The 72089-nt window shown below is 42.5% G+C and overlaps 2 protein-coding genes across 4 annotated transcripts; one reads left to right on the forward strand and one right to left on the reverse strand.

Moving 5' to 3' along the window:
• The first annotated feature begins 1653 nt into the window (after positions 1 to 1653).
• On the forward strand, positions 1654 to 13200 carry LOC118371996 (ribosomal protein S6 kinase beta-1-like). Of its 2 annotated transcripts, XM_035757689.2 has the most exons (15): positions 1654 to 1965; positions 2623 to 2687; positions 2774 to 2817; positions 3237 to 3357; positions 3466 to 3534; positions 5049 to 5196; positions 6049 to 6106; positions 6443 to 6634; positions 8220 to 8310; positions 8443 to 8550; positions 8709 to 8771; positions 8863 to 8940; positions 9063 to 9170; positions 9488 to 9600; positions 9804 to 13200. In XM_035757689.2, the coding sequence occupies exons 3-15, from the start codon at positions 2780 to 2782 to the stop codon at positions 10072 to 10074; spliced, it is 1458 nt and encodes a 485-aa protein (XP_035613582.1). In that variant the 5' UTR covers positions 1654 to 1965; positions 2623 to 2687; positions 2774 to 2779; the 3' UTR covers positions 10075 to 13200. The 2 variants fall into 2 exon arrangements, with proteins under 2 accessions (XP_035613582.1, XP_035613581.1); XM_035757688.2 differs by lacking the exon at positions 2623 to 2687 and having other exon boundaries at positions 1660 to 1965.
• A 1573-nt stretch (positions 13201 to 14773) lies between these two features.
• Positions 14774 to 29940, reverse strand: LOC118371997 (E3 ubiquitin-protein ligase RNFT1-like). Of its 2 annotated transcripts, none has more exons than XM_035757690.2 (9): positions 29791 to 29940; positions 27660 to 28138; positions 27489 to 27565; positions 25412 to 25512; positions 25057 to 25210; positions 16770 to 16928; positions 16570 to 16635; positions 16259 to 16360; positions 14774 to 16067 (listed from the first exon to the last, which is right to left on the reverse strand). In XM_035757690.2, the coding sequence occupies exons 1-9, from the start codon at positions 29814 to 29816 to the stop codon at positions 15933 to 15935; spliced, it is 1299 nt and encodes a 432-aa protein (XP_035613583.1). In that variant the 5' UTR covers positions 29817 to 29940; the 3' UTR covers positions 14774 to 15932. The 2 variants fall into 2 exon arrangements, with proteins under 2 accessions (XP_035613583.1, XP_052313849.1); XM_052457889.1 differs by having other exon boundaries at positions 25412 to 25527.
• Positions 29941 to 72089: the final 42149 nt, after the last annotated feature.

Raw genomic sequence — 72089 nt, forward strand, 5'->3', positions numbered from 1 at the left:
TTGGCTGGAAGTACTTTTCGTGGGACCTACTACCATACCCCGTTAAAATGCAATTAAATCTTGTGTCTTGCCCGTTTACCCTCTGAATGGCACACATCCATAATCCATGTCTCAATTGTCTCAAGGCTGAAAAAAATATGTTTAACCTGTCTCCTCCCCTTCATCTACATGGATTGAAGTAGGTTTAACGAGTGATATCAATAAGGGATCATAGCTTTCACCTGTATTCACCTAGTCAGTTTATGTCATGGAAAGAACAGGTGTTCTTAATGTTTTGTATATATACTCCGTGTATATATATATATATGTATACACACACACACATACACCCCAGCCACAAGCTGAAGCACGAGGACTGATACCAACAGGCTCAGAGACAGTTTCTATCCACAAGCCATCAGACCGCTGAACACTTGAACTGGACTGAACACTTGAACTGGACTGACCACCTGGTCTGATTTGCCCCTCATTAGCACACATACACTCCCTCATGCACATACCCACACAGACATAGACACACACATATATTATATACATTCATGCTACACACACATCACAACTTCTACTACCAGAAGACTCTTATTATATTGCTCAATTTAAACACTTACCCCATCCCCCTTCCCCTATACACGTGTAAATATTGAACTATAAATTGTCACCTCCATATATTATATATATATATTCAAAACTATATATATATTCTACTGCCATTGACTTTATATTTGTCTTTTTATATTTTATTATTTCTTACTGTTGTTTGCATTGTCGAGAAGGAACCTGCAAGTAAGCATTTTGTTGGACTACGTATTCCATGTGTATCCGGTACATACGACTAATAATAAAACGTTCAACGTGAAACACAGTCCCTTTGATCTAGGACCACAGGTTTCACAGAGATAGGGCACTGGTGGGGTTTTGTGTGTGTGTGTGTGTGTTGAATAAATGCTCCCAGTCATGAGTCATCATCACAGGAATGGTGATGCTATATGTGAAACATCACATCATATAATTCTCACACCACCTCAACCCAAGGTGACTGTGAACATTTATGTGGGTTATTCCACATATTTGGAAACACCCTATGGGCGTCCCCTATTGGCACTTACGATCACTGCAAGACTCGGTCCAAATTGGGGTGAAACACGAAGAAGGATTGCTTTGTTTTCACTGCCACCTACTGCCAGTAACGGGTATCTGCACACAAACAGTTAGTCTGGTTACAGGTTAGATCACAAAAGACACTAAGATCACAATTAACCAAGTGAGAATACACAAAAGCCTGTGAACGTTTTTTCATAGTGCAATCATACCTGTTGTGGCAAAAAAATATACCAGGCAGTCCATGGGCCAAATTTGTATATATTTATTAATTCCATTATTTTAGATTTGTGTGTAATGTTGTGAATTGTTGGATACTACTGCACTGTTGTTGCAACGAACACAATCATTGCTCTACACCCGCAATAACATCTGCTACATATGTGTATGTGACCAATAACATTTTATTAGATTTTGACTGACTACAATATCATCATCATAGTTCATTTCTGAGCCATATTACATAAACATCACTTTGAACTACTAAAAAGGATAACATACGATCAAATATGACACGTTTAAACGGGCGAAATAATTTAAGGGAAACGTATGGGGCATCATGGACATTGGGCTACTATTAAAGTTACTCAGCTACTATCTCATTTCAGCAGTGCGCGTGCTCAACACTGGGCTTTGTTTTTTAAATTGAGTGTGGCCGGTAGCTAGCGGTACTGCTACTCGCATGGGTTCTATTTACTGTAGCCGGTTATGTCGGTGAGGTGTATTTCCATGAGGCAGTGGAGAAGTTGATACTTTATTTCGGACTGAGTGAGAGAGAGGGACCAAGCAGACGCAATGGCGGGGGTATTCGACATTGATTTGGATCAGGCGGACGAAAATGTGTCTGATGATGAACTCGGGGATGGGGTAAGTAGCCAGCTACTGTACAATAATTAGCTAGCCACCCAGCAAAACATTACTAGCTAGCTAGTTTCCTTTAGCTTCCGACCTTGGCATGAACCAATTAGCTACTATCGTTAGCTACTAGTGAAGAAGGGAGGCGCAAACTAACTAGTCTGCAGTAAAGAATCTGATGTTAGTCAGAAGCTTAAGACTGTCTTTGTCAATAACTTAAACATATCAGCTGGTTAGCTCGTCGTGCGTGGCAAGTCCACAATAACCCACGCTTACATCCGCTAATATATAACTAGTTAACTTAGCGATTAACGTTCGTAAGTAAGTAAGAAAGACGGTAGCTAGCTAATTCATATTATAGTAACTAACTATTATTAGGTAGCTGAACCAAGGGCGGACTTAACGTTGGTGGCAAGCTAAACTAACCAGCTCTATAGGCCTAGCCATCTCATCTGTCTTTTCAATAAACGATCCATTCTTAGTTGGATTGTCAAAACATAGCTAACGTTAACGGATATAACGTTACGCATTGACAGATTACTATAGCTATGAAACCACTTGACCTCTGATGATCAGATTTCGGCATCGTTGGATGTGGACAAGTGAAAATAGTTGTTCTAGCTACTCTTTCGTGCATCTTTAATTTTAGAATCGTTTGCTTTTTTTCAGCAGTCTCACAAGACTGTGTGTGTGATGCAGTCAAAAAAGTCCCGTCTGAATAATCACTGGAACAGGTATATTTTTGAAGTTGTTTACTGATGGAGAAAGATCAATCCTGTTGTTAAATTGTTCTCTCTTTTTTTCTTCTTTTTTTTGCCAGACCCAAATGAGCGAATGCACGGAGCAATGCAGCGGTTACGAATTGTGGGTATTTACAACAGGTTCAGCCTGTATATTTTAGCACTAGCTAATGTGGCACACTCACCACAACATCTTTGACAACAGGGTGCTTCTTTGACATGCAATTCTGTGTTTTATTGTTTGGGCACAGGTGTCAATCTAATTGCCCTAAAGGGATTAATAATCGGTGTAATACATTTTTTGTTAACTACAGAAAGACCTTTGACCACTTTTATGATGTTGCATGCTTGATGAACAGATAAAGGACCATGAGTGATTTTAGTCGATAGATTGCTTGTGCAGGCAGGACTGTTTTCCCCTACTGCAGATTCCATCTTTAATCTAACCTTCTGGTTTTGTAATTTGGGTAGCTTCAACTGGCTGAAATTCATTTTTATGTCAAATTATGTTTCAATGGTTGTCTTTTTAAATGTATTTTAAAGTAACATGGACGACTGTGAAAAGTTTGAAATCTCTGAAGACAGCGTCAACAAAGGAACGGAGCAGATTCGTCCGGAATGCTTTGAGTTACTCCGGGTTTTAGGAAAAGGAGGCTATGGAAAGGTGAGCTATCCCTCTTCACCCTATGACTTGTTCAAGTATTCATTCACGTCTTCTCCTTAGAATAGAGAGCATAAATTCATGGTTTGACTTTCTCCCTATCACATTCAGGTTTTTCAAGTTCGTAAGGTGTCGGGTGCCACTTCGGGAAAGATTTTCGCCATGAAGGTCTTGAAGAAGGTGGGCTGTTTGGATTCTCATGCCGTTGAGATACTTATCTTCTGTTCTCTCGTTTGCCCCTAAGGAACTGCACACTTAAGGTCTGTGTTATTTATTATTTTAAGATTTATTCTCTTAAGGATTTCCATTGACATGACGATGAGCCCAGATTGGACACTGACCCAAGTTTTACAGTAGTGTACTGAATACACAGGTGAATTAATTTAGCCATGCAGTCAGAAAAGAGGCCGCCTAACCTAACCCATAACAAAAAAAACTAAAATGACTTCCCATTAAACCTCAGGTCTGTTTGTTCTCCAGTTTCTTTCCATCTGCTCTGCATCCTTTCTGAAATTGATGACTGCCCGTCTGGTTTGCATCTTGGCCCCAGAATCCACCAATTTTTCCCAGAAGCCTTAGAGGTTTTGGTAATAATGGTTCTGTTTATAGTTTTTTTATAAGCCAGTATTTACTGTTCCTACCATGCAGGAGCTAAGAGCTCTTCACCAGCCAACCAGCAGCTATCATCACTGCCAAATAAAACACCAGGGTCCCCTCTTTCCCTCACATCTTGGAAGCTCATATGGCTTTTACATACAGGATTTACCCCAGTGTTTTAACGAAAAGGCTCAGACTTCTCTGTTTCCATGAGCCATGGCTCTGGCGGATCTGCTCTCACTTGTGGTCAAAGTAAAGCCCCTGGTACTTTTCAGCTTGCATTTACATAACAATTGGCTAACTGAACTTTAACACCTTCTCACAAAGCAACTGTTTTGATTATGCATAGGTTGTTAATTCTGCTTTTCACAAGTCCTCAGTGTCAGCCCTAGCTATGGAAACACAATTTACCTAGTATAACATAAGGGTGTATATATGCTAGTGTAACACTGTTGAAAAGCAGCAGACTTGCCCCAGCACTGGTGTTTAGCATGGTGAACTTAACCGGCCATGTCAGAACCCAGCACTGTGTGCATGTTGTAAGTGGCTCTGTAGCACGGCAGGCAGCAGAGCCTCACGCTCATGACCGAATGCTCTGCTCTCATACTGTGGCTTCTGGCTCTGCCACTGGGCTCAGGCTTTATCCAACTGAAACAGATCTAGTATTGTTCGCGACAGCTGAAATAGTTTGAATGTTTTGGATTTCTTTGAGCAAAGGATTTGCACGTGTTCTGGACCTGAGGGCAACAATAACGGCATTAATGACATGGCTCAGAGCAGAGACGTTCCTTTACTTTCTTTCACTGGGCTGGGGAAAAGGGGAGCGCAGAGAAATAATCATCGAAACCAGATGGCAAATGAACATTTCCTTTAGGTTTTTGTTATGTTTTCAGACCGTCGCAAACCTGTTGTCCGTTACCTACCATAGTGTGTCCTGCTTGACAAAGAATGTACTCTATTTTTCTATAATTTTTCATTTGGAGTGAATAACTTGTTACCATACTCAACCCCTTTATTATCTACTGTAAATGTAAAGTGCTACCATTGTTATAATGCTGACAGTGCTTGACAATCCACGCCTTGTTTGATGCCTCCAGGCGATGATAGTGCGTAATGCTAAGGACACGGCACACACCAAGGCAGAGAGGAACATCCTGGAGGAGGTGAAGCACCCATTCATAGTGGACCTCATCTATGCCTTCCAGACAGGGGGCAAGCTGTACCTCATCCTGGAGTACCTTTCTGGTGAGCGGCTGGGGCACGGTGTGTGTGCACGCACACACCTTTTTATTTATTTATATGTATATGTATATACACACATACACACGCCCACACACACAAGCCCACACACACAAGCCCACACACACGCATGCAGCGTAGCCTAGTGGTTAGAGCGTTGGACTAGTAACCGGAAGGTTGTGAGTTCAAACCCCGAGCTGACAAGGTACAAATCTGTCGTTCTGCCCCTGAACAGGCAGTTAACCCACTGTTCCCAGGCCGTCATTGAAAATAAGAATATGTTCTTAACTGACTTGCCTGGTTAAATAAAGGTAAAATAAAAAAATTAAATGCATACATACACCCTTGCAACTACGCTTTCCAGACAGGTGGCAAGCTGTACTCTACCTCATTCTAGAGTACCACTCGGGTGAGTGGCTGGGGCACTGTGTGGGCGCACACACATCATACAGACACACAAACCACACAACACAGCGTAACATACACACTATGGCCTAAGTTAAAATAAAGCTGCAATATGTAACTTTTTGGGTGACCTGACCAAATTCACATAGAAATGTCAGTTATAGAGCTGTCATTTGCATCGAAAGCAAATCTAAGAAGCTGTAGATATGTTCTATGTGCACTATATCTATACTTCCTGTTCTTAAGTTTAGTTTTTTGTCTTTTCCTTTCAGTTTTGTACACCAGCTTCAAACAGCTGAAAATGGTTAGAACGGTTTAGATGGTACAATGATTTTCTACAATATACTTGCTTGTTTTTCACATTAACTGAAATTAAGCGAACTACTAGAATTTTAGCAACCATGAGCAATTTCTGCATAGTTCATATTTAAATGCTGTATTTGTGATTTGCAGGTGGGGAGCTGTTTATGCAATTGGAGAGAGAGGGGATCCTTGTGGAAGACAAAGCATGGTAAGTGATCTGTCATGCTGGAGATATCTATCTGTCTGAAATGTGTAGAATAGATATGAGTGTCTGGAACCTGTAGTCCTCACTCAAATGTTGTGTCAACAGATGTGAGATTTGATTACATAGCATAAGGTCAGTAGGGGTGTGTTTTGGATCTATTTTTAGAAGCAGACAATTGTTAGGATGTTGGAAGCACAACACTTAGGTTTAGAATGTAGAGGGCAATGAAAGGCGAATCTGAAAGGATACATTTTTCCAAAATGCTATTGATGCTTTACGGATAGATTTCTTTCGTCATACTTCCTGTAACTGTATAGATGTCTGTTTTCTGTTCTGCAGCTTCTATCTGGCAGAGATTTCAATGGCTCTGGGACACCTGCATCAGAAAGGCATCATCTACAGAGACCTGAAGCCAGAAAACATCATGCTAAGCAACAACGGTCACATCAAGCTCACAGACTTTGGACTGTGTAAAGAATCAATCCACGACGGCACGGTTACTCACACTTTCTGTGGCACCATAGAATACATGTAAGTCACGGTCCTAATCATTAAAACAATGAAAAGTTAATATCAGCCTCCTAGTCTGTTGTAAACTTCTTTATCCACTACTGTACATACTCTTGGTAGGAGAAATTAGTGAGTTTGGTTGCACATTGTATTAGAGGTCGACCGATTAATCGGAATGGCCGATTTAATTGGGGCCGATTTCGAGTTTTCATAACAATCGGTAATCTGCATTTTTGGACACTGATGGCTGATTTTACATTGCACTCAACGAGGAGACTGCGTGGCAGGCTGACTACCTGTTATGCGAGTGCAGCAAGGAGCCAAGGTAAGGTGCTAGCTAGCATTAAACTTATCTTATAAAAAAAACAATCAATCTTAACATAATCACTAGTTAACTACACATGGTTGATGTTATTACTAGTTTATCTAGCTTGTCCTGTGTTGCATATAATTGATGTGGTGCCTGTTAATTTATCATTAAATCACAGCCTACATCGCCAAATGGGTGATTCAACAAGCACATTTGTGAAAAAAGCACTGTCGTTGCACCAATGTGTACCTAACCATAAACCTCAACGCCTTTCTTAAAATCAATACACAAGTATATATTTTTAAACCTGTATATTTAGTTAAAAGAAATTCATGTTAGCAGGCAATATTAAACTAGGGAAATTGTGTCACTTCTCTTGCGTTCATTGCACGCAGTCAGGGTATATTCAACAGTTTGGGCCGCTTGGCTTGTTGCAAACTAATTTGTCAGAATTTTACATAATTATGACATACCATTGAAGGTTGTGCAATGTAACAGCAATATTTAGACTTATGGATGCCACCCGTTAGATAAAACACGTAACGGTTCTGTATTTCACTGAAAAAATAAACGTTTTGTTTTCGAAATGATAGTTTCCGTATTTGACCATATTAATGACCTACGGCTCGTATTTCTGTGTGTTATTATAATTAAGTCTATGATTTGATAGAGCAGTCTGACTGAGCGATGGTAGGCAGCAGCAGGCTCGTAAGCATTCATTCAAACAGCACTTTCCTGCTTTTGCCAGCAGCTCTTCTGTTTATGACTTCAAGCCTATCAACTCCTGAGATTAGGCTGGCAATACTAAAGTACACAATAGTCAAAGGTATATGAAATACAAATGGTATAGAGAGAAATGGTCCCATAATAACTACATCCTAAAACTTCTTACCTGGGAATATTGGAGACGCATGTTAAAAGGAACCACCAGCTTTCATATGTTCTGAGCAAGGAACTTAAACGTTAGCTTTTTACATGGCACATATTGCACTTTTACTTCTTCAACACTTCGTTTTTGCATTATTTAAACCAAATTGAACATGTTTCATTATTCATTTGAGACTAAATTGATTTTATTGATGTATTATATTAAGTTAAAATAAGTGTTCATTGTTCATTCAGTATTGTTGTAATTGTCATTATTATAAATAGAAATCGGCCAATTTTAATCGGTATCGGATTTTTTTTGGGGTCCTCCAATAATTGAAAAATCATAATCGGTCGACCTCTACATTGTATAGGGTTTGGTTGCACAATGGATAGGCCTACCCATTCCTCTCCCCTCTGTCACTCCAGGGCCCCAGAGATCCTGATGAGGAGTGGACACAACCGGGCTGTAGACTGGTGGAGCCTGGGAGCTCTCATGTATGACATGCTGACAGGAGCAGTGAGTACAACTCCTCCAAGAAATAGACATAATATAGCCTGCATACAAGACTACATCTTTTTACATTTGATATTTAACCTCGGGGACATTATAGCTATTGTTGTGGAACATACTTTTTTTGTTACTCAACAGCCACCATTCACTGGTGAAAACAGGAAGAAGACCATTGACAAAATCTTAAAGTGTAAATTGAACTTGCCACCTTACCTCACACAAGAAGCCAGGGACCTTCTCAAAAAGGTAAGCGTTTCACTGTGTTAGATGTTAAACTCTTCCAGTTTTAATAAATTAATTTTTGTCTGGCATTTCAGGTACACTCCATCTTCTGATTGTCAAATGTAACACAAGTCGGGTCAAATGAAAACAAAGGAGCAGACTAACATAACTCTCTGTTCCAGCTGCTAAAACGCAACGCCTCGTTACGGCTGGGGGCGGGCCCAGGAGACGCCTCAGAAATTCAGGTGATACAGTCAACATGGCACCTGTTGCAGGATTATTACAATGTTGGTGAAGAGGGACACCCTCTAATGTAGCTTTTTTTCTCGTCTCCAGTCCCACCCATTCTTCAGGCATATTAAATGGGACGAACTTCTCGCTCGCAAAGTGGAGCCTCCATTCAAGCCTGTTCTGGTGAGCCATCATTCCTTATTCATAGAATTTTCATTGTGAAGAAGAACACCTGTGCTTCCCAAGTCCTCCATGACCCACAGAGACTGGAGGTCAACAGGTTTCCTCCTTTCCTTCCAATGTAGCAATCAGCTGATGACGTGAGCCAGTTTGACTCCAAGTTCACCAGCCAGACTCCTGTTGACAGCCCTGATGACTCCACGCTCAGTGAAAGTGCCAATCAAGTCTTCCTGGTAGGCTGCTTACTGTGCTCCGTCCATTTGGTTTCGTGTTTGTGGGCATGTGTGTTTTACTGTGTGCATGGCTGCACGCACACGTCTAGGCATAAGCTAGAGTGTTTTTTTATTTATTTATTTTTTTACAAAAAAAGATTGTTCTTACGAGAAATGGGTAATGCATCTGTTTTTTATTTTTTACTGGAAACCGTTGACTGTCTGGCCACATTGCATGATGTAGTTTAATGAGTGTTATTGCTCATCTCCTCTGTTCTGTGTTGTAATGGACCTTGATGAGCCTGAAAATAATCTTCCCTGTGACCTCCTTCCCACAGGGCTTTACGTATGTAGCCCCTTCTGTGCTTGAAAACGTCAAGGAGAAATTTCCCTTTGAGCAAAAAGTCCGCTCACCAAGAAGGTTTCTGGGAAGCCCAAGAACACCAGTGAGGTAAGTGCTTTTTGTTTTGTCTCATGTTCCTTTAGGTTTGTGTAGAACTTACATTTTTACATGAAGTTGTCCTGCCCTGCAGTTGTTGAATCCAGTATCATTCTGGTACTCACTTCTACTGGGATTTATCCTCACTGTTAAAATATCACTATTCTAATGGTCTACTTTTCCCCTGTCGGTACTCAAATGTCCTGTTCCCTCAGCCCAGTGAAGTTTGCTGGGGGGGACTGCTGGCCCCGGGCCCCCACCCAAGCTAGAGTCTCATCCCTGCTGTCCCCTGGGGGCTCTGGGTCTGGAGACCAGCCCATGGAGGTTGGTGTGGAGCAGATGGATGTGAGCTCTAAAGCTACTGAGGTGTCTGCCCCCCTGCCCATCAAAAAGCCCTCTGGCAACACCACCACAGGCGGCCCCTTCAAGAATCAGGCCTACCCCCTGATGTCCAAACGTCCCGAGCACCTCCGGATGAATCTATGACGCTCAGCTCCATCTAGAACTCCTCTTTTCTAATTCCTCCTCCCCCCTTTTTTTCTTTTAAAAGCCTTAAAGAAATGACTGACGGAGCGCCGACCATCGGCACCAATCACCAGCTCCTCCAGATGCACCTTCCATCTCTGCCTCCCTCTCCTATCTTTCCCTTTTTGAGCAGCTTGGGAGCCACATGGGGCTCTATACCCTAGCAGATATAAACAAACTATAGCAGTCTCCTGTTAGGGAGACGAGGGAGAGAACTCCCTCCCGCCAATTAGAACTTTAGTCAGACAACGAAAGGTCTTGACTACTTCCTAATGCCCAGTAGGGTGTAGCTGCAGGAAGAGACGAGAGCAGTGCTGCTGCCTGATTCTTGTGTGCTCCACTGGGATAGCTTCTCATATGATATACTGGTGCTTTGTACTTTGGGTGAGTGGGGACAGACAGTGTTACTCATGCAGCAATGATTTTCCTCACCAGGAGTGAGACGTTATTGATTTCTGAAGCCGTGTAATAGACTTTAAGGCTGAAAGGGTGGAGAGGATTTCCCCCTTAAATGCCTCTGCTTCCTTTTTACAGGATACGGTATAGATGGAGAAAATTACAATGAACACAGAACACAATATTCTCTACAGTTCTCATGCTATAGTATATTAGGCTACATTGTTCCATTAAAAAAAAGATGGAATCCACAAAGCCTTTTTTTCTGCTTTGTCACATCCTGTCAGGATAAATCCTGTGTTCAGTAGGTAGAACCAGTATTGAAACTGAATTAAACAGGAAGGTGCAATCTGAACTCGTCCAATGAGAACAGATTTCCATGAGCCTTACTGAACATGACCCTAGTGTGGTGTCATTGATGGAAGAGGTGCAGCTAGAAGCAGACAGAAAAACACGGTGTATGCTATTTCAGCTGAATGCAACACCTCCACCATCTGTCTTCTGACTGGATCTCTCGGTAGAGACAACCTTTGTCTGTCTCTGCATGTAGTACATCGGATGTAAACTGACTCAAAATGCCTTTTCGAGTGTCACTTACTCAGATGACCCACATGAGTTCACGGTTAAGATGCATGCAGGTTTATTATAATATTATGGACCTATTCTTTTTGGGAATCCAGGAAATGTGTTATTGTCAGATATAAACCGAGGGCTCGTCTTTTGAATTGAAAGAAGGAAAGCACCAAGGCCAAATTCTCATCACTGCCTTTTGTGTTTAGCTTATCGCCAGGTTACGTTTGTCCAATGCACCTGCCTAGGTGCTTCACGGATTCTTCCCTCAGTCTTTTGAACCCTTGGTGATATCAGTAGGGCTGTACTGCTATGCTGGTTCCATTTGAACTAGTGATTGTTTGAAATGTGTGGTGACTTGAAGGTCTTGTATGTATGTGGTCTTTAACTGCACCTCTGGAGAAAAGCCATTTGATCCTCTTCCCCAAACATGAAACTTAGTCAAATGAATAATAATCCCAACTGTAAGGTTCCATCTAGCTGAAGGCAGTGTTCACACGACCAGGAGAATGGTCATACTTAACCAAATGTATCTGTTATTTGAAAAATTAAAATGTTAACATTTTACTTTTTTTAAATGTACTTTTAAAAACTCACTCAATAAGCAAACAGTTGTACTATTCTGTTCAATTTTGAACCAGGCAGTTTATTTGGGTTGTTCTCTAGAAGTGCTCCTGAGTGGCGCAGCCATCTCAGTGCTTGAGTGCTGCATCTCAGTGCTTGAGGCGTCACTACAGACACCCTGGTTCGAATCCAGGCTGTATCACAACCGGCCATGATTTGGAGTCCCACAGGGCGGCCCACAATTGGCTCAGCATCATCCGGGTTTGGCTGGTGTAGGCCGTCATTGTAAATAACAATTTGTTCTTACCTGACTTGCCTAGTTAAAGGTTAACATTTTTTTTTTTTAAATGTTGGGACCTACTCCATGACTGAGTGGCGTGTCCCCCTCTACAAACCTACATCCTGTTCAAAACAATTGGATGGGTCAAAAAAAAAATCTGGGTGAATGTGTATCCTGACAGAGGATTTCCTATTCCAAGACTGCTGAGGTTTATTAAAATAGACATTATTATCATCATCTCCCCCCTCATGTGTGCTTGTCAATGAAGGAATGGGCCAAGTGCTTTATTTACATTTACATTTAAGTCATTTAGCAGACGCTCTTATCCAGAGCGACTTACAAATTGGTGCATACACCTTATGACATCCAGTGGAACAGCCACTTTACAATAGTGCATCTAAATATTTTTAGGGGGGGGGGGTGAGAAGGATTACTTCAGGTTCCATTGGAGAGGATGTCTGGTCTGCTTCAGAGCAACTTCCATATTGACCATGGCTTAGCTTTGAATACATTTTTAACGATCAACAACTTCTATGGTGAAAATTTTCCCCCCCTTACTGCATCAGTTCCACTATGCAAAACATGTATTTATTGCATAGTCAATTGTGTTTTTGGCACGCATGGATTCCTTTTATTTATTTGTAGATATGTGCATATGGTTATCATATGAATATCTCTCTTGAGAAACCTCAAATGCAGCAGTTAATTCTTTATTCCAAACTACAATGTCCTAAATGTTTTAGTATATTTATTGTACTACAATAGAATTATATTGTGCTATGGACATGTTCAGAAAGTAACTTTTTGATAACTTTTACCTGGTTCTTTTAATTCTGAACTTTGAACTTTAAGATGCCTGTCGAGTGTTGGAAATATGGGCTCTGTGTGTGTGTGTGTGTGAGAGATTTTAAAATAATTGAAACTCTGTATATATTTGCAGATGTGTATGGAATTCTAGTGAGACAGGAAGATAATTGGACCATGTGTTTCTTTCTAGTAGTGTAGTCTCTGAATGATGCTCCTCTAACCTGTTAAATACTAAAATGATCATAATGATCTGAGTGGGATTCATCTCAAGTGGTTTGTAGCTTGAGGGCCTTTGAAAAGTATACAAATGGGAACATACTTTGACTAATCAACTCATTAGAAGACTGCTGCAAACATTTAATCTGAGTCAATATTTCATCCCTGTATTTATTCCATGACCTGGGATGTTGATTTGTAATATCATGTAAGTGGATGGATGAGAACAAAATAAAAGGTGTTGCTGATTTGAAGCCTGTGAGAGTGATTATAGTGCAACCTGGAATGATTACGCAAAGTTACTGGTCAACTCTCATAACGGTTGCCAGGAATGTCCAGAAGACAATGACTTGAGGTAACAGTAACCACGTTTCCATCCAGTTTTTATGCAGGTAAAAGAAAGTCATGCCACATAAATAAAATAAAAAACAGGACAGCTGTGAATCAAACAAGTAGTTTGTTACAGTTGGACAAAATGCCACAAAAACCGAAAATTCTAAATATTTTTGTCAGTAAAATTAATTATGCGCAACTGATATAGTAACCATATCGAAGTTAACTGCTAGTCGGGATGATACGGTGTATATGGTCCTCCAACTATGACTCGGGAAACCATGCAGTTTATTAGGCTACAGATTAAGAAAAAAAATGATTTTTACATTTAAGTCATTTAGCAGACGCTCTTATCCAGAGCGATTTCACAGGATGGTGAAAGTGAACGGCGATCTTGATCTTTTCCAATAAATATCGAGGGTAGTATTCTGGTGACTTGGCCACCGTGCTACCGTGCAATGCGCCCGGCCCGCCACAGGTGCCGCTAGTGCGCCATGGGACATGCCAGCCAAACCCTCCACAAACCCGGACGACGCTGGGCCAATTGTGCGCCGCCCCATGGATCTCCTGGTTGCGGCCGGCTGCGACAGAGGCTGAACCCAGAATCTCTAATGGCACAGCCTTAGACCACTGCGCCACTCGGGAGGCGGCTAAAATAATATTTGATTGTTTACTTTGTACTGACTAGGGGCTCAATTCAATCTGTATTTCTGAAGCGTTACAGATTGCTCGCTAGAAATGTAAACGGTTAATTTCCGATTTAGCGGATATGCAGCATTTACAATCTCCATTAATGCGCTGCAGAGGTCTGTATCGGTCCAGTGGAAATATTTGGTGCTGCAGCCCCCTCAGCACCGCTACTCCCCACGGCTATGGCTTAGAGACATTTATCTTGTCAGTATGTCCATAACCTTTGATAGAGCCCTTGGTTGCCCTGACCAAAGTTACTGGGCGCGTTCGACATTGCAGCCAACTTTAGAGGTGAGTTGAGACTGACTGCAAATCACTGACTACGAATCATCTTGCATCCTAAATAACTAGTCAATATTATTTGTAGAACAGTCTGTCACAATTTACCAATCATACATCACAGTATTGATGCTCTCAAACAACCATTGACTGCAGTGCCTCTGAGAGCTTAGAAAACATGGTTGTGTTTGAGAACATCCAAACTTAGCTGACACTCACTGGTCTCCTTCACCTGTATAGATATGGACTCGCCCAACTATATGCCTCCATCCCAACTATATGCCTCCAGTCCACTTATATGACAGTCCAAATGGGACGATAGTTAATACTAAGAACAGCCAATGGATGGTAGGAAGAGGATAGATTTATGCTTTTCTGTGTATCCCTAAGACCTCTGCACTCTTCATTCTAAAGTCAAATAGGATTGTAAATAACTGAAAAACAAAGTTGGTTCATAACAAGCTTAAACAGGTTAATGTATTATATCATTAGTGTAAATGCTCAGGGCCAATTATTAGTAGGCTATAATAAAAAAGCATTTTATTTAATTTGTTGATGCAAAGACTTTATGGATGAAAAACATGAAATGGTTTCACTACATAATGAAATATGGTAGTAAAATAGATACATCCTTTTAAAAACCAGAGTGGAAGAATGCAACTGTATCATCACTTTAGAAAAATAATTTATGGATCAAACCAATCCCACAACAATCAGTTGTGTTGCATATTTGTCATCTGGAAAACAAATCTTAAAAAGCAGAGATATCAGACTTAATCTGAAAATAAGAAGCCCCCCAAATGAATAACTTTTAAATATCATCAACCTTTGTGTTTGTAATTGCTTCCCAACGAGGAGAGTACATTTAGTTCTTTAACCACCTCGGTCTATCCGGACTGCCTCTCAGACACAGAATGGAATCCCTTTGCAACATGTTGGAACCTTTGCAACTCAAAGAGAGAAGTGTTTGAAAGACTGGGTATCTATCAAACACAAAACATAACACGTGTGATCCACATTTGTTCTAACTTTGAAGGGAGTGACATAATACATCTGATTAAAATACTACTATAATATAAATATCCCTCACCCCACCGCTATTTACCGATAGAAGGAACCTCCAGGTATTCCCTGACTAGCCTGGTGCCAGATCTGTTTGTGTTGTCTTGCCGCCCTCTATGGTCATTGTTGTGACATTGACAATAAAGGTAGGAGCTGGCAAAAAAGCACAAACTGATTTGGGACCAGGCTATTCCCTGACAGCTCTGTCAGGGAATGTTCTGTTCTTCTAGGCTGGCCGTCAAAACAAAACATGATTAAATCAGATCATGATAAGAAAAGATACATGTTTGAAAATAAAATCAACTAAAAACAGCAAAAAGGGCCATGCAGAGAGAGAACCAACTTCAGTCAGTCAGTTAGTTGTGTAGAAAAGTGATGGTCGGAGAGGGAGTTGCAGTAACATGCCACGGTGCTGAATGCATCCCAATCACAAATTTTATGTGACCTTACTGACGTTGGCAAGTAGTGGGCACAGCCCTTAATGAATGGAGGAACAGTATGGTCATCAGCTTCACAAGCCAATGAGGAGTGGAGTATTGCGGTCAATGCAACTGTCATTCACACATCGCAAACAGTGTCCGTAAGTCATAGGCTCTCCACTTTCCTTCATCATCTCTTTCGGTCAGTAGATCTGGAGGTAAGGTGTGGTGGCCCCGTCCCTCCACTTGTGGACCTTGTCTGTGATGGCCGTGCGACAGAGTGGACACGTCTTCTCCCGGTTAAACCACAGAGCAATGCACTCGTCACAGAAAATATGCTGTTATTGAGAGAGAGAAAATAAACAAGCATCCTCAATCAAACCATGCTACAATAAAGCACATACAGGCAGTTCTGTATGTGTGTGTAGCCTCAGATACCAGGTTTATAGTGCCTGGTAACTGGTTAAAGAGTAAAAAGGTACAAGTTCAAAAAAGTCTGCGATGTTTATTCTGCAGTAATGTATCTTACCTGACACAGGAGGGCTCGAGGGTTCCTGTATTCTGCCTGACAGATAGGACAGATGTCCCCAGCCTCACTGCACTGGCTCCTGGTGGCTGCTGCCCCCGTGTGCTGAGGAGGAACAACAACACATGTTACCATCCCACACAGTCAACAAACATCTCAGATCCAAACTACTTACAAGGGTCCACATTATACTGACCTGATCTATACATGAACAAGCTTTTCAGCATGTTCAAGACAAGTAGTCACTTGTCAGGCAACCCACATACCACCACTAAGAACATTTTTGACATGTTGATCTATTTAAAGTACTTTACCTCGCCACTGAGAAATAGCCTCACAGTTTTCTGGAAAGACCCCCACTGTCCATACAATCCTAAAAGCTGAATTGAAAAAGTAAGAGTTTAGTACATTTAAACAAAAGGTGTAAATAACAAATAATTTCCTCTACTAAATGAGCCATTTTGAAGCATCCATATTTGATCCATGATATGTGGTACAGTTGTAGGTCAGCCACCTTGAGTATGAAGTAGACCAGAGCCAGCAGGACTCCCAGGGTGAGGCCAGTGTTGCCATCCACCTCCTGGTAGGTGATCAGGTAGCGGAACCAGAGGGGGATGGGGGCCACAGACTGGTACACCTGGCCCACCTCTTCAATCAGCATGTACCATCGGCCCTGGGGACAGCGAGTCATGAGTGAATCAATGCTTTCCCGCTGTTGATCCCCTCCAAAATGGTGAAAGATCACACCAAAAATCAGTCTTTTTGTATTTGAACAATATGATTGGCTGTTCATTCAACCACGCTCCTCACGAGTCACAACTTCTCAAGCACTGGAGCAGTACATAAATTGGCGCGTTCACACAGCACACGCAAGCTGTCCAGAGTAAAAAGAAGCACTCATCAATCCACTCACTGAGCTTATTCATTTAAGGGAAATTGATTCACAAAAGTGAAATGTTCAATAGTGAACATACTAACAATAGGCTGGCTAGTGGCTACTGTTGATAGTCTGCAAATTAAAAAAATAAAAATAAACACCTAGCATTCTTGATTTATATATACACTAGACAAGGCTCTGTTTTGATGCCACCTCACCTCCATCGTAGCACTCCCCCACCATTGTAAAAAATATTTTGGATGCTTAGCAGGGTATAGCAGGCCTATGCATTGGGTGGGCAACATGATTAGGGCGTCCACCCACGGTGCTCAGAATGACAGAAACCACATTTACATTATGGTAATTCAGCGTAACAGAACATGCAAGTCCAGGATGCAATGACGTGTCTTTAACACAAAATTTGAAGAAGTTCAAATAACTGTCCACAATACTTTTCTTCAGCCAACAATAAAGAAGAGTAAAGAACAGCAAAATCACTAGTAGATTACTGTCCGAAAAACAAACTTTTAAGTGGCATTGACCCAACAATGATAAAGAGTGAATATGCACAGTGTGCACTCACTAGAGATATGACCGATGATCTCCTCTGGTGCCAATAAGATCGACTATAGGCCGAAAGGTTGTTCGCTCAATTGCCAATTTTGATAACTACAAGACAGATTAGTCTTTTCATTGTTTTCTCTTTACAGCAATAGCAATTTGCTTTCCAAACAATGTTTTTCCACAATTGAATTTTGAAATATTGCGATATGCCTGGCTGGGCCTCTTTTCACAGACAGTCGCAACTCAACAATCATCTATTTGGTATTTGCAGTGTGTGCAGCCTTTCCCTCCGACTGTAGGCAATGTGATTTAAAATAATCCTTTTGTTTTTTTAAGGCTAGGGGAAGCTTATGATCCTCTCTGGCCAAATAATGATTTGGTAGCCTTTTTTGAATGATTTGTATTTATTTCTGTATTGACAGGAGTAAGCTAATTAGGCTATATAATTTTGGCAATTTAATTAAATTTACTGAGGGAAAGCATAGCTTCCCCTAGCTTTATGGGCACGCCGCCTATGAGCCTATGGCAATCTACTATCCCCCATAGTAGAAAAGTTGACCTATTCTATTAGTCAGCTTGTCAAAAAATAAATAGCCCAAACAGACTCTTGTACAGTTGTGCGACGATAGATCCAAAATTCATACAACCAGTAGGCCTAGGCTATATACATTTTTTTTAAAGCAATGAGTCTGATGTAACAGATTAGAACCTTTAGCTTAAAATGTTGATAAACAATTGTGCACCGCCCTATGGGACTACCAATCACAGCCGGATGTGATTCAGCCTGGATTCAAACCAGGGACAGTAGTGACAGCCCTTGCACTCAGATGCCGTGCCTTAGATCGCTGCGCCACTCAGGAGCCCAAACCATGATGGGTCAAATGTATTTACATCAACTGGTATTTCCGTCAATGAATAGGCTAAAACGCTTTATGGGATTAGGATTTTTTTTTATGCAATTAACTAGTGCCAATTATATTTTGACATGTATTTAGTTTTTAAATTGTCCAAATGCTGGCTATTACCAGTTTACGGAAATCCTGAGCTATATACAGTCGTATGAAAAAGTTTGGGCACTGACAATTTCCATTATTTCCATTTATAAATAATTGGGTGTTTGGATCAGCAATTTCATTTTGATATATCAAATAACTGATGGACACAGTAATATTTTAGTAGTGAAATTAGGTTTATTGGATTAACAGAAAATGTGCAATATGCATCAAAACAAAATTCAACAGGTGCATACATTTGGGCAACCCAATAGAAAAATCACATCGATATTTAGTAGAGCCTCATTTTGCTAAAAAAGAAAAACAGCCTCTAGACGCTTCCCATAGCCTCTAATGAGTGTCTGGATTCTGGATGAAGGTATTTTGGACCATTCCTCCTTACAAAACTTCTCCAGTTCAGTTAGGTTTGATGGTTGCTGAGCATGGGCAGCCCGCTTCAAATCATCCCACAGATTCTCAATGATATTCAGGTCTGGGGACTGGGATGGCCATTCCAGAACATTGTACTTGTTCCTCTGCATAAATGCCCGGGTAGATTTTGAGCAGTGTTTTGGGTCGTTGTCTTGTTGAAATATCCAGCCCCGACGTAACTTCAACTTTGTGACTGATTCGTCAACATTATTCTCAAGAATCTGCTGATATTGAGTGGAATCCATGCGACTCTCAACTTTAACAAGATTCCCAGTACCGGCACTGGCCACACAGCCCCACAGCATGATGGAACCCCCACTAAATGTCACTGTGGGTAGCAAGTGTTTTTCTTGGAACGCTGTGTTCTTTTGTCGCATAACGTCCCTTGTTATGACCAGATAACTCAATCTTTTTTTCATCAGTACACAGCACCTTATTCCAAAATGAAGCTGGTTTGTCCAAATGTGCGTTTGCATACCTCAAGCGACTCTGTTTGTGGCGTGTGTGCAGAAAAGGCTTCTTCCGCTTCACTCTCCCATACAGCTTCTCCTTGTGCAAAGTGCACTGAATTGTTCAACGATGCACAGTGACACCATCTGCAGCATGATGATGTTGTAGGTTTTTGGAGGTGGTCTGTGGACTGTTTTTGACCGTTCTCACCAACCTTCGCCTTTTGCCTCTCTGATATTTTACTTGGCCTGCCACTTCTGGCCTTAACAAGAACTGTGCCTGTGGTCTTCCATTTCCTCACTATGTTTCTCACATTGGACACTGACAGCTTTTTTGTAGCCTTCCTCTAAACCATAATGTTGAACAATCGTTGTTTTCAGGTCATTTGAGAGTTGTTTTGAGGCCCCCATGTTGCCACTCTTCAGAGGAGAGTCAAAGAGAACATCAACTTGCAATTGGCCACCTTAAATACCTTTTCTCATGATTGGATGCACTTGTCTATGAAGTTCAAGGCTTAATGAGCTCATCAAACCAATTGTGTGTTCCAATTAATCAGTGCTAAGTAGTTACAGGTATTCAAATCAACAGAATGACAAGGGTGCCCACATTTTTGCATAGCCTATTTTTCACATCTCATTTAATTTCATACAACTTAATATTACACTAAAATACTACACTAAAAATCTTTGTCTGGACAATACCCCAGTACTCAGCTTTTATTAGAAAATGAATGGCATGCCACTGTGATCATTTTCTGTGACGACAGAGTAAATTATTATGCCGCCTCAGAGGGGTGCCCAAACTTTTTCATACGACTGTAAATTCATGTATTATTTTCTACATTCATTTTTGCCACATTTATTTTATTACAGATACCTTAATGCATACTTTTTTTATGTGAGTATATTGAATAGTTTTCCTTAAAGCATAATTTTTTTGAGATGGCTAATGTTACTATCCCCACTACAACAACAACAAATACAAAATAAGTAATTTTCTCCTTGAAATATTTAATTGAAATCATGTAGAATTTGTGAATGAAGAATTTGTCTTGTACACTGCTCAAAAAAATAAAGGGAACACTTAAACAACACAACTCAAAGTTAATCACACTTCTGTGAAATCAAACTGTCCACTTAGGAAGCAACACTGATTGACAATACATTTCACATGCTGTTATGCAAATGGATTAGACAACAGGTGGAAATTATAGGCAATTAGCAAGACACCCCCAATAAAGGAGTGGTTCTGCAGGTGGTGACCACAGACCACTTCTCAGTTCCTATGCTTCCTGGCTGATGTTTTGGTCACTTTTCAATGCTGGCGGTGCTTTCACTCTAGTGGTAGCATGAGATGGAGTCTACAACCCACACAAGTGGCTCAGGTAGTGCAGCTCATCCAGGATGGTACATCAATGCGAGCTGTGGCAAGGTTTGCTGTGTCTGTCAGCGTAGTGTCCAGAGCATGGAGGCGCTACCAGGAGACAGGCCAGTACATCATGAGACGTGGAGGAGGCCGTAGGAGGGCAACAACCCAGCAGCAGGACCGCTACCTCCGCCTTTGTGCAAGGAGGAGCAGGAGGAGCACTGCCAGAGCCCTGCAAAATGACCTCCAGCAGGCCACAAATGTGCATGTGTCTGCTCAAACGGTCAGAAACAGACTCCATGAGGGTGGTATGAGGGCCCGACGTCCACAGGTGGGGGTTGTGCTTACAGCCCAACATCGTGCAGGACGTTTGGCATTTGCCAGAGAACACCAAGATTGGCAAATTCGCCACTGGCGCCCTGTGCTCTTCACAGATGAAAGCAGGTTCACACTGAGCACATGTGACGCAGTGGAGAACGTTTTGCTGCCTGCAACATCCTCCAGCATGACCGGTTTGGCGGTGGGTCAGTCATGGTGTGGGGTGGCATTTGGTGTGGGGTGGCACATGGAGGGCCGCACAGCCCTCCATGTGCCCGCCAGAGGTAGCCTGACTGCCATTAGGTACCGAGATGAGATCCTCAGACCCCTTGTGAGACCATATGCTGGTGTGGTTGGCCCTGGGTTCCTCCTAATGCAAGACAATGCTAGACCTCATGTGGCTGGAGTGTGTCATCAGTTCCTGCAAGAGGAAGGCATTGATGCTATGGACTGGCCCGCCCGTTCCCCAGACCTGAATCGAATTGAGCACATCTGGGACATCATGTCTCGCTCCATCCACCAACGCCACGTTGCACCACAGAGTGTCCAGGAGTTGGCGGATGAACAGGTGAATCGCAAACTGAGTGGAAATCATCCTCAATTACAGGGACACAATTCTGAATGTGGCAAATGTAACTTTCACAACCATCTTCCTGAAATTGAGAGCTGTAAAGGTTTTCATAAAAGGAATTGACAAATGATGATATTGTAATGGGACCTTTGCATAAAACATCGTTCATTTTGAGTGCAGTTATAGATTTTCTTCTGTAGTTTCTCTTTTCAAGTGCAAAAAAGTAACTAGTGTTTTTTCCCCCCTCTTCAATCCATTTTGCTCTTGACTTTACAAAGGCGCCCTTTGCCAGATCCGTGTAAGTCTGTTCTAACTCTAGTTGTAAAGACCTGAACACAGACTCCTCTTCTTCAGATAGATTATCTTTCTTTAGAAAACGGTCAAGAACCTCCATCAGGAGCTAGCCAGCGAACGAGCAACTAGTCTTTGTTAGCCACGTCTACCGGTCTTCACCTTTAGCTCGGACACCAGCCAGCTTTAGCTCGGACAATACCTGCCAGTCTGCACAGCGCGATATCAAGCCAGAGCATATCGGACTGCTTCTCTCTACCATATCACCAGATTCCTGCCGCTCTGGATCATTACACCGGATCATTGCAGCTAGCTAGCTACAACCGAGTGGCTACTGTTAGCTAACGCCTCTGGCCCAAAGCAAGCACCAGTTAGCCTTGAGCTAGCCTCGAACTAGGCCTATATACCAGCTAATTCTAGGGCTACAATACCTCTTTGCCAACTGTTTTGTGTATGTCCATTACATGAAATCCAAATAAAAATCTATTTAAATTACAGGTTGTAATGCAACAAAATAGGAAAAACGCCAAGGGGGATGAATACTTTTGCAAGGCACTGTAGATGGGTTGTTTGACAACGTCACGAAAATGATGTGCGCACTTCCATTGGGCATAAATCAGCCTGTTGTGATTCTGTATGGCCAGATTGCTAGCACGAATGACACTGCCTCATGGGGAATCATACCCAGCTAGCGCAGTGGATCTGGGCCGATTCAGTCTGAGAGTCAGGGCACTCGGCTGAGAGTCAGACTTGGCCGACGTCATGTGGGCCGAGTCTAGGCCGCCTTAGGCCGTATTACTTATGGCTAGGATGCGGGGATTGAGCTCAGGACGATTCCGGTGAGAGTAATCTGGCCCAAATGTATTACTTGGGGCTCGGGCCAATTGGGGCTACTCTCTGGCAGGTAATTATATAAAGGAGCCCGTGTAATCAATATTTAATTATTTATTTTTCTATGTTTTTCCATTGTTTCTGTGATCAAAAATTACTTCGCACTGCTTAGCATAACGCACTGCTCCAGCGGGAGTTTGCAATCCCAGGCGGGCTCCGGCATTCTCTCTGGGTCGGCCGCCCACCTGTCTATTTCTTCCCACGTCGTATACTCCATGCCTCTGCTGTCCATAACGTCCTCTCTTCGCTGCTGCCTGTTAACACGCTGCTCAATCCGAGTGTGGTGGTTGATTCTGCAACGTCGTTCTTCGTTTGTAGAAAGAGAGTCGGACCGAAATGCAGCGTGGTGGTTACTCATGACTTTAATGGAAAAAGTGACACATGAAATAACTATACAAAATACAAAACAACAAACGGAACGTGAAATCTAATTACAGCCTATCTGGTGAAACTACACAGAGACAGGAACAATCACCCACGAAATACAAAGCGAAACTCAGGCTACCTAAATACGGTTCCCAATCAGAGACAACGAGAATCACCTGTCTCTGATTGAGAACCGCCTCAGGCAGCCAAGCCCATACAACACCCCTACTCAGCCGCAATCCCAATAACTACAAAAAACCCAATACGAAATACAACAATAAACCCATGTCACACCCTGGCCTGACCAAATATATAACGAAAACACAAAACACTATGACCAAGTCGTGACAGTTGCAGGGGGTCTATTTGTTTTTGTAGGTATAAATATTGTCCTGTAGCTAATTGACCTCGAATCTGTGATTTATTACCACAAATATAATAAAATCATGATTTTCAAGTGTATTTGGTGCCTGTGTTATTATTTTGGAACTGCACAGTACGCACAGCATGACTAGCTCACATTAGTTAGCAGTAATGTGACCAACATCAACATGAGGCTTTTTTGTTATTGCCAATCAAATATTGGACATGGTTTATGAAAACATTGCAACAAAATTCTATACTTTTTTCAACTATTTTTCTTCATGGAAAATTACGATATAGTCATGCACTTGTATTTTGTACTTGCTAATAGATTTAAAAAATATATTATTGACACCATATTCCATTGAATTAATATTAAGAAGTGTTAATTATTTGGCATCAGGAGAGCAAAGAGCATGGAAGAAAGCAGCGAGATATGCAACATAGAGTTATGTTTCTGCAAAATGTTCACTGCTAGCGTGCGGGGCACTTCATTTCAGTCACACAGGATTCAGCCCCAGGTCTTCAGGACTGAGCCCCAGGTCTTCAGGACTGAGCCCCAGGTCTTCAGGACTGAGCCCCAGGTCTTCAGGATTCAGCCCCAGGTCTTCAGGATTCAGCCCCAGGTCTTCAGGATTCAGCCCCAGGTCTTCAGGACTCAGCCCCAGGTCTTCAGGACTCAGCCCCAGGTCTTCAGGATTCAGCCCCGGATGTTCTGAATGTCTAGTGACGTCCCTGATATGGTCTAATTTCCTTGAAAGTCTACTAAAGTGAGACTTTGTCCTTGTGTGTTTCTTGGCCATTTACACTAACTAGGTTGTTTTTCAATGTATGAGTTTGCCTCAACTGCTAGCAAAGACACATCTATCTGCACACTGTCACTGATGGTTTGCTTGAATTCCCTCATAGCCACAGTAACCTCCCGCCCTTAAAGGGAGAGCAGGACATTTTTATCTGTGATATTTTGGTCAAAATATTTTTTTTGCAATTTACTACATCACTACAAAGCAGGTCCATCTGTTTTTTTTTTTTTTTGTTTTTTTTTGTAATTATTGCAGAAAAATATTTTGGCAAGTAAAAAAAAAAACTGTATGAGTGGCTAGATTGGCCAAACCCTCCACTAACTCGGACGACGCTAGATTTAAAAAAAATATATACCTGCCACAGTGGCTGGTGGACTAAACGTTGGTTTTAGGCCCCGATTTTAACTGCACCATGTCCAGGACAAATTCTGTTCAGGCCAGTACATTTTTAGCCAACGAGGCCGACTGGGCCTTATCAAACACCTGGAGAGGGAGAGAGAGCATCCTTCCTTGCTTACCTGGGCTCTGAATGTCACCAGGTTAGATGGTAGCAGTAGGATAAGGCACTTTAACCCCATGAAGAAGAACTTGAGCATAAAGTTGGTGACACCCACTGCCCATAGGACCTCCCAGAAACCCAGGGGTTCAACAGCTGGGCTCAGGAAAATTAGGCTGAGAAAGAGAGAGGGAAAGATGGATGAGAGGATGTGGATTACGTATTATGCTCCCAGTCCTGATGTTTTTAATGTTTGTCAGTTTTGTGTATTAATCATACCACGCTGTGAAGCCAAAGGCAAATTTCCACATATTGCGTACAATTATTTTGATTCTATTCTGGTCTGCTGTGAGCATGTGAAGTAAGGGGAAACTTACCAATAGTAAAGTGACTCAGCGAGAAATGTGTAGTAAAGCAGAAGTGTGGAGGACGCCAGGAAGAGGAGCAGCCATACGCACTCTATTTTTGACCGACGATCCTGAGGAGAAATACACTGAAGACGATCAGATTCAGACTGAGAAATGAGTATAAATTAAAGCAATGGATGTATAAATTGAGAATTTACAGAACAAGTCAAAAGTTTGGACAAACCTACTCATTCAAGGGTTTTTCTTTATTTGTACTATTTTCTACATTGTAGAATAATAGTGAAGACATAAAAACAATTAAATAACATATGGAATCACATAGTTAAACAAATCAAAATATATTATATATATTTGAGCTTCTTCAAAGTAGCCACCCTTTACCTTGATGACAGCTTTGCACACTCTTGGCATTCTCTCAACCAGCTTCATGAGGTAGTCACCTGGAATGAATTTCAATTAACAGGTGTGCCTTGTTAAAAGTTCATTTGTGGAATTTCTTTCCTTCTGAATGTGTTGATGCCAAACAGTTGTGTTGTGCCAAGGTAGGGTTGGTATACAGAAGATAGCCCTATTTGGTAAAAGACCAAGTCCATATTATGGCAAGAAAAGCTCAAATAAGCAAAGAGAGTCCATCATTTCTTTAAGACATGAAGGTCAGTCAATCAGAAACATTTCAAGAACTTTGAAAGTTTCTTCAAATGCAGTCGCAAAAACCATCAAGCGCTATGATGAAACTGGCTCTCATGAGGACCGCCACAGGAAAGGAAGACCCAGAGTTACCTCTGCTGCAGAGGATAAGTTCACTTAACAGCCTCAGAAATTGCAGCCCAAATAAATGCTTCACAGAGTTCAAGTAACAGACACATCTCAACATCAACTGTTCAGAGGAGACTGTTTGAATCAGGCCTTCATGGTCGTATTGCTGCAAAGAAACCACTACTAAAGCACACAAATAAGAAGAAGAGACTTGTTTGGCCAAGAAACACGAGCAATGGACATTAGACCAGTGGAAATCTGTCCTTTGGTCTGATGAATCAAAATGTTTGATTTTTGGTTCCAACCGCCGTGTCTTTGTGAGGCGCAGAGTAGGTGAACGGATGATCTCCGCATGTGTGGTTCCCACCGTGAAGCATGGAGGAGGTGGTGTGATGGTGCTTTGCTGGTGACACTGTCGTGATTTATTTTGAATTCAAGACACACTTAACCAGCATGGCTACCACAGCATTATGCAGCGATACATCATCCCATCATGGTCCTTCTGTAGCTCAGTTGGTAGAGCATGGCGCTTGTAACGCCAGGGTAGTGGGTTCGATTCCCGGGACCACCCATACGTAGAATGTATGCACGCATGACTGTAAGTCGCTTTGGATAAAAGCGTCTGCTAAATGGCATATATTATTATTATTATCTGGTTTGAGCTTAGCGGGACTATTATTTGTTTTTCAACAAACACCTCCAGGTTGTCTAAGGGCTATTTGACCAAGAAGGAAAATGATGGAGTGCTGCATCAGATGACCTGTCCTCCACAATCAACTCAGTTGAAATAGTTCAGGATGAGTTGGACCGCAGAGTGAAGGAAAAGCAGCAAACAAGCACTCAGGATACGTGGGAACTTCCTTATTTTTAACCTTTATTTATCTAGGCAAGTCAGTTGAGAACAAATTCTTCTTTTCAATGGTGGCCTAGGAACAGGGAAAGAACGACTGATTTTTACCTTGTCAGCTCGGGAATTTGATCTTGCAACCTTCCGGTTACTAGTCCAACCCTCTAACCACTAGGCTACCTGCCGTCCTTGAAGACTATTGGAAAAGCATTCCTCATGAAGCTGGTTGAGAGAATGCCAAGACTAGGAAAAGGGTGGCTACTTTGAAGAACCTCAAATATAAAATATATTTTGATTTGTTTAACACTTTTTGGGTTACTACATTATTCCAAATGTGTTATTTCATAGTTTTGATGTCTTAACTATTATTCTACAATGTAGAAAATAGTAAAAACAAAGAAAAACCCTTGAATGTGTAGGTGTGTCCAAACCTTTGACTGGTACTATATATTTACTATATATTTTCTTCCATTAGTGACTTACCTGAAGAAAGACTTGGGTTTGAATGTTCTTATTCGCATAAAGAAAAGTTGTAAACAAGCCAACTCCAACAGCTAGACCTGCAACAAAGTCATGGAAGAGATGTCAGATAACCTTACTAGATAAATAGAAATTTGTTCCTGACTGTATATGTTATAATTACCTGAAACTTACCTAGGGCATGCTGGATGACTAGTTTAGCACCGAGGATGATTATAAAAGGAAGACTCTTCTGAACCCAGCGGAAGAGGTAGCGCAGTTCTGAGAACGAGGTGCTGGGCTCCCCTGACTCCAGATCAGCATCAGCTGGGTCTGTCTCACTGGGCTCACTGTGAGAGTGCTGGTGTCCCCCACCATGTGAATGGGAGTGGGAACTGGTTCTGGAACTGGCTCTGGACCTACGGGATGATGCCCCTCCTCCTCCTCCTCCACTGGGCTCCCCGGGCCCACTGGAGAGAATAGGTACCCGGACTTCATCACTGGCCTCTGGGATGACAGAGCCCCCGGTAGCCCCTGTTGGTGTCCTGGTCAGTAGCTCTGGCTGTATAGTCAGGGACAAGCCATTTCCTGCCTGATGGGCACCTACCTCGCTGGAGTTAGGTTGCATCACAGTTGGTGATTCCCTCGATTTCAACGTTCTTCTGGAATCACTCCTTCAACAAATAAATTGTTTGAGGTAAAGAGGAGAGACAGGATATAGCCTAGTTATAACATGCAGGTGCTAGCTAACAATCTTGCAAAGTTAGCTAGGCCTAGGAGAGAGTGGGGTAAGTTGAGACAACATTGTTTTTAGGAAACAATAGACTAAATTAATAATTTAACCAAATATTTAGGAAGATGTCATCATTTCATGGAGTTTGAAGGAAGTAATCACATGGAAAAAGTGGTAAGCAAGTGAGGTCCAAAAAACTGATTTTCACCAAGTCAAATTAACATATTGTGTTAGTAGTTTCATGATGCTTGTATCTAAACCAAAGTACAGAATTGTAAGATTGTTCTATAAACCTTTTTGAGTCTCTATAAGCTTCCATATGAGGTCATAAACCTAGCACGAAAGTGCATCATTGTAGCTGTATGGGCTAAGATAGTCAAATGTTTGTCTTGGGGTATGTTGAGCCAATGCCCATTGGGCAAGTTGAACAATTGAAGTGTTTTCTTCCCAGGTGTAATGCAAGACATTATTGCTGGGATATCAGGTAACAACAGGGCCTGACCTATGTTAAAAGTTTTTTAAAAAGTACAAAGTGTTTGTTAGGTGTTAAGCCTGTGTTAAAAGGTGCTTCAAATTATTAAAAGACAACAAAAAAAAGCGATTGTGATGAATTGTGTTTGGGGTACGTTTTTTGGACAAGATATGTTCTCAAAACTGTAATGTTTACATTAATTCTGATTATTTCCAGGGATACACAACATCCCGTAATATATGTAGATATCGTTGTTAGAAATAATACTACAGTATATTCCCCGTGATGGAGTGATGCTGAATGTAAAAACAAAAATCGCTAAACATAACCCACTCTCCCCTACTAGCTAGACAGCTGTTCGTGGCAGATAGATCTGCACTATCATCTCGAATTTATGTGCTTTCCCGGCAATACACTGGTGTCCCCAGTGCACCAGCTCGTACATAAAGCATCCTCCATTCAGGCTACAAAGCATACTTAATTAACTGGATTTAACTAGATTAACTAGATCTTAATTAACTAGATTTAATGGCAAGCCGATCCCAAAAAATGCAAAATTATCTGTCTAAAAACAAAATTTTCCACCATCACTTTCGGATGTTCGGACAATGTAGGTTGCACACCGCGTTCAACAGACTTTTGCGCAGATCTACCGGCCACATACTACTTGGTTACTCCCCTACTAGCTAGCTACAGGTTGTTATTGACAGCTTAATAACGTTAAACCATTGTAACGCAGTCTAATGTTACTTGGGCTGGCTAAATTACAGTCAAAGATTCAGGGCTGTGTTATCACCAGTAACGTTATATCAATACCCACTTTTGTACCAGTCTAACAACTGTTTTCTCTTTTGTTTACATAAGTAGTGACAATTAGCTAACGTTTGGTAGCATTTAGCTAATGAAACATAACTTTGTGACAAGCTGTCTGATCAACATTACAATTGACACTGACAGCTCTTTGGCAAATAGAGGCTGTTGACACTGATGAGATTAATGGCAGTTACTATAGCTAACTGTATATTGTTCGTTAGACTCCAAGTGACAAATATTCTCTATTAGCAAGCTAGGCTAACGGTATGTAATTTCATTAGCAATGCAAGCAAAAAGGCTTTAAGTACCTGTCATACTGAGTCCGGAGTTTCATGATAAGCCACCGTTCTCCATCTAATACGCAAAATTAACCAAAAATGTAAATAAAATAAACGATCTAAAAACAAGCTAAGCCATAAGCCTATCGTTTGGAAGACATCTTGAATACGACAGGCGGCAGCATCAGCGTCGCGAACTGACGTAAAATGGGTAAAAGACGAAAGAGAACACCAGAGAACCAACTCAGCGAAGCAGTCAGTGAATGGGAAATAGACAAATATATCGTTTTTATATTTACTTCTAATGTGATGTAGGCTAAGCAACAAACATGTATCCCATAAATCAATCCCCTTCAATTAATGTTTGTTTCGTGAAGCTCTACGCCAGAAGAACAGGTAGGCTATAGTCACAGGCTCAGTGGCAGATATGTTTTCTTCCCCTTTGGTTAAGTTTAGGGCTGAGGTGAATTAATCTGATCCTAGATAAGCAACCAAATTGAGCGTCCCCAGCTGCAGTAGGCTAGTCGACAACAGACATCACATTAGCTTCGTGTATTTCTGAGTGACATGTTGTATTGCGGGCATATTTCCCCCGTGGCAATGTTTGTCAACTAGTGATGTTACAATGAATATGATAAGTGCTTAGTTGAGTCATATTCAGAGCCCCCTATGTAGTTATTGTTCTGTTGATGCTTGTTTAATTGGTTGGTGGTTGGCTTTCTAATGGAAGTTTTACAGTATTATAATCTGTCCTATGATCTTGACTAAAGCTCTCAAATGTACAGGAAGGAAAGAATTTTAAAAAATAAATTGAGTGTCACGTCTAATCAAGGTGGGTGGAATCAGGCGCAGAGAGCAGATAGCGATATGAAAGTTTATTCTCCGGTGAACAAGAAACAGGTCAACCCAATACACACAGGGTGAACAATCCAACACAGGATAAAAGACGAACCGGAGAATAAGAACACAAGAACACCGACAGACAATGATGACAAATAAACAATCCCGCACAAAACAAGGGCGGGACAACCTACTATATATACAGACACCAATAAACTAAACAACACACAGGTGAAACCAATCAGACAAAACCAACAGATACACGAAAAGGGATCGGTAGTGGCTAGTAGGACGGTGACGACGACCGCCGAGCACCGCCTGAACGGGCAGGAGAGCCAACCTCGGCGGAAGTCAGTACCCCCCCCCCTGACGCGCGGCTCCTGCAGCGCGCCGCCACCGTCCTCGAGGACGACCCGGAGGACGAGGTGCTGGGCGATCCGGGTGGAGGCGGTGGAATTATATCAGGAGAGAAGGGTCCAAAATGTCCCTCACCGGAACCCAGCATCTCTCCTCCGGGCCGTACCCCTCCCAGTCCACGAGGTACTCTAGGCCCCCCACCCGGCTTCTCGAATCCAGAATGACTCGAACTGTGTACGCCGGGGACCCCTCAATGTCCAGAGGGGGCGGAGGGACCTCAGGCACCTCACCTTCTTGCAGGGGACCAGCCACCACCGGCCTGAGGAGAGACACATGAAACGAGGGGTTAATACGGTAATACCTAGGAAGTTGTAACCTGTAACACACCTTGTTTATTCTCCTCAGGACTTTGAACGGCCCCACACACTGCGGCCCCAGCTTCCGACAGGGCAGGCGGAGGGACAGGTTTCGGGTCGAGAGCCAGACCCTGTCCCCCGGTGCAAACACGGGGGTCTCACTGCGGTGCTGGTCAGCGCTCCTCTTCTGTCGTTCTCCCGCTAACCGTAATGAGTCCTGAACGGCTTTCCAGGTGTCCTTGGAGCGCTGTACCCATTCCTCCACCGCAGGAGCCTCGGTCTGACTCTGATGCCATGGAGCCAGGACCGGCTGGTAACCTAACACACACTCAAAAGGAGACAAGTTAGTAGCGGAGTGGCGAAAGGAGTTCTGGGCTAGTTCGGCCCATGGAACATACCTTGCCCACTCACCAGGCCGGTCCCGACAATAGGACCGCATAAACCTGCCCACATCCTGGTTTACGCGCTCCACCTGCCCATTACTCTCGGGGTGAAAACCTGAGGTTAAGCTAACCGAGACCCCCAGTCTCTCCATAAACGCCCTGCACACTCTGGACGTGAATTGGGGACCCCGATCAGAGACGATGTCCTCAGGCACCCCATAGTGCCGGAAGACATGGGTAAACAAAGCCTCAGCAGTCTGCAGGGCCGTAGGGAGACCGGGCAACGGAATGAGGCGACAGGACTTAGAAAACCGATCCACAACGACCAGGATCATAGTACTTCCCTGGGACGGGGGAAGGTCGGTAAGAAAATCCACCGATAAGTGTGTCCACGGCCGTTGGGGAACGGGGAGGGGTTGTAATTTCCCTCTAGGCAGGTGCCGAGGAGCCTTGCTCTGAGCACACACTGAACAGGAGGAGACATAAAATCTCACATCTTTAGCCAGTGTGGGCCACCAGTATCTCCCTCTCAGACTCTGCACTGTCCTCTTGATACCAGGATGACCCGAGGAGGGAAGAGTATGAGCCCACCGAATCAGCTTGTCCCGGACCACCCTCTGCACGTATTTGGTCCCTACTGGACAGTGAAGAGGAGCCGGCTCTGACCGTGAGGCCCTCTCTATCTCAGCGTCCACCTCTCATACCACCGGTGCCACAAGACATGACGGTGGAATGATGGGAGTTGGCTCAACTGACCGTTCCTCGGTATCATAGAGGCGAGACAGTGCGTCAGCTTTGGTGTTTTGGGAGCCTGGCCGATATGTGAGGGTAAACTGGAACCTGGTAAAAAACATGGCCCATCTAGCCTGACGTGGATTTAGTCTCTTAGCTGCCCGGATGTACTCGAGATTACGATGGTCAGTCCAGATGAGAAAAGGGTATTTAGCCCCCTCAAGCCAATGTCTCCACACCTTCAGAGCCTTGACTACAGCTAACAACTCCCGGTCCCCCACATCATAGTTTCGCTCCGCTGGGCTGAGCTTGCTCGAAAAGAAAGCACACGGGCGGAGCTTGGATGGCACGCCCGAGCGTTGGGACAGCACGGCTCTAACCCCAGCCTCGGACGCCTCCACCTCATCTATGAACGCTAAAGAGGGGTCCGGATGCGCCAACACGGGCGCATTAGTGAACAGCTCCTTCAGATGACTGAAAGCTCTGCCCGCCTCTGCTGACCAGCGCAAGCGCACCGGTCCTCCCTTCAGCAGTGAGGTGATGGGAGCAGCCACCTGACCAAAACCCCGGATAAACCTCCGGTAGTAATTGGCAAACCCTAAAAACCGTTGCACTTCTTTCACCATGGTCGGAGTCGGCCAATTATGCACGGCTGTAACGCGATCATCCTCCATCACCACCCCGGAGGAGGAAATACGATGCGATAAGTCCATCCAGTGTGAATGTGGTGTCCTGACATGCCAGCTCCCTGCGGACGTCCTCCCTGAGACTACATCTAAAATGATCAATCAAGGCCCTGTCATTCCATCCTGCTCCTGCTGCCAAAGTCCTAAACTCTAAAGCAAAATCCTGTACGCTCCTCGTCTCCTGACGCAGGTGGAACAGCCGTTCACCCGCCGCCCGACCCTCGGGTGGATGGTCAAAAACAGCTCGGAATCGGCGGGTGAACTCTGGGTAATTATCCTTAGCCGAGTCCGGACCATTCCACACTGCGTTGGCCCACTCGAGGGCTTGCCCAGTCAAGCAGGAGACTAGGGCGCACACACTCTCCTCTCCAGAGGGAGCAGGAATCACGGTAGCCAGGTATAGTTCCAGTTGAAGGAGGAAACCCTGGCACCCAGCCGCCGATCCGTCATACTCCCGTGGGAGTGTCAGCTGAAGAGCCCCGGAGCCAGATGTGGTCGCAGAAACAGGAGGTGCTGGAGAAGGGGTTGCTAGAGATGAGGTAGGGAGGCCACTCCTCTCCCATCGATCTATTCTCTCCATCATTTGGTCCATTGCAGAACCAATCCGGTGAATCACGCTGGTATGATGGAGGACCCTCTCCTCCATCGATGGGAGAGGAGACGCTGCTGCTCCTGCTGATTCCATGGTGGTGCGGGATTCTGTCACGTCTAATCAAGGTGGGTGGAATCAGGCGCAGAGAGCAGATAGCGATATGAAAGTTTATTCTCCGGTGAACAAGAAACACGGTCAACCCAATACACACAGGGTGAACAATCCAACACAGGATAAAAGACGAACCGGAGAATAAGAACACAAGAACACCGACAGACAATGATGACAAAACAAGGGCGGGACAACCTACTATATATACAGACACTAATAAACTAAACAACACACAGGTGAAACCAATCAGACAAAACCAACAGATACACGAAAAGGGATCGGTAGTAGGACGGTGACGACGACCGCCGAGCACCGCCTGAACGGGCTGGAGAGCCAACCTCGGCGGAGGTCGTGACAGTGAGGTGCTGTGTGACTTTAAATATACATATTTAGCGGTGTTTTGAAGTGCTATGATAGCATGTTAGGATTTGCAATAGCTGTGCAGGGTCCAACATTTCACCCTGGGCTGGGATGCTATGAACATTGATGTCCTTCCATGTTAAGTTAACATGCAAGAAACAAAGAGCATTGATGTCTCTGTGTGCAGTGTATTGTTATTTCCTGATCATGCATGTATGTTTGCTCTATGCTTCTGCAGTGGGCAGTGGATCAAACCCTTTCAACAGTGTTCATTTAAAAGAGGAAACAAGCCCATCTCATCTGAACCTGAACAGGCTGTTAATATTCCTCTATTACCTGGGTCTATAGCCTCGGTCCCCAGGTGCTGCTGGGCCCCATGCCAGCCATCTGTTCCAGCAGGCACGGGGCCCGGCTGTGCGGGGCTCATCTGCAGCTAAGGCCAGTGGCAGGTGATCTCCCATTGTGTAATGGATGAGGCCTTCCCGCTGGAAGAAAGGGCAGCTGCCAGAGTGATACTCAGATTTATTTAGAGATGTTCATTCCCACACATTCTCCAGAGACTTGAATGATTTAACACACACCAAACAATGTGAGCTCATGTAGAAAACCAAAACATTTAAAGGATTTTATCACATCATTAATGTATGATCATACATATGATCTGCATATTCTATTCTGTACCTAGGCTAGCCATACACATACTGTATAGATACTGTATGACACCTCTATTAGCGGATAAAAATGGTCCTGACATGTTGTCCATCTATAAAGTCCTAAAGTATACCTCTTTCTCAATAAGCATCCTCCACAGAAGAATCTCTACAAATACTGTCTGTGATTGAGGATATCTTCCTCTGTAAATCCCTCTCTGACTTATTTCTCTGAGAGGTTGTATTCTTTATTCTAGGTCTCCAGGGTTGCCTCTACAGTGAAGCACAGGCTAATATGAGCTGCAGCGCAAGCCGAGCTAGCTGTACCCAGTCATCATCCTGAAAGGAGGTTAATGTGGTGTGGCTGTGAGCTACTTCCAGTTCCCCTGCCTCTCATCCGCCTGCCTGCCTACTCACTGCCATGTAATTGTGTTATTACGTCGTAGGATTGTCAGAGGACTCCTGGGCCCCAGTGAAGATGTCTGAGCACGGAGCAGCAGTGCCTGTGGAAGTTAACTTGACATATAAATTGCTATCTGACTACCGGGAGATAGATAAATGCATCTCGCCAGAGAACAGATGCAGGGAGCAGTGACCTGACATCGCTTTTGACAGACTCTATGTCGTCTCTTTCGCTTCTCCCCTCATTTTTTTTCTCTCACTCACTTGCTGTCTCTCTGTTCACTTTGTCAGCTGCTGTTTCTTCCTTTGATATCTTTACTACAAGAGTTTCCACTGACGGAAGAGTCTGAACCATGTTTGCCATGGGATTACTGGGCTTTGTAGGAGTAGAGACAGGTTGGGGACAGTTGGTTATGCATTGTGGTGAATTGACTCATGTTGTTGAGGTCACAAGTCAGGTCACAAACGTCATCATGAATATTTAGGTCAAATGCATATTGAATTAGCCTGGTCTCTTTGTGTTGTTTTGCCAACGCATATGATGGGACTAAGCTAATGATGTATAACTTTCCCAGATGTTTAGCAATGACCTCGCAGTAAGAAAAGGAACCATCAGCTTTCAGTTACATTGCATTCAGAAAGTATTCAGACCCCTTGACTTTTTCCACATTTTGTTACATTACAGCCTTAAAATGCCTTCTAAAATGTATTAAATGTTTTTTCCCCTCACCAATCTACACACAATACCCCATAATGTCAAAGCAAAAACAGGTATTTAGACATTTATGCAAATGTATATAAAAAAACGGAAATATCACATTTACATAAGTATTCAGACCCTCTACTCAATACTTTGATGAAGCACCTTTGTCAGTGATTACAGCCTCGAGCTGACCGTGGACTACAGGAAAAGGCAGGCCGAACAGGCCTCAATTAACATCAATGGGGCTGTAGTATAGCGGGTCGAGAGTTTCAAGTTCCTTGGTGTCCACATCACCAACAAACTATCATGGTCCAAACACACCAAGACAGTCGTGAAGAGGGCACAACAAACCTTTTCCCCCTCAGGAGACTGAAAAGATTTGGCATGGGTCCCCAGATCGTCAAAGATTTCTACAGCTGCACCATCGAGAGCATCCTGACCGGTTGTATCACCGCCTGGTATGGCAACTGCTAGGCATCTGACCATAAGACACTACAGAGGGTAGTGCGTAAGGCCCAGTACATCACTGGGGCCAAGCTTCCTGCAATCCAAGACCTACAAAATAGGCGGTGTCAGAGGAAAGCCCATAAAATTGTCAGAGACTCCAGTCAACCAAGTCATAGACTGTTTTCTCTGCTACCTCACGGTAAGCGGTACCAGAGCGCCAAGTCTAGGACCAAAAGGCTCCTCAACAGCTTCTAACCCCAAGCCATAAGACTGCTGAACAATTAATTAAATGGCCACCGGACTATTACATTGACCCACCCCCTCCATTTGTTTTGTACACTGCTGCTACTCACTGTTTATTATCTATGCATAGTCACTTCACCCCAACCTACATGTACAAATTACCTCAACTAACCTGTACCCCCGCACACTGACTCGGTATTGGTACCCCCTGTATATAGCATCGTTATTGTTATGTTATTTTCTTAACTCTTCTTGAACTGCACTGTTGGTTAAGGGCTTGTAAGTAAGCATTTCACGGTAAGGTCTACACTTGTTGTATTCTGCGCATGTGACAAATCAAGTTTGATTTGATTTGAGTCTTCTTGGGTATGACGCTACAAGCTTGGCACACCTGTGTTTGGTGAGTTTCTCCCATTCTACCCTGCAGATCCTCTCAAGCTCTGTCATGTTGGATGGGGGAGTGTTGCTGCACAGCTATTTTCAGGTCTCTCCAGAGATGTTCGATCGGGTTCAAGTCCGGGCTCCGGCATCTTAAGGATGATAAATGAAAACAGGATGCGCCTGAGCTCAATTTCGAGTCTCATAGCAAAGGCTCTGAATACTTATGTAAATAAGTTGTTGTTGTTTTTTTGTGCAAAAAACAAATATGTTTTCGCTTTGTCATTATGGGGTATTGTGTGTAGATTGCTGAGGATTTGTATTATTTAATACATTTTAGAATAAGGCTGTGACAACAAAATGTGGAAAAAGTCAAGGGGTCTGAATACTTTCCGAAGGCACTGTATGTTTTTCAAGATGATGTAGTTCAACCTCTGTATGTTGTTAATTAAGGAAACGTGGTGATGATGTTATTGATTCTATCTTCATACAGTAATTCAGCTGATCACACGCTACAGTACATGTCTAGTCATTGTGCTCTGTTTATTGCAGCAAAACAGAGCAGATTCTGCGCCTCCATGCTCCAGCTCTTACAGTGACAATTAAAATCCAGCTATGTTTGTGCAGCTGAGGTGTCACGACTTCCGAACAAGACGTCACCGGCTTTCTAGTCACCACCGATCCATGTTTCATTTTAGTTTTTTTTTTTTGTATTACACACACCTGGTTTCAATTCCCATATCATGTTCCTTATTTAACCCTTTGGCATACATTTCTGTTCTGTCTGTGATTGTTGGTGTATTAATGGTTGTTGTAGGTGTTAGTTTGTATTGCTTGGATTTTTGTGAGTAAACTCAGTTGTGTTGCTCAAACCTGTGTCCTGCGCCTGACTCCGCTACATCTCTGCACCCAATCGCTGACATGGGGAAACAAAAGAGTTGACGACTGATCGATAGCCTGTTAGTTTGTAGAGATGTTGTTGTATGTATGTGTGTGTGTGTGTGTGTGTGGCTTTTTGAGGTCACTTTTACAGCAGTCTGGAAACCCTCCAGTTGTCAGGGCATTGTGTACAAGAACACCCCATCTGTTATTTTGCAGTGTGGTGGTGGACTGGGCAAGGTAGGACCAACAGGGCCAGATAGACACATCCCAGCTAGCACATTTGGTTCTTTGGAAGTTGTGGGAACGTATGTTTTTGTTTTCATATTGGTTGTGGGAACAAAGCCATATGTTTCCTTACTTCTGTGAACAGATGTGAAAATGTTGCCTGTTCTGGGAACATTTATTTTCTGTTTGCATGTTTTCCTGGGAGAATAATATAAAAGAAGAAATATAGCATGTAAGTCAATAATTGTCAATACTTGTCCTATGGTTGTGTGTGTGGGTGAGAGGGTGTAAGTGGGTGTATGTGTAGCTATGTGTCTGTGAATGGAAGAGTGAATGTGGATGCGTTTGGGAGAAAGTGGGAGTGTGGAGGCGTGGGGTGTATGTTCTGTGTGAATGGATGACTGGGTAGATGTCTAGAGGGGTGTAGATCTGTATGGGGAGGGGGAGATGGGAGGTTGGGATAAACTGGGCCTGGGTGGGTAAAGGAGGGCAAGGATGGGAGGGTGGGGCAAGCTTGGCTTGGGGGGCAAGGGGGATTAAATATGGGAGGTGGGGATAAGCTTGGCTTGGGTGGGGTAAAGAGGGAGAACAGGGAGGGAGGGGGTGGTGGAGAGGAATGGATTTGTTTTGGGAGAGTGAGAGAGAGAGAAGGATCACTTGCTTTGGCAATGTTAACACATGTTTCCCATGCCAATAAAGCCCTTGAATTGAATTGAATTGAATTGAGAAGGACTTAATTATACTACAATGTAATTGTATTTCTGTTTTCTTTTTTTATGACTTGTAAACCTGTGGTAAAATGAATAAGAGTTCTGGACAGATAAGCAAAGGATGTTGAAACATTATTCTTCCTTGTTTGTCATTACAATTAAGATTTAATGGTGGTTATTGGTGAGAATGGAGAGGGGCCTTATCCGGAGTGTTGGAATGAGGTGCTGGGAGGGCATCAGACACTTTTCTGAGGTGTGTGTGGGGCCTCCACTCATCCCATCTCAGTCTCTCTGAGGACCCACTCACCCCAAGTAGACCTCCATCAGCCAATATACTTTGATTTAATTTATAAGGTAATATAAACCAACCACAGTATTTAAGGGTTAGTCTTTCTTCAAAAGTATGTACAATGTATGTACAATGTCTGCATCCACAGTCTTTTTTGGGGGTACATTAGGAGAGGAGTCGGTGCTTAAAAGCCCTAAAAAGGTATTGCACCTCAAGTACAGATAGATATACTTAACTTTGTGTTTTCTATATAATTATTTTGTGTGTTTTTTGTTAAATGTCTGCTCAGCCCACATGCTCTATATATATGTAATGTATACAATACTATGTATTGATACTATGATCCTCCCATTCTATGGAATGCCCACCACTCTTATATGTCATGTCTGTTCAAGTGTTTTACTTGGTTCTTCAATGATAGACAGAACAGATATGGTCAAGTTTGATTCTATACAAGTAAAGACCAACCAAATCTAACTTATCACATGGAATGTCCACGGGCTCTATGATGGGGTAAAAAAACATATGGTTTTATCAAACACCTAAAGAGATTGTCAGCAGATGTGTACTTTAACAAAAGGATACATTTAAGGAGGAGCTGGGTTGGAGAGGGCTACGCTGCCACCCATTGTAGTAACAGCAGAGGTATAGATATAATAGATAGGGGGGTAGATATAATTTAGGCTATATTCAATCAAATCCAGACAGGAACTATTATTTTAGCAGGTGACCTAAATAAATAATAAAAAAGGCACATTTGGGGAGCCTCCAAAGAAGCTGAAGAATGTCATCTCTATAAATCATTTACAGGACACCTGGATATTACTATTCCCAAATATAAAATACTATTCATTTTTTTCTAAAAGTAAGAAAAGCTTTTCAAGAATTGACATTTTTATTTTTTTAAGTGCACACAACAATTTACCAGATTCAAAAATGAATGATATAGTGATATCGGATTATTCTCCAGTATCATGCTTAATTACACCAATAGAAAATACATTTAGCGATACAATTTGGAGAATGGTCAGAGCGCAACTTCTGTATCTGAATATATATATATATATAAACTTTACTATTACAAATGTAGACATAGAGGACAGAGAAAAGCCAACCCCCTATATAATTTGGGATGCCTTTAAGGCGTACATTAGGGGGAAAAGCCCATAAAAAATATTTACAAGGTAAATAATAAAATAAAATAAGCAGGAATAGAATATTTTACTTCTGAAGAGAGACAACAACTGCAGGTTGAACTCAAGTAAAGCATACTATTTATGTCAAGGGTGTGCGTACTGGTAACGGAATCAGGTGCAGGAGAAAAGAGTCGTGAACAGGCGCACACTTTATTGAGGCAGGAGAAATGAACAGACTGACGCCACTGCGTCAAAACCACCAGCCAATTGGCAAAAGTGCAAAACGCGCAAACAGTCACAATATTTATGTTCAAACAAATAAACATACCTCGTGACAAAACACGGAATATACGAACACCAGTCTGGCGCGTCAAACATGACACGTAACACAAAGACATGAGGGGGAACAGAGGGGGAACAGAGGAATAAATACATGCAGTGTGATTGGGAAATACAAACCAAGTGTGCAAAACAAGACAAAACAAACAGATCAATGAAAAATGGACCGCCGAATGCCGTCCAAACAAGGAGAGGAGCCGACTCAAACTTTTCCATAAAAAGTATTAAACCCAAATTCTGATTGGTTGGCCTACCTGGGGGCCATCTATCAGTTGAATTATCGATTGTAATGTTAAAGTCCCCTCCTATCAATAATAACGAATTGGGAAATGTAGATAACCAATGAAGTATATGTTTCTCTATAGATTCAAGCAACTCATCATTCTCATGTTTGGTGTTGTACCCGTAGAAGTTTACAGTAATGAGTGTAATGTCATTGTAACTGATCACAAGACAAATAAAGTGACCAAAGGGGTCACATTCCGAGTGTAGAATATTACCACCAAAGGTATTTTTCATTGTAGTGACACCAGCAGAGCGTTCAGATCCATGGGAAAGCCAAATATCGTTGCCCCACTGTGACCTCCAGAAGTTGGCATCAGCTGAAATTGAGTAAGACTCTTGAAAAAAGCAAAAATCTGTTCGAAATTGTTTAGCAAATAAAAATAAGGCCTTGCGCTTCACGCTGTTTCGTAACCCCCTGGCATTAAGAGATAATATAGACAAAGACAAAACAACAAAGATTATATAAAAGTATAAACTGTAGTAGGATGAGTCAAAGACGTAGGAGCAGGGAACGTAAACGATAAGGAACCGAGATCTGCACCATTTAAGTCAATTTAAAGTGAAAATAGCTTATTCCATAACCTTTGAAATTCAACTCAATTGGAAATTATGTTCAAGACCAAACCAAGGGTTCTTGTAGTAAGAGACTAAAAACCCTCTTTAGTGTAATCAGGAACTATTCTGAGAAATAAAACAACAAATAATAATTTAAATAAAAGGGTACCTACTATTTTAAGTACATATGAAAACTGATCATAAAATAATTGAATAACAAAATGTTTTACATATAAACGTTCCTAAGACCTTTTTTGGAAATAAGTATTAATAACTAAATAGAACAATAACCGTGTAAAGTCAGAGCAGACCTGTATGCCATTTAAAACAGTAGCTTAGTTACTGTATACATAAAACATAAATTCAGCTTTCAATCTTCTGCGTAAGTTTGTAAACAAAATAGGACTTCTGGTCATACAAGAACAAACTAATGAATTGAAATACCTGAGTATTCCTGTAAAATAGTCACCTGATGCTTGTTAGGTAAACCACATAAGGAAAATGAGAATACCATGGCTGAAACCATCAACCTGTTCCTTCTGGTGAGATTTTAGGGAGGAATATGGATTTCTGAACCGTTGATGAAACCTCGTCCTCCGACGAAGTAAGCAGCCTTCCCCTCACTTCGTGCTCTCTTGATCGTTGACCACAACTTGTTCCTTCTTTCTATGTCTTCCGGGTTGAGATGCTCGGCGAAACGCATACCATGGCTCTGAAGGAAGGCGTTCTTCCTAGCAGCTTTCCAGACAGCATCCCTGTAGAATCTGGTAGTGAATAGGATGAGGATACCCCTGGGTCGTTTTGCTGTTGCTTCTTGCCGAGGCGATGTACAACGTTGATGGTATCACCAACTTTGTTCTTCTCTGCAGGCAAAACTTCTTGGCAGATACGCATAGCCTCTCCTCGCACATCTTCATTCTCCACCTCTGGCAAGCCGTAGAGTCTCAGGTTCCATTTTCTTGTGTATTGTTCCAGATCAGTGAGACGTCTATGGTAGACCTTGTTATTCTTTTCCACCCTTTCCACATTTTGTTCAACTTTTGCCACTCTCGTTTTTACATAATTAATTTCACCACATGCAAACTCCACAGTCTTTTTCAAGCCTTCGATAACCATGGTGTTCGCGCCTACCATTTTCTCAATGGCCACACACCTGGAGTTGATGAGTAAGGAGAGGGTAGCCACGATGTCAGAGTTCATGTTGGGTTTTTTGGAGGGTGGAGGTTTGCACGGAGTAACCGGTAAAGAGGGGAATTCGTCATCTTCAGCATTCGAAAGCATGATATTATCCATAGGTGAAGCGTAGTTATGGCAGTTGTCTATAAGCACGTTTCTCTCTTGTTGATTAGCAATAGAACAGCTAACTTCTTCCTTTCTTTTTTTGTCACGACTTTGATCTTACTGATATATGGAGAGAGAGGTTTCCGGACGAAAGATCATTCACTTGGAGTAACTAAACAGGTTCCAGACAATCCAGAATATATTTTTGGCTTATATCCAAATGTATTGATAGTGAGTGTGTTACTACAAATATTTGTACTACTCCCCTCACAGACCATAAGGCTATTTACATTGATATCAACATATTTACCCCTGATACGAACCTTGGTAGAGCATCCTACTGGAAGCTAAATAGCTCATTATTAAATAATGATATTGTTACATTTGAGGTTAAAGATCTGCTCTCACACTTTTGGGAAAGGGCTTGTGAAGAAAAATCTTATTGCAAGAACTGGGAGCTCTTTAAATTTGAGGTGTCCAAATATCTTAGAAAATATGGTAGTAATCTTGCTAAGACCAGAAAAGCTGAGGAGGAAAAGGTGATCATTAAGATAACTTCCCTTTCTCAGAGGTCCCCAGCTGACCTCTTGGGGGAGGAGAAGATGGAACTAATTGAGTTACAAAATAAACTGGATAATATATATAAATTAAAACCAGAAGGAGCCTTTATTAGATCTAGGAAAAAATGGATTGAGGAGGGAGAACAGAATTCATCCTATTTCTTTAGACTTGAGAAATTTCACTCTAAAAATAACACTATCCATAAGTTAAACATTGATGGTGTTATTACAGATTACCAAAAATTAATTGCTAAATACTGCAGCAATTTGTACAGAAAATTGTATAGCTCTACGTACTGTCAGGAATCCACAGATATGTTTTTTAACTCACTGAATAATGTTCACTCTATCTGTCACGCCTTGCTCTTAGTATTTTGTGTTTTCTTTAATTATTTGTTCAGGCCAGGGTGTGACATGGGTTTATTGTATTTTCGTATTGGGGTTTGTAGTATTTGGGATTGCGGCTGAGTAGGGGTGTTGTATAGGCTTGGCTGCCTGAGGCGGTTCTCAATCAGAGTCAGGTGATTCTCGTTGTCTCTGATTGGGAACCGTATTTAGGTAGCCGGGGTTTCTCTGTGTATTTCGTGGGTGATTGTTCCTGTCTCTGTGTAGTGTTCACCAGATAGGCTGTAATAGGTTTCACGTTCCGTTTGTTGTTTTTGTATTTATTAGTTATTTCATGTATCGTTCCGTTTTTCTTCATTAAAGACATGAGTAATCACCGCGCTGCATTTCGGTCCGACTCTCTTTCTACAAACGAAGAACGCCGTTACACTATCAGTGATATAGAATCTGTGATGAACCCATCAAAGTTGAAGAGATTATAGAGTCTATCAAACATCTAAAGAACAATAAATCACCAGGTGTTGATGGAATTACATCAGAATTTTACAAATTATTTTCTGAACAAGTAGCTCCCTTCCTACTTGAAGTCTTTTTAGAGAGTATTAAAAACCATTTTCTCCCTCCTACAATGAGTCAGGGGTTAATAACACTGATACCTATAAACCTAAAAAAGAAGTGCTGCTCATCGATAACTGGCATCCAATTTGTCTTCTTAATAATGACTATAAGATATTAGCCTCACTATATGCAAAAATAATTAAAGAAGTCCTGGATGCAATCATTGATGAAACACAGTCTGGCTTCATGAGGAACAGACATATTTCTAACAATGTCAGACTAGTATTAGACGTACTTGACTACTCAGACCTAATAACTGAGGATAGCTTCATATTATTTTTAGATTTTTATAAAGCATTTGACACAGTAGAGCATCAGTTTCTCTTCCACTCTCTTGAGAGACTTGGTTTTGGGGATTTTTTCTGTAAGGCTGTTAAGACTCTCTATGCAAATGGTAACAGCTCTATCAAATTGAAATATGGCACCTCACCTAGATTTGAGTTAAAGAGAAGAATTAGACAAGGTTGTCCTATCTCTCCGTACCTGTTTTTATTAATCACCCAACTTCTTGCAAATTCTTTACAAGGTATTTCCATAGCTGGAAAATACATTATTATAAGCCAGCTGGCTGACGATACTACACTTTTTCTGAAAGACGCTAACCAAATTCCCATATCGAACAATGTGATACAATCCTTTTCCAAAGCGTCTGGTCTATATCTTAACATTAAGAAATGTGAACTCGTGGCTGTCAAAGATTGTGTGACACCTTCATATTATGGTATTCCAGTAAAAGAAGAACTTACATATTTAGGCATAACCATTACAAAGGATCAGAAGTCTAGAGGCTTACTACATTTTAACCCTCTTATTTAATAAACCCAGAAGAAACTAAATCAATGGCTACAGAGGGACTTATCTTTAAAAGGTAGATTCCTAATAACCAAGGCTGAAGGTATCTCTAGACTAACATATGGTGCTCTATCTTTATATCTTGACCGTAAAATAAGCAAGGAGATAGACCAGATGCTTTTCAACTTTCTTTGGAGAAACCGTACCCATTACATTAGGAAAACTGTTGTAATGAACACTTATGAGAATGTTGGACTGAATTTTTTGGATTTTACTACTTTAAATAATACTTTTAAGATCAATTGGATAAAACAATTCCTAAGAAGACCCACTTCTATCTGGAATTTTATTCCTCATCATGTCTTCTCTACTTTTGGTGGCATTAACTTCATGTTGTTTTGCAATTATAATATTGACAAAGTTCCAGTGAAACTTTCTGCTTTTCATCGGCAGGTTTTCTTGTCATGGTCTTTAATTTATAAACATAATTTTTCTCCACACAGATATTATATATGGAATAATCGAGATATATTGTATAAAAATACCTCTCTGTTTTTAGAATATTGGTTCCGAAATAATATCCTATTGGTGAGCCAACTGGTAACTGCAGAGGGTCTTTTACTCAGTTATAAAGAATTCTTATCACTTTACAAGGTCCCTGTGACACCTAAAGATTTTGCAATTGTTTTAGATGCCATTCCCTCAGGTGTTTTATTATTTATTTTTTTTCACCTTTATTTAACCAGGTAGGCTAGTTGAGAACAAGTTCTCATTTGCAACTGCGACCTGGCCAAGATAAAGCATAGCAGTGTGAACAGACAACACAGAGTTACACATGGAGTAAACAATTAGCAAGTCAATAACACAGTAGAAAAAAATGGACAGTCTATATACAATGTGTGCAAAAGGCATGAGGAGGTAGGCGAATAATACAATTTTGCAGATTAACACTGGAGTGATAAATGATCAGATGGGCATGTACAGGTAGAGATATTGGTGTGCAAAAGAGCAGAAAAGTAAATAAATAAAAACAGTATGGGAATGAGGTAGGTGAAAAAGGGTGAGCTATTTACCTATAGACTATATACAGCTGCAGCGATCGGTTAGCTGCTCGGATAGCTGATGTTTGAAGTTGGTGAGGGAGATAAAAGTCTCCAACTTCAGCGATTTTTGCAATTCGTTCCAGTCACAGGCAGCAGAGTACTGGAACGAAAGGCGGCCAAATGAGGTGTTGGCTTTAGGGATGATCAGTGAGATACACCTGCTGGAGCGCGTGCTACGGATGGGTGTTGCCATCGTGACCAGTGAACTGAGATAAGGCGGAGCTTTACCTAGCATGGACTTGTAGATGACCTGGAGCCAGTGGGTCTGGCGACGAATATGTAGTGAGGGCCAGCCGACTAGAGCATACAAGTCGCAGTGGTGGGTGGTATAAGGTGCTTTAGTGACAAAACGGATGGCACTGTGATAGACTGCATCCAGTTTGCTGAGTAGAGTGTTGGAAGCCATTTTGTAGATGACATCGCCGAAGTCAGTATATACATATGCAGGATCGGTAGGATAGTCAGTTTTACTAGGTAAGCTTGTTAGTGGTGGCAGCGTGAGTGAAGGAGGCTTTGATGCACCTTGACCTCGGAATAGAAAGCCGACTCTGGATTTGATTTTTGATTGGAGATGTTTGATGTGAGTCTGGAAGGAGAGTTTGCAGTCTAGCCAGACACCTAGGTACTTATAGATGTCCACATATTCAAGGTTGGAACCATCCAGGGTGGTGATGCTAGTCGGGCATGCGGGGTGCAGGCAGCGATCGGTTGAAAAGCATGCATTTGGTTTTACTCGCGTTTAAGAGCAGTTGGAGGCCACGGAAGGAGTGCTGTATGGCATTGAAGCTCGTTTGGAGGTTTGATAGCACAGTGTCCAATGACGGGCCGAAAGTATATAGAATGGTGTCGAAGCATCTGCGTAGAGGTGGATCAGGGAATCGCCCGCAGCAAGAGCAACATCATTGATATATACAGAGAAAAGAGTCGGCCCGAGAATTGAACCCTGTGGCACCCCCATAGAGACTGCCAGAGGACCGGACAGCATGCCCTCTGATTTGACACACTGAACTCTGTCTGCAAAGTAATTGGTGAACCAGGCAAGGCAGTCATCCGAAAAAAAAATGGAGTCGAGGCTGTTGAGTCTGCCGATAAGAATTTGGTGATTGACAGAGTCGAAAGCCTTTGGCGAGGTCGATGAAGACGGCTGCACAGTACTGTCTTTTTATCGATGGCGGTTATGATATCATTTAGTACCTTGAGTGTGGCTGAGGTGCACCCGAAGAATACTGACCGGTCTGACGAAACCAGATTGCACAGCGGAGAAGGTACTGGTGGGATTCTTATATCCAGAGATGGTCAGTGACCTGTTTGTTGACTTGGCTTTCTCAGAAGACCTTAGATAGGCAGGGCAGGATGGATATAGGTCTATAGCAGTTTGGGTCCAGGGTGTCTCCCCTTGAAGAGGGGGATGACTGCGGCAGCTTTCCAATCCTTGGGGATCTCAGACGATATGAAAGAGAGGTTGAACAGGCTGGTAATAGGGGTTGCGACAATGGCGGCAGATAGTTTCAGAAATAGCGGGTCCAGATTGTCAAGCCCAGCTGATTTGTACGGGTCCAGGTTTTGCAGCTCTTTCAGAACATCTGCTATCTGGATTTGGGTAAAGGAGAACCTGGAGAGGCTTGGGTGAGGAACTACGGGGGGCGGAGCTGTTGGCCGAGGTTGGAGTAGCCAGGCGGAAGGCATGGCCAGCCGTTGAGAAGTGCTTATTGAAGTTTTCGATAATCATGGATTTATCGGTGGAGACCGTGTTTCCTAGCCTCAGTGCAGTGGGCAGCTGGGAGGAGGTGCTCTTGTTCTCCATGGACTTCACAGTGTCCCAGAACTTTTTGGAGTTGGAGCTACAGGATGCAAACTTCTGCCTGAAGAAGCTGGCCTTAGCTTTCCTGACTGACTGCGTGTATTGGTTCCTGACTTCCCTGAACAGTTGCATATCACGGGGCTATTCGATGCTATTGCAGTCCGCCACAGGATGTTTTTGTGCTGGTCGAGGGCAGTCAGGTCTGGAGTGAACCAAGGGCTGTATCTGTTCTTGGTTCTGCATTTTTTGAACGGAGCATGCTTATCCAAAATGGTGAGGAAGTTACTTTTAAAGAATGACCAGGCATCCTCAACTGACGGGATGAGGTCAATGTCCTTCCAGGATACACGGGCCAGGTCGATTAGAAAGGCCTGCTCACAGAAGTGTTTTAGGGAGCGTTTGACAGTGATGAGGGGTGGTCGTTTGACTGCAGCTCCGTGGCGGATACAGGCAATGAGGCAGTGATCGCTGAGATCCTGGTTGAAGACAGCGGAGGTATATTTGGAGGGCCAGTTGGTCAGGATGACGTCTATGAGGGTGCCCTTGTTTACAGAGGTAGGGTTGTACCTGGTGGGTTCCTTGATGATTTGCGTGAGATTGAGGGCATCTAGCTTAGATTGTAGGACTGCCGGGGTGTTAAGCATATCCCAGTTTAGGTCACCTAACAGAACAAACTCTGAAGCTAGATGGGGGCGATCAATTCACAAATGGTGTCCAGGGCACAGCTGGGAGCTGACGGGGGTCGGTAGCAGGCGGCAACAGTGAGAGACTTGTTTCTGGAGAGAGTAATTTTCAAAATTAGTAGTTCAAACTGTTTGGGTATGGACCTGGAAAGTATGACATTACTTTGCAGGCTATCTCTGCAGTAGACTGCGACTCCGCCCCTTTGGCAGTTCTATCTTGACGGAAGATGTTATAGTTGGGTATGGAAATCTCTGAATTTTTGGTGGCCTTCCTGAGCCAGGATTCAGACACGGCAAGGACATCAGGGTTAGCAGAGTGTGCTAAAGCAGTGAGTAAAACAAACTTAGGGAGGAGGCTTCTGATGTTGACATGCATAAAACCAAGACTTTTTCGATCACAGAAGTCAACAAATGAGGGTACCTGGGGACATGCAGGGCCTGGGTTTACCTCCACATCACCCGCGGAACAGAGAAGGAGTAGTATGAGGGTGCGGCTAAAGGCTATCAAAACTGGTCGCCTAGAGCGTTGGGGGCAGAGGATAAGAGGAGCAGGTTTCTGGGCATGGTAGAATATATTCAGGGCATAATGCGCAGACAGGGGTATGGTGGGGTGCGGGTACAGCGGAGGTAAGCCCAGGCACTGGGTGATGATGAGAGAGGTTGTATCTCTGGACATGCTGGTTGTAATGGGTGAGGTCACCGCATGTGTGGGGGGTGGGACAAAGGAGGTAACAGGGGTATGCAGAGTGGATCTAGGGGCTCCATTGTGAACTAAAACAATGATAACTAACCTGAACAACAGTATACAAGGCATATTGACATTTGGGAGAGACATACAGCGAGGCATACAGTAATCACAGGTGTTGAATTGGGAAAGCTAGCTAAAAACAGTAGGCGAGGCTAATCAGCTAGCACAACAAACAGCAGGTAAAATGGCGTTGACTAGGCAACTGGGCCGACAGATAAAACAAACAAGCAGAATGGAGTACCGTGATTAATGGACAGTGTTGCTATGTTATTCAGGAACATGTCAAGACCTGACCCTCAGAGCCTACCTTCTGTTGACCCTGTTGACTCATCAGTAGGAAAGATTTGTTTCTCTTTTGGTCCATTCAACAACAGAGCGATATGATCCTTGTTTCAGCAGGATGTTGTACCTTATGTCATGCCTTATTGGAATGGATTTATTGATAATATTTATATTATATATTTTTAATATTTATTGATAATATCTGTTGGAAAAAAGTTTGGATGTTGCCACACACATACCTACTTGTTAACAAAATTAAGGAAGTTTCCTTTAAAATGATTCATAAATATTATCCTGCCAACCACTATATGAAGAAGTTTAAGGAAAACATCAACTCAAATTGCTCCTTTTGTAATGACCACCCAGAAACAGTTCTGCATCTTTTTTGGCATTGTATACATGTAAGAAAACTGTGGCAAGACATCAGTAGGTTTATAATTGAACACATTTATGAAGATTTTACACTATTGTGGAGAGATGTACTGCTTGGATTCTTTACATACAATAGAAATAAGCGCAATCATTTTTACATAATTAATTTCATTATACTTTTGGCCAAATTTCATATACACAAATGTAAATTTACAAACAGAAAACCACATTTTCGTATCCTACAAAAAGAAATTGAACTGTATTTTAAGACGGTTAAATGCTCTACTAACAAAAAAGCTGTTAGAATTGTAAGTATATGCATGTCCCTTAAGGTCCTTGTGTAATTGTAATGTGATATTGTACCCCCTAGCTCGATTGTCTATTGTTCGTAATCTATGTATGCTTGTGTTCCCTCATGTGCTTTATGTATTGATTTGATATTAAAAAAATTAAATTAAATAAAATACATTTTAAAAAACCTTTTTAAAAAGGAGAGGAGCCGACTTATGCGGAAGTTGTAACAACTTAATGGCAAATAAACCTGGTAAATATCCAGCAGCTCTCACAAAACAAATACATGCTAAACCAGTTATCATTTTAAAATATAAAGAAAATACGCGGTAATTAGAAACAATGCAATTAATGACAATTGTAAACATTTCAATGCCAGTATATATAAATCAGAATTAACAAAAGTGGGACGGATCCTAAAGTCTTCTTAGACTCAACAACTTTGAAGCAACTGTCAGCAGACAAAAAAGAATACTTAAAAACAGAGATCACCCAAGAAGAAATATTAGATACTGTTAAAACATTTGCACAGAGAAAGGCACCAGGAATGGATGGCTTTCCCATAGAATTCTATTAAACATTTTGGGACAAAGTCACCCCCTATTGACACAAATGACAACACACGTCACATAATTCAGTACTTCCTAATTCCATGTATCAAACAGTCATATCAATTACTTTAAAAACCTGTAGGAGTCCCCTGCTGATTAAAGACCCATACGTTTAACAAATTGTGACAATAATAAAGTTCATAAGGAATAGAATGGCAAAGGTCTTACCAGACTTGATCCATATCTAGCAAACAGGGTTAATTAAAAATAGACCATTGCAAACAAATACAAGAACATGTTTAATTTTAATACAATATGCAAAACAAGATATAGATTTAGCAATAATGGATGGTGATGCCGAAAATGACTTTCTTATAAAAATATTTGGAAGCTTTCAACTTTCCAGCTGAAATAATACATTTAAATAAAAATATTGTATAAATGTCCGAAAGCAAAAAATATACACAAATAATACATGATCTGATGACATTTCTTTAGAAAGGGGCACAAGACAGGGATGTGACTTCTCCCCCCTCCTGTTTGCACTGGCAATTGAACCACTTGCAGAAAGAATTAGACAGGACCCAAACGTAACAGGTATCAGTATTGGTAAACATGAATATGAACTACATTTATTTGCAGATGATCTCCTGATCTACCTGACCAATGTCACTTTTATACAACAGGTTACCAATATATTCAAATACTGATTTACATATTTTCATTAAAACCATTATTTTTATGAATTTATTCATACTATAGATACTCGATGGGTAGAACAATACTCTTCTCATCAATTATCTTTAAAAAACAGTCCATCCTCCAGTAACGAGTGTGCTGAGAGTCAGGAAGCAAGTTCAGGGAGTGAGTGTTTTAATAAATAAGCGTAACACGAACAACACACAGACTTGACACAGAAACAGAAACAATAACGCCTGGGGAAGGATCTAAAGGGAGTGACAAACTGAGCAAAAAAAGAAACGTCCCTTTTTCAGGACCCTGTCTTTCAAAGCTGATTCGTAAAAATCCAAATAACTTCACAGATCTTCACTGTAAAGGGTTTAAAAACTGGTTCCCATGCTTGAACCATAAACAATTAATGAACATGCACCTGTTGAATGGTCATTAAGACAAACAGCTTACAGACAGTAGGTAATTTAAGGTCACAGTTATGAAAACTTAGGCCACTAAAGAGGCCTTTCTGCCGATTCTGTAAAACACCAAAAGAAAGATGCCCAGGGTCCCTGCTCATCTGCGTGAACGTGCCTTAGGCATGCTGCAAGGAGGCATGAGGACTGCAGATGTGGCCAGGGCAATCATTTTGGTTGGTGTCCTGCGGCTGGAGCCATGCGTCGGGGAGGGGGTACTGTCACAACTGAGACAAACAGAACAAGTTCCACAGACATGTGACTAAAAGAAATGGAATAATGTGTCCCTGAAAAAAAGGGGGGGGGGGGGTCAAAATCAAAAGTAACAGTCAGTATCTGGTGGGGCCACCAGCTGCATTAAGTACTGCAGTGCATCTCCTCCTCATGTACTGCACCAGATTTGCCAGTTCTTGCTGTGAGATGTTAACCCACTCTTCCACCAAGACACCTGCGCGGCTCCAGCCGCAGGACACTGACCAAAATGACAGGAGCGGACCGGTCACCTCTGCTGGGGCGCAGGAAACCTGTCAATCTGGCTGATACGTGGGAGCATGGTGACCTAGAGCATAGATGAGAGAGAGCACACGTGACGGTACCCCCTCCCCGGCGCGTTCGGCTCATGCCGCAGGACGCCAACCAAAGGGACAATCCCGGGGATCAGGTGCGGACCGGTCACCCCTGCTGATGCGCAGGAACCTGACAGACTGGCTGAGGCAGGGGAGCCAGGCGATCCGGCTGAAGCATGAGCCTGACGAGCCGGTGGAAGCAGAGGAGCCTGGCGATCCGGTGAAGGCATGAAAGCCCGACTTGCTGGCTTAGGCAGGGGAGCCTGGCGATCCGGCTGAGGCATCCGAGCCTGACGAGTCGGCGGAGGTAGGGGAGCCTGACGATCTGGCTGAGGCATGAGAGCCTGTAGCGGCTCCCAGACACAACGTCATTCTCACTGACACACACACAAAAAAACTCCCTGATGCTTCCCTTAGGTGAGGCGTCATTCTGTAACAATGTGCTCTAAGAGTCAGGAAGCAAGTTCAGGGAGTGAGTGTTTTAATAAATAAATGTAACATAATCAAACCATGAACAATGCACAGACTTGAAACAGATACAATGACGCCTGGGGAAGGAACCAAAAGGAGTGACATATATAGGGAAGGTAATCAGGGAAGTGATGGAGTCCTGGTGAGTCTGACGACAAGCAGGTGAGAGTAATGATGGTGACAGGTGTGCGCCATAACGAGCTGCCTGGTGACCTAGAGGCCGGAGAGGGAGCACACGTGACACCGTTGTTTACACAATGGAAAGGTCAAATTCTTTATTATCAAAACATTTAAAGAGCGTGGGCGACGGAGAGAAACAAAATCATGCAGTTTGAGGCATGTGGCAGAAAGTGATAAGGACGCTGGAGATAGGGGAGGGGGCTAGTGGTTCTGAGCAGGTGTGATGTAGTGATTTTTGTATGATGTAGTCATTTGTATGTGTATGTTTGTATTGTTTTTAAAATAGAAAATCTAATCTTATTAAAAAAAATACAAAATTCCTGGGAGGTTTTATTAGAATGGAAATTATAGGTTATTTGAATAACTTCCTTAAAACTTTCATTGTCTGTTTCACGCCTCTAGGCATTCCTTGGACACACAATAACATTAGTTATTGACGAGTTGAAGTCCAGGGGTAAATAAAGGAGAGGGGTCAGAGGTTGGAGCTTAGCACAAGGACAGAAAAATAATCAAATCATGTATTTTACGGTGCACACACACACACTCTCACTCTCTTTCTCTCTTAGAGATGTGTAGGTCTTGATTTACTTCAGTGGCCTTTGTTTTTGTAGCAACTGGATCCCCTTGCCTGTTATGGCTTGATCCATGTACTGTTTCTGCTGTAGATGACCTCCCCCACTCTTTCAGTGCCCCTCTCTCTCTCTCTCTCTCTCTCTCTCTCTCTCTCTCTCAGTGCTCTCTCTCTCTCTCTCTCTCTCTCTCTCTCTCTCTCTCTCTCTCTCTCTCTCTCTCTCTCTCTCTCTCTCTCTCTCTCTCTCTCTCTCTCTCTCTCTCTCTCTCTCTCTCTCTCTCTCTCTCTATCTCTATATCTCACTCTCTCTGTGATGGAGCCTTATCTTCCTCCTCTCCTAACCTGATTCATTGCCTTGTGTCCCCAAAGGAGTCTGCTGGGGTGTGTGTGTGCCGGGCCAGGTCTGGGCTCCAGTCCCCCTCCATCCTACAACACATGGCTTTGCTTGACCTGCTCTCCACGCACTTAAAAAAGGTGCTATCTATGCTGAACAAAAATATGAACGCAACATGTAAAGTGTTGGTCCCATGTTCATGAGCTGAAATAAAAGATCCCAGAAATGTTCCATATGCACAAAAAGCTTATTTGTCTCAAATGTTGTTCACAATTTTGCTAACATCCATGTTAGTGAGTATTTCTCCTTTATCAATATAATTCATCCACCTGACAGGTGTGGCATATGAAGAAGCTGATTAAACAGCATGATCATTACACAGGTTCACACTTTCCTTGAGACAATAAAAGGCCACACAACACAATGCCACAGATGTCTCAAGTTTTGAGGGAGCGTGCAATTGTAATGTTGACTGCAGGAATGTCCACCAGCCACCTCCATCGTCATTTTAGATCATTTGGTAGTACGTCCAACCAGCCTCCACATCTGGCATCTTCACCTGCGGGAACGTCTGAGACCAGCCACCTGGACAGCTGCTGAAACTGAGGAGTATATCTATCTGTAATAAAGCCCTTTTGTGGGGTAAAACTAATTCTGATCCCCTTTGGGGACAGCTTAGGTTTCTAGCACCGAACAGTGCAGTAATTCCTAACAAAACAAAACAATACACGCAAATCCCAAAAATATAAAGAAAGGAATTAAGAAAATTGAAATATTAGAATGAGCAATTTAAATATTAGAATGAACTGACTTTCCCACAGCAATAACTCCCAGTTTGTAAGCTATTTCACAGTTGGTTCTTGATTTACACTACCATCATTACCTAGACTAAAGAACATGAAACCAGTGGAATTAGAACGTTTTAATTTATTAATTAGGTGTAGAGTAGACACCACGTCCAAGAGAGGGCGCCATATGTAAAGAGATTGGAGCCTGGAAACTAATTAACAGAGGCATATGAAGGAAATAGGTCTTCCCCTCAGTAACATATTGTACACACCTTTATTCAACTGTCAAGAAATATTGAATTGTCACCTGGCTCTCAGACACCCATTTGGTTTGTGTGACGAGCGAGGGGCAGAGTGTCTAAATGGGTACAGTTCGTGTGGCAGTCAGTCCAGAAGCCATGCACTGTTGCAGTTGAGTGATGTACATTTGGATGGTGTGCTACAGTTGTAGTGGTAGATCCTTGTGGTAGTGTGGCCACCAAGGTGAACAGAACCGTTCCACTGTGATCTCTGCTTACACACTGCTTCTTACTCAACTCAAAGCCTGGCTTTCCTCTTCTCCTGGTTGACTCGCCACCCACTCTCTCAACAGTCACCTTCCTCTCTAATCTCCCCTACACTCTTAGAAAAAAAGGTGCTATCTAGATCCTAAAAGGGTTCTTCGGCTTTCCCCGTATGAGAACTCTTTGAAGAACCCTTTTTGGGTTATACGTAGAACCCTTTCCACAGAAGGTTGTACATGAAACCCAAAAGGGTTCTACATGGAACCAAAAATTATTATTCTATGGGGACAGCTGAATAACCCTTTTTTCTGAAAGTGTAAAATGGATAAGCTGCTGCTACCTCCCACCCGCTGTGGAGTGAGTGTGTCTGTGTGTGTAAGTGCTTTCAGGTGTAAGTCTGTGTGTCAGTGTGTGTACGTGTGCGTGTGTGTTTATGAGCTTACCAGCCACGGTCCATGCTCTCTTATTGTCACTGTGATCGATGTGTGTGCAATGGTATCTGGGACATCACATTTAGTGGGCTGGGTGGCAGTAAGGACATAAGTAGCTTCCACTCCTCCCCATCACTTCTTACTATTGTGATGTGATGACGGTGTTGTTGCTCTACACACAGTAGGGGAGACTGGGGACAATTGTAACACAACTGACCCGTGTTTTATTTGGCCCCAATGTCCCCTACAAATACTAAGCAGTATCCTCTTGAATATTCAATGTCCATTATTAATTAACCTTGATTTGCATTCTTTGTTATTTTTCTCTTCAGTGGTGCAATGTCAATGTGTGTATTGGAACAGCGTAGTCAAAGTGACTCCCATCCCTCTGCAGTCACTAAGCATGAAAGACACTGTAAACAACGAGGCTTTCGAAAAAACCTAAAGATGTGTTCCAATATCCACGCTAGAATGCATGCCCAATACATTGCTTCATTGTAAGTGATATGCTAGTGTGGATATTGGAACACACCCTAAGGTGGTATTGCTATCCAGTTGATATTGCTATTCAGTTTGCCACTCACTACATTATGTATTGTTGATGGTGTATATCCCAGCAGAGGTTCTCCTAACTCGCCTGCTTTCTTGTGCTCCTCCTCTCCCAGAAGCTCCTCTTTCCAACAGCCTGGGCCTATATTCAAAAACCATCTCAGTGTGCTGATCGAAGATCAGGTCCCCACTGTCTATATAATTCTTATTGCTTATGATTTAACACGCCTATTCTGAGAGTCTTTGTGAATACAGGACCTGGGCTCTGGGATAACACACATGCAAACCGCATGCACACCTCAGCCCCACATTCCGGAGCAACCAGCACTTCCCTTAATCTGCCTCAGATTCAGAGATGGAGCAACATTTGGCTTGGTGGACAGGAGGCGGGCGAGAGCTGTTGGGGCAAGACCAGAGGAAAGGAGAGCTCCCACTGACAACTGTAACGGCTTTCTTCCGTTGATGGAGAGTCGGACCAAAATGCAGCGTGGTTAGTTCGATACATCTTTAATAAAGAAAAAAAACACGAACAAACAAAAACAACAAACAGAATGTGAAAACCTAGACAGCCTATCTGGTGAATACTAACACAGAGACAGGAACAATCACCCACGACATACTCAAAGAATCTGGCTGCCTAAATATGGTTCCCAATCAGAGACAACGATAATCACCTGACTCTGATTGAGAACCGCCTCTGGCAGCCATAGACTATGATAGACACCCCACAATAACCCCATGACAAAAACGCACCACAATAACCCATGTCACACCCTGGCCTGACCAAATAAATAATAAGACAAACATACATTACTTCGACCAGGGTGTGACAACAACAGTGTGATGTATTTGTAAAACGCAGGGCATGTTGGTATTGGATTGATTCTCTACTCCAAGCTCTCCTACCAGCACTGTAAGGAAACACTGACTGAGAAGCTGAAGTGTTGGTTTTCCCCAAAGTCTTGTGTAGACGTTCCTGCCACAGTTGTTTTTCCCATGATGTCTTGTGTGTGTGTGTGTGTGTGTGTGACATAATTCACCTTGTAAGAGCGTTTGATGGGTTGACTTCCCTCCATGTACAGATCTGTCCGAGCTAGCACATTTGGTTCCTTGAAAGTTGTGGGAAAGTAATTTTGTTTTACCTGACCGGTAATATGGAACGTTTTTAAATGTTCTGAGAACGGAGGTTAACATTTCACCTCTTCTGGGAACGTTCTGGGCATGTCCATCCCCCAAGGCAGGCTTTTTTGAAAGGGAGGAGGACATTAACAACACAATCCTTTGGGCAAACCTGAAAGAACTGACCAGACCACACTATGTTCAAGTGATTTCTCTCATCAATGCAAATTCGACGATGGAGCATTTTTTGTTTACAATGTGTTCAACCGGAATATAGTGAAGATGATTCTAAACAAACAAGGATTTAGCTAGAAGCTCGGCTACAGCTAATGCCAGGACCAAGAGGGCAGATGACAAATATGGTGGCTAGCTAAGTAAGTTGTTTTTTCTGCAAGCCACCTATCTAGCTAACTTTAGTTTGTCTACTGAAACCCATATTGTGTATTGCTGGCTAACACACTACTGTGTTACAGTGGCGGGAAATCTAGTTATTTTCTAGGTAGGTAGCCAGCTAGCTAAATTAGATAAACAACTACCTACGACTAAAAATAGAAGAGATTTTACAATCAGAGCTCTATTATATCTTGATTATAAAACTTATTTTCTTTTTAGTTGTAAATATGACTACTAAACAGCAAGCTATAATGTTACAACCAGCCACCTAAAGCTATGTTTACCTGCAAATGTTAGCACATGACTGGAACTGGAGTTGGCTAGCTAGTTAGCTTGGGACCTGCTAACTTGTTACTATGCGCCAGGCCTCCCGTTTATAACTTTCTAGAAAACGTGGAACATCAGCAACTGTAAATAATTTTACTAGCTATGTAACATAATTGACAAGGGTTGAATTGGTTATGATTATGACCGTGGATGCATTTCTAAATCCTCAGATTATAGGCATGAAGCAAGACAGGATTCCAAACAGATGTAAATAACAATTATTGGCTATCCAATTTAACTGTTGTAAATCTCAAAAACTGATAAGCTGGTTTTACTAAAGAAATATTTGCCTAAGCATGCCTATTAGACATGGCTCTAGCTAGAAACTGGTCTGCCTTAACCCATATTGTGTATTGCTGGCTAACACATTATCACAGTTTATTGTGAAATAGACACAAATTACTTATTCGAAATTTGTGACAGCGACATGAAAATACCTTTTGGTGTGTATTATATGATTTTCATCACAATGCATGTTGTGTGTTTTACACAATTTTCTTTCTTCATAACCCATTTGTGGACATTACACAAATATATATATATTTTTGTGGCTAACATTAGCTTGGCTAGCTAAGTGGCTAACGTTAGCTAGGTTAGGGGTTAAGGTTAGGGCTAGGTGTATGGGTTAGGGTTAGTTAACATGCTAGTTAAGTAGTTAAAGGGTTAGGTTTAGGAGTTAGGTAAAGGTTTGAGGTTAGGGTGAGGGGAAGGGTTAGCTAACATGGTAAGTAGTTGCAAAGTAGCTAAATAGTAGTAAGTAGTTGCAAAGTAGCTATTAGCGAAAATTCTAAAGTTAACCTTTTGATTGCTAGATGTTCACGTTATACCCCCACTCATCCTCCCCGAACAACCTCCGTCCTATCGTTTCTTTCTTAAGTAACCTACGGTCTTATCTGAGAATGAAATGCACTGTATACAAAATAATCTACTGCACACAAAAACAAACAACAATTAATGTGCCTTGCCTGTTACAAATTCCCAAAAGAAATTTGTGTCTATTTCACTATAATCTGTCATACTAGGTTGGTCTGCCTATCTACCTAGGTACACTGTGCAAAGGTTGAGAGTTATGCCATATTTCTTTCTATCAGGCTTGATATTGTTCTTTGCCTATGCACATATGCATGTTCAACTAGTCTTCCCTAATGTGGTGGCACAGTTCAACTGTCATTCAAACTGTGCAATGGAGTATAGTTTATCTTTTTTTGTCTTACAGAAACTTCCCGATTCTACCAGTGAAATGAAAATGCACTCGTTCTAGCTTGTGGTTTGGATAATGTTGATGTTAATGTCAACCACTTAATGTTGTATACTGTAGTAATGACTATATGCTGTGGCAGAGACAAGGTGAAATTCCCCTTTAAAGTTTTGAAAACAGAAATTATAGGTTATTTTTAGGTAATTAAACATATTTCAATAAGACTTTTAATAAAAAGTGATAGCGATGCATGGAATTAGTCCACCGTGCCACCAGGAAGGAGCTAGCATGCAAAGCTAGCTCTATTCATTTGTCTATTTAAACAGACCCCATTTCAAAGGAAACAAGCACTCACTAAGATCAGGTGTGGCACATTAATGGAGTGGCCAACACACCTGAACATACTTAACAACATAAAGGATAGAGAGAGTTTTGTTGATCCTGAAAACAGAATGTATATGTTTTTTATGGAATGTTTCTTAATGTTCTGATAATGGAATGTATGTTAAATAACATTCTTAGAATGTTCTCCGAATGTTACTAACGTTTACTTGTGTTTAAGGAACATTTACTTAAAGTTCTAAGAGCAATTTGAGAGCAATACTTTAAATAGAACCATGAAGAAATGTGTAGGAAACATTATGATGAAAACAGAAATTCTAGGTTACTTTGAGGTTTTTGAATAACCTACTGAACTTTTTTCCCCCGCTCCAAGCACACATGGAAATTAACTTACTTAGACATGAATTATGTAAACACATTTCTTTATTGTGACATGGCATCAGTGAGATTTCAACCTATAATCTGCTGTTTTTCAGTAATGGAATTAGTCCACTGCGCCACCAGGAGGTGGCTAGCATGCCATGCTTTTTTTACAAAGCTGTCTATTCAAACAGACCCCATTTCAAAGGAACCAAGCACTCATTAAGATCAGGTGTGGCCAATTAATGGGAGTGGCCAACACATCTGAACATACTTAACAAGATAAAGGATAGAGAGAGTTTTGTTCATCCTGAAAACGGAATGTATATGTTTTTAAATAACATTCGTAGAACGTTCTCTGAACATTATTAAGGTTTCCTTAACGTTCTTGGAACAATTTCAGAACATGACTTTAAATAGAACCATGAGGAAACCTGTAGGAAACGTTATGCTGAAGTACTGAAATTCCCAAAGAACAATGACGTTCTCGGAACAACGTCAGAACATTACTTTGAATAGAACCACGGGGAAACCTGTAGGAAACGTTATGCTGAAGTACTGTAATTCCCACAATAGAACGTTGTTTCTTAACATTCTCTGAACTATGTGAGAACATGACTTTAAATAGAAACGTGAGGAAACCTGCAGGAAACATTATGCTGAAGTACTGAACTATACTGAACAAAAATATAAACTCGACATGTAAAGTGTTGGTCCCATGTTTCATGAACTGATGTAAAAGTAGCGGATTTCTCAAAAATGTTTTGCACAAATTTGTTTACATCCCTGTTAGTTAGCATACAGTATATCCTTTGCAAAGATGATTCATCCACCTGACAGGTGTGGCATATCAAGAAGCTGATTAAACAGCATGGTCATTACACAGGTGCACCTTGTGCTGGGGACAATAAAAAACCACACAACACAATGCCACAGATGTCTCAAGTTTTGAGGGAGCGTGCAATTGGCATGCTGACTGCAGAAATGTACACCAGAGTTGTTGCTAGAGAATTGAATGTTAATTTCTCGACCATAAGCCGCCTCCAACGTCATTTTAGAGATTTTGGCAGTACGCCCAACTGACCTTACAACCACAGACCACGTGTAACCACGCCGGCCCAGGACGTCCACATCCGGTTTCTTCATCTGCGGGATCCTCTGAGACCAGCCACCTGGACAACTGATGAAACGGTCTGTAATGAAGCCCTCTTGTGGGGAATAACTCATTCTGATTGGCTGGGCCTGGCTCCCAAGTGGGTGGGCCTTTGTCCTCCCAGACTCACCCATGGCTGCACCCCTGTCCAGTCATGTGAAATCCATGAATTTGGGCCTAATTAATTTATTTACATTGGCTGATTTCCTTCCATGGACTAACTCAGTAAAATCTTTGAAATTGTTGAGATTTTTCTTCAGTATATATATCTATTTCAGAACCTTCCCAATGTCAAACCAGTTGGAGAACTTTCCTAGAACATTACCAAAATGTTAATTAAATGTAACCATATTTGAACTTTTAGGAAACATTCTGTTGAAGAAATTAAATACAAAGAAAACAAAGTTTTTTTCTTACAATGGTGCCTCGCTTCTCGCTCTTAGGAAACTTTGCAGTATTTTAAAACAATTTATTTTTCTTACATTGTTAGCCCAGAATTGTTTTGTGTTATTACATACAGCCGGGAAGAACTATTGCATATCAGAGCGGCGGTAACTCACCAGCACTACCAGCATTACAACCAGGAATACAATTTAACTAATTCCAGAAGCTGACCCAAAACAATGTTGGCCAAGAAGAGATACTCGGAGTGGTCTTCTAGTCCGACTTGGGAGGCACGCACATTACCCACCATTTCCAAGTATATTACTCATACATGTTCAGTCTCTGGATAATAAAGTTGACAAGCTCAGGGTGTGGGCTTCTTTCCAGCGAGATATAATGGATTGTAATATACTCTGTTTCACAGGGACATGGCTCTGTCGGGATATACTGTCTGAGTCAGTCCAGCCAATTGGGTTCTCAGTTCATCTAACTGACAGGATTAAATATTTGTCAGGGAAGAAGCAGGGCGGGGGTGTATGTTTCATGATTAATGACTCATGGTGTAGTTGTGATAACAGGAATTCAAGTCCCTTTGTTCACCCGACCTAGAATACCTCAATCAAATGCCGACCATATTATCTCCCAAGATAATTTTGTCACCAAAGCCCCATATACTACCCACCATTGCGACCTGTACGCTCTCGTTGGCTGGCCCTCGCTTCATACTCGTCGCCAAACCCACTGGCTCCATGTCATCTACAAGACCCTGCTAGGTAAAGTCCCCCCTTATCTCAACTCGCTGGTCACCATAGCATCTCCCACCTGTAGCACACGCTCCAGCAGGTATATCTCTCTAGTCACCCCCAAGACCAATTCTTTCTTTGGCCGCCTCTCCTTCCAGTTCTCTGCTGCCAATGACTGGAACGAACTACAAAAATCTCTGAAACTGGAAACACTTATCTCCCTCACTAGCTTTAAGCACCAACTGTCAGAGCATCTTACAGATTACTGCACCTGTACATAGCCCACCTATAATTTAGCCCAAACAACTACCTCTTTCCCAACTGTATTTAATTTATTTATTTATTTTGCTCCTTTGCACCCCATTATTTTTATTTCTACTTTGCACATTCTTCCATTGCAAAACTACCATTCCAGTGTTTTACTTGCTATATTGTATTTACTTTGCCACCATGGCCTTTTTGCCTTTACCTCCCTTCTCACCTAATTTGCTCACATTGTATATAGACTTGTTTATACTGTATTATTGACTGTATGTTTGTTTTACTCCATGTGTAACTCTGTGTCGTTGTATCTGTCGAACTGCTTTGCTTTATCTTGGCCAGGTCGCAATTGTAAATGAGAACTTGTTCTCAACTTGCCTACCTGGGTAAGTAAAGGTGAAAAAAAAAATGAAAAAAAAAGATTATTTTCTTTGGTTATAGTCACAACCGTGTATATCCCCCCTTAAGGTGACCGTTCCTCAGGTGCGAACAAGCATGGGAAACGACGGCCATCAAAGAACTTTACTGGACTTTATGCAAACTGGAAATCACATATCCTGTCACCACTTCTGCCGAAGTCGTTGCCTCTCCTTGTTCGGGCGGTGCTCGGCGTTCGACGTCACCGGTCTTCTAGCCATCATTGATCCTTTTTTCATTTTCCATTGGTTTTGTCTTGTCTTCCCACACACCTGTTTTCAATCCCATTAATTACCTGTTGTGTATTTAACCCTCTGTTTCCCCTCATGTCTTTGTCAGAGACTGTTTTATTGTCAGTGTAGTGTGATTGCTGTATAGGTGCGCGTCGGGTCCTCGTACCCATGTTTGTTTGTTTATGTACAGTTCGTGTTATGGAGCATACTCGTTGGACTTTATTAAAAGACTCCATTTTACACTCCATTTGACTCTCCTGCGCCTGACTTCCCTGCCACCTATTACACCTATGCATGACATATCCTGAGACTGCATTTATTGTAGCTGGGGATTTTAAAAAAGCACATTTGAGGAAAGGCTGCCATAGTTCTATCAACATATCGACTGTAGTACTCGCACTACTAAAACACTCAATCCCTGTTACTCCAACTTCCGGGATGCATACAAGGCACTCCCCCACCCTCCCTTTGGCAAATCTGACCATGACTCCATTTTGCTCCCCCCTTCCCATAGGCAGAAACTCAAACAGGAAGTACCCATGCTAAAGACTATCCAACGTTTGTCTGACCAATCGGAATCTACGCTTCAAGATTGTTTTGATCTGTTCCGGGTAGCTTCAGAGAATAACATTGACATATATACTGACACGGTGACTGAGTTTATCAAGAAGTGTATAGGAGATATTGTACCCATTTTGACTATTAAAACCTACCCCTAACCAGAAACCGTGGATAGATGGCAGCTTTCGCGCAAAACTGAAAGCGCAAAACTGAAAGCACGAACCCCCGCATTTAACAATGGCAAGGGGACTGGGAATGTGGCAGAATACAAACAGTGTAGTTATTCCCTCCATAAGGCAACCAAACAGGCAAAACATCAATATAGAGACAAAGTGGAGTCGCAATTCAACGGCTCAGGCACAAGACGTATGTGGCAGGGTCTACAGACAATCACGGACTACAAAAGGAAAACCAGTCACGTTGTGGACACTGACATCTTTCTTCCGGATAAGCTAAACACCTTCTTCACCCGCTTTGAGGATAACACAGTGTGCCCGACACGGCCCTCTACCAAGGACTGTAGGCTCTCCTTCTTCGTGTCTGATGCGAGTAAGACATTTAAGCGTGTTAACCCTCGCAAGGCTGCCAGCCCAGACGGCATCCCTCAGAGCATGAGTAGATCAGCTGGCTGGAGTGTATACGGACATATTCAATCTCTCCCTATCCCAGTCTGCTGTCCCCACATGCTGTCTCCATATCAAGATGACCACCACTGTTCCTGTACCCAAGAAAGCAAAGGTAATTGGACTAAATGACAATTGCCGTAGCACTCACTTCTGTCATCATGAAATACTTTGATAGACTATTCAAGTATCACATCACCTCTACCTTACCTGACACCCTAGACCCACTTCAATTTGCTTCCCGCCCCAATAGATCCACAGACGATGCAATCGCAATCACACTGCACACTGCCCTATCCCATCTGGACAAGAGGAATACCTATGTAAGAATGCTGTTCATTGACTATAGCTCAGCATTCAACATCATAGTAGCCTCCAAGCTCCTCATCAAGATTAAGGCCCTGGGTGTCACGTTCGTTATAAGGATCAGACCAAGGCACAGTGTGGTATGCATACATTCTTATTATTTACTGTGGACCGTCGTTGGAGGTTCCGGACTGTGGACCGTCGTTGGAGGTTCCGGACTGTGGACCGTCGTTGGAGGTTCCGGACTGGAAACTGTCGGCGGAAGCTCTGGACTGGGAACTGTCGGCGGAAGCTCTGGACTGTGGAGGTGCACTGGAGGCCTGATGCGTTGGACCGGTACTGGTGGTACCGGGCTGAAGGCATGCACCTCAGGGCGAGTGCGGGGTGGAGGCACAGGATGTAGTGGACTGTGGAGGCGCACCGGAGACACAGTGTGCAGTGCCGGCGCAGGATATCCTGGTCCAAGGATGTGTACTGGAGACCAGGAGCGCTGAGCCGGCACCATCCGTCCTGGCTGGATGCCCATTCTAGCCCGGCCAATGCGAAGAGCTGGAATAGAGCGCACCGGGCTATGAATGCGAACTGGGGACACCGTGCGCATCACTGAGTAACATGGTGTCTGACCAGTCACACGCTCCCCACGGTAAGCACAAGGGTTGGCTCAGGTCTCCAACCTGACTCAGCCAATCTCCCCATGTGCCCCTTGTATAATTACTCGTAATGTCGGCATTCTGCTTTCGATTTCTTCCTTCGGACGGCGATACTCCCCCGCCTGCGTCCAGGGTCCTGCTCCATCTAGGATCTCCTCCCAGGTCCATTTCTCCTGAACACGCTGCTTGGTCCTTTTTTGGTGGGATCTTCTGTCACTGAACAAACTACCAAAATAACTAAACGAAACGTGAAGCTGTACAAACGAGTGCTGACAGGCAACTACATATAGACAAGATCCCACAAACACAAAAGAGAAATGGCTACCTAAATATGATCCCCAATCAGAGACGACGATAAACAGCTGTCTCTGATTGGGAACCACACCAGGCCAACATAGAATTCAAAAACCCCTAGACATACAAATTTAATTTAATTTTTTTTTTTTTTTACCTTTAGTCAGTTAAGAACAAATTCTTATTTTCAATGACGGCCTAGGAACAGTGGGTTAACTGCCTTCCGGTTACTAGTCCAACGCTCTAACCACTAGGCCACCCTGCCGCCCAAAAACCCTAGACAATACAAAAACTAGTGTACCCACCCTAGTCACACCCTGACCTAACCAAAATATAAAGAAAACAGAGATATCTCAGGTCAGGGCGTGACACTGGGTCTGAACCCCGCCCTGTGAACCTGGGTCCTGGACTTCCTGATGGGCCATCTCCAGGTTGTGAAGGTAGGAAACAACACCTCAACCTTGCTGATGCTCAACACTGGTAGTACTCTTAATTAGCAATAATGACGAGACAGCCTACAGGGAGGAGGTGAGGGCTCTGTGAGTGTGGTGCCAGGTGCTTACTCAATGTCAACAAAAGATGATTGTGGACTTCAGGAAACAGCAGAGGGAGCACCCCCTATCCACATTGATGGGACCACAGTGGAGAAGGTGAAACTTCAAGTTTCTGGGTGTACACATCACTGACAAACTGAATTGGTCCACCCACACTGACAGTGGGGAGAAGAAGGCACAACAGTGCCTCTTCAACCTCAGGAGGCTGAAGAAAGTTGGCTTGGCACCAAAAACCCTCAAACCCTCAAGCATTGCCCGCAACCGCAGGGCTCTCTAGAGGGTGGTGCGGTCTGCCCAACGCATCACCGGGTGCAAATTACCTGCCCTCCAGCACACCTACAGAAACCCGATGTCACAGGAAGGTCAAAAAGATCATCAAGGACTATTACCACCCTATCATCCAGAAGCCAAAGTCAGTACAGGTGCATCAGCGCTGGGGCCGAGAGACTGAAAAACAGCTTCTATCTCAAGGCCATCAGACTGTTAAATATCCATCACTGTTACGCACGCCTCTATGAAGAGGGAACGCAACACCCTGCTGCAACTCAACTCCCTGTGAAGCGAAAGAGGTATGGACCGTAGGTGTGAGAGAGGACGACAAAAGTCAGATTTTACTGTTACTAGGATTTTATTCCTTAACACGGTAATATGGGGAAAAGGGGCTGGACGGAACCAAAGCAAAGAAAGTAAATATCAAAGCCCCACCACTTATCTAACTTACAGGGGGTGGCCCGCCCAGGTCTTACCTAGTGTGCCTAGACAGTGAACATACGATGGGTATATGTATGCCCGCGTGCCTCTTGCCTAAGCACTCCCTAGGTGCCTTCCCCTTCCCCATGGGAACAAATGAAACAGGAGAACAAACAATTTCTCAAACAACCTAAGAAACAAAGGACATCAAATAAGCTCTATCTGAGCAACAAACTCACACAGAACATACCAACTGCTACCAACAACTAACATAGTAAATTACCCACAGCCATCAGCCTCCTCTCTCAGCAAATGCATTCTACAATGATCACAATCAATCTCTCTCCAATGACCTCCCAGCAAAATGATCTCTCTTCTGAACAGAACACTGGCTTTTATATAGCTTCAGAAGGAATGGGAATTGGAGACAGCTGCTTCTTGATGAGGGGGCGGGGTCAGCTCTCCAATTAATCGTGGAGTCGACCAATCAGCTGCTGGGGGATTTCTGGAAGCCATCTCCTTACACACACTCAATTACACAAACTACAACACAGAAACTGGGGAAGGTAACAATCACTAGCACCTAGAGTCTGCTGCCTATATACATAGACTTGAAATCACTGGCCGCTTTAATAAACGGAGCACTAGTCACTTTAATATTGTTCACATATCTTGTATTACTTGTCTCATATGTATATACTGTATTCCATACTATTCTTCTGTATCTTAGTCTATGCCGCTTTGACATTGCTAGTCCATATATTTATATATTCTTAATTACATTCCTTTACTTAGATTTGTGTGTATTGGGTACATGTTGTGAAATTGTTAGATATTACTGCACTGTCGGAGCTAGAAACACAAGCATTTCACTACACCCGCAATAACATCTGCTAAACACGTGTATGTGACCAATACATTTTTGTGGGATTTGGTTTGAAATGTGCTGAGAATGTTCCAAAGCCAATCAACTATCCTGCACCATTCCCAGAAAGTTATGGGAAAGTTGTATTGCGAAATAAGCATAGAAAAACTACGTTCTCACCATATCTCAACATATGGTTCTCAGAACGTTATGTGCTAGCTGGGGTGTTAGTTGTGGGGCAGATTTTGTGAATGTAGATTATGTCTCTCATGGTGAGTTATTGACTGCTTGATTGATAGAGTCTTGTCAATAGTAATGGCTCTAGTGTGGTTTTTGCGCTGACGTGGCCCACACACAGATAGCAGACTGAAGTAATCTGGACTGGACTGTAGGAAGTGGCCTGCGGTCTTCTTTTTTCTCTCTTGCTACTGGTCACTCACCTCAATTGATTACTTTAATTTGGCCTGTAATGGGCGGGTATCCTCCTATCTGTGATTAGTGTGTGTGTGCAAAAGGGAGAAATTGTGTGTGTATGTGTGTGTATGTGTGTGTGTGTGTGTGTGTAAGTGATGAGCTGTGTTTAATTACTGCAGCAGATGAGTGCTGTGTGGCCCAGCGAGGCCCAGAGGAGTGGGAGGACCACAGCTCAAACAGGCTGAGCAGTGATGCCTGCTGCCGTACAGATACACACTACACCCCTATCCGGTGACTGTATTGCTGCACCGCCAGGGGAGAAGAGAGACAGGTCAAGACAGGGAGGTGTGATGACAGTATCCATATCCATATACCTCTCCCTCTTATTATCCACGTCTCATAATTACGCTTTTAAAGCTGATGAAAGGAAGTGAGGTGTGGTATGTAGGAGTGTATTTGCCTCTGTTATTCTGAAACCCATGTACAGTATATGTTATGTTAAAGTAACATCCACTGCTAACTATGATGTAATCTCTCTGTTGACATGGATTTACAGCGGTGTGAAGGGAGTATATGATGCCTGTTAGTGCTACACCCGTAGAGAAGAAGACCAAAACAGGAGACTGTTCATGTCCTAATACAAACACTAGCAAGTGTAAATCACCTAAACAGATCTTCACCCCTCTCTCACCCCTTCTCTCTCTCCCTCTGTCTCTCTCTCTCCCTTTTCCTCTCTCTTTCTCTCTCTCTGTTTTTGTTTAATGAAAACATGTTTACTCAACAGACTTTGGCGTCTTCCCTCTCTGGGCAGGAGTACCAATTCCCCAGGGCCCTGGAGTGCACAGACACAACGCACATCGAAACACACACACACTGTGATGGATTAGACTGGATGCAGATGATATAAACAGGCTTTTCAGCTTCTCTCCCCAAGCCCCCAGGGGATATATCCTCCTCCACCTGGATTTTAATCAGCTCTGATAACATTATCATAGTACATACTGATGTGCCACAATACAGTGCCAATATACTTGTTTTATTATATATGAACTGAAAGTATGCCATTTTTTTTGTATTTGATTAATGCCTTGCTGAATTAAAAAGATACTTGTGGAGATGGATTGTGGAAATTTTGATAAGCTGTTTTGAAGACAACTTCAACTCAAGTCCCATGTGAGTACCAAACATTTTCCCAACTGAGTTGCATACTAATACCCAAGAGAGTCCCATGATGCTCATGTGCAATAGCTGTGCCAAACAGATTGCGCACCGGATACCATGACAACCGCATTCACAGCATCATTTGTTTACAAAGCAGTAACTCTTATCTGAAGTAACCACAACAACTGTTTTAATTATCAAACAATATTTTATGAATGTTAATTTGAAGTTTAGTACACACTTCCTAATGATGTTTCTTTGACCACACGGTCGTGTGTGTGCCTGTCTACCACCAGTCGAATGAATACCAGTTGTTTTCCTCTCTCACTAAGTAGATAATCTCACATTGATTAACAAAGCTCATTACAATTTCCAATGCAGCACAAGCTGCTGAGCTGTGCTCTATGGCGCTATAGGATCTAGCAACCTGCCATGTTGAGGAAAAAAACGTTATTTTAACTGCCTCAGTTATTTTCCTGTTCCTCTATTTAGACATCTTAGTCACTCTCCATAATCCTCTACTTATGAACATCTGCTATGTTCTTCATAGAGGAAGCACACGCGAGTTACGAACAGAGTTATGTTACATCCTACAGATATCTTGTGTCGAATAAGTGTAGTGAAACGTATGACGGCTAAAGGATGATGTAGACTTTGCCATGTCCAATAGCTGTATCAAACAGACTGCGCACCAGGTACCACGACAACCTCATTCACAGTATAATGTGTTTACAAAGCAGAAACTCTTATCTGAAGTAACCACTGTTTTCATGAACTAACAACCTTTTATGAATTTTAATTTGTACAGGAGGTTTATGAGCCTCACTAACAACAATAAAATCACTATTGAACAGTCTGCTCTGTCACCTGCACTGTCGTTGCAACAAACATGGAGAAACTAGCAAACACACTGTAAATATAAATCAGCCACTATATCCCACCAATTATTATGTTATAATATTGTTATAAGATTACTGTATGAAATGTATAACATATTCTATATTTATTCTCCTGAGCTGTAGACTGAGGGAGATGTCCCTACGAGATAACAGAGGTTTTGTTATTTCCCCAGCCCCCTTCTGCTCCCGCTCCTAGACACACACAGAGAATGCTCTCCCCTGGAAAACATTTACTAGTTGTAAGGTTCTGCTTTTCTTTTCTTAGTCAACCTTGTGTTCTTTTTCTTTGTGACTTTGAACGTAGCCATGTTTCTTTGTGTTCTGGAACGTAGCCCTTCTTTCATTTTTGTTAATTGATTTCACCTGTGTTCGTTTCTCACCTGGTCTCATCAGCTCCCTATTTAGTTCAGTTCTTTCTGTTTGTATGGTTGTGAAGTATTGTTTGTTTTTGACTGACTACCTGTGTTTGACCATTGCCTGTCTGTGACCACGATTCCTGCCTTCTGTGAAGGCTTAATAAACATCTGCCGCGCTCTGGGCGTGAATCTACACCTTTTTCTCCCTGAGTATTGATTACACTAGTAGCAAGACTGTGAACCTACACTACATTCCTGTAGGAATGAAATTGCCTACCCTCTCAATCTTCAGTGATGGAACTTATTACTCTGTAATAAATTAATTACTTTATCATACTTTGAATGTTTCATTTCTGGGAAACTACCGGTGGTTATGTGGCCACACGGCATTGGAGTTTTGCTATGGTATAGTACAATTTTGTATTCCTTTTATGTCTACAAGAAACCAGTACCATACAAAATGGCGCCGGAGAGAATGGCTGACGTTTTGCATGCTCCTAACAAACTGTTATTTATTTTTTTTTTGCATTTTAACTTGGACTTATTTTGTACATCTCTTATGATCGAAAATAACTTCTGGACATCAGAACAGAGATTACTCACCACGAACTGGTAGAAGCTTTTTCCTTTAACGAGTCCGACATAAAGGATATACTGCTTTCCCGGGAACAGGCCCAAATCCCCGTCATTTGCGTGAAGAGAAGACAGAGAAAATGCGGGCAAGGGTCATGCTGCCTTCTGAGAATTAATTGGCAAGCGATTAAACTCCAACTGTCATCCGTTTTATTGTCCATCATGCAATCATTGGAAAATAAAATCGATGACCTACAAGCAAGATTAAACTACCAACGGGACATTAAAAACTGTAATATCTTATGTTTCACAGAGTCGGGGCTGAACGACGACATGAACAACATACAGCTGGCGGGTTTTACACTCTATCGGCAGGATAGAACAGCAGCCTCTGGTAAGACAAGAGGTGGCGATCTATGTATATTTGTAAACAACCGCTGGTGCATGATATAAAAGGAAGTCTCAAGGTTTTGCTCGCCTGACGTAGAGTATCTCATGATAAGCTGTAGACCACACTACCTGGAGAGTTTTCATCTGAATTTTCGTAGCTGTCTACATGCCACCTCAGACTGATGCTGGCACTAAAACCACACTCAATGAGCTGTATTCCACCATAAGCAAACAGGAAAATGCTCATCCAGAGGCGGCGCTCCCAGTGGCCGGGGACTTTGATGCGGGGAAACAAATCTGTTTTACAACATTTCCACCAGAATGTTAAATGTGCAACCAGAGGGAAAAAAACCTCTAGAGCACCTTTACTCCACACACAGAGAATAGCTCTGTCTGTGGAGCAAGACAAAGCTCTCCCTCGCCCTTCATTTGGC

This window comes from Oncorhynchus keta, chromosome 12, assembly GCF_023373465.1.
Source record: "Oncorhynchus keta strain PuntledgeMale-10-30-2019 chromosome 12, Oket_V2, whole genome shotgun sequence".
In the NCBI taxonomy this organism is placed as follows: domain Eukaryota; kingdom Metazoa; phylum Chordata; class Actinopteri; order Salmoniformes; family Salmonidae; genus Oncorhynchus; species Oncorhynchus keta.

Coding starts and splice junctions, on each gene's coding strand:
- LOC118371996 (XM_035757688.2), top strand. CDS start 1,894: ATGGCGGGGGTATTCGACATTGATTTGGATCAGGCGGACGAAAATGTG. Junction 8,941..9,062: donor CTCCATTCAAGCCTGTTCTG/GTGAGCCATCAT, acceptor CTTCCAATGTAG/CAATCAGCTGATGACGTGAG. Junction 9,601..9,803: donor AGCCCAAGAACACCAGTGAG/GTAAGTGCTTTT, acceptor CTGTTCCCTCAG/CCCAGTGAAGTTTGCTGGGG.
- LOC118371997 (XM_052457889.1), bottom strand. CDS start 29,816: ATGAAACTCCGGACTCAGTATGACAG. Junction 28,139..29,790: donor CTCCGGACTCAGTATGACAG/GTACTTAAAGCC, acceptor TATTTGTTGAAG/GAGTGATTCCAGAAGAACGT. Junction 16,636..16,769: donor TGGTCTACTTCATACTCAAG/GTGGCTGACCTA, acceptor TTTTCAATTCAG/CTTTTAGGATTGTATGGACA.